This window comes from Ahaetulla prasina, chromosome 2, assembly GCF_028640845.1.
Source record: "Ahaetulla prasina isolate Xishuangbanna chromosome 2, ASM2864084v1, whole genome shotgun sequence".
NCBI lineage: Eukaryota > Metazoa > Chordata > Lepidosauria > Squamata > Colubridae > Ahaetulla > Ahaetulla prasina.
This window is the reverse complement of record NC_080540.1, coordinates 89,509,473-89,570,444: the sequence shown is the minus strand read 5'-3', so window position 1 is coordinate 89,570,444 and position 60,972 is coordinate 89,509,473. Positions and strand designations below refer to the sequence as shown.

Below are 60,972 nucleotides of genomic sequence, written 5' to 3'. Positions count from 1 at the left end.
GTCTCAACTTTTTTTTAAAAATGTTTTAAAAGCCTCTGATGATCCCAGCTGAGTTGCCTGATCGTCACAGGCTTTTTTCTTTTAAAGGCAAAAAATGCTTTTAAAGCATTTTAACAACCTCTTGGTTGAAGAGGTTGTAGAAAAATTCTTTAAAAGGCTTCTCTGATGATCCCAGCTGAGTTGCCTGATCGTCACAGGCTTTTTTCTTTTAAAGGCTTCTCTGATGATCCCAGCTGAGTTGCCTGATCGTCACAGGCTTTTTTCTTTTAAAGGCTTCTCTGATGATCCCAGCTGAGTTGCCTGATCGTCACAGGCTTTTTTCTTTTAAAGGCAAAAAATGCTTTTAAAAGCCTCTGATGATCCCAGCTGAGTTGCCTGATCGTCACAGGCTTTTTTCTTTTAAAGGCAAAAAATGCTTTTAAAAGCCTCTGATGATCCCAGCTGAGTTGCCTGATCGTCACAGGCTTTTTTCTTTTAAAGGCAAAAAATGCTTTTAAAGCATTTTAACAACCTCTTGGTTGAAGAGGTTGTAGAAAAATTCTTTAAAAGGCTTCTCTGATGATCCCAGCTGAGTTGCCTGATCGTCACAGGCTTTTTTCTTTTAAAGGCAAAAAATTCTTTTAAAAGGCTTCTCTGATGATCCCAGCTGAGTTGCCTGATTGTCACAGGCTTTTTTTTTCTTTTAAAGGCAAAAAAAAATGCTTTTAAAAGCCTCCGACGATCAAGCAACTCAGCTGGGATTGTCAGAGGAGCCTTTAAAAGCATTTTAACAACCTCTTGGTTGAAGAGGTTGTAGAAAAATGTTTTAAAAGTTAAAAAATTGTAAAGTAGGATTGAAATGCCTTGATTTGTCACCTGTACCAGAAACTAAATAGAGAATGGAAAGGGGGATAATTTTTTTGTTTGTTTGGGACTCAATGGCTTCCATTGTCACCAATCATGCAATGGGGGACTTCTGCAATGATTCTGATCCTTTCTGTTGGGTTATATCCTCCATTCTATGGTGCTGAAGGTCTAGTGTTTGGCACCTTGGTAAAAAGCCCATGATACCACATGGAGTTTCAAATGCCCCTATGCTGTTTAATATCTACTTAAGTCCACAGAGTAAGCTGTCCAGAGTTGCCTCAAACTGTAAGAAGGATGGCATATTAATTTAATAAATAAATCACGAAAAGGTTTGGACATGCCTGCTCTAATTCTAGGGAAGCAGTTGATGGATCTGCACTACATAGTTTCCAATACTTCTTTGGCATATCCAGAAGATGAATTGGTAAGGGGACATCGCTTTTGTTAAGAACTTGGTAAATATAGAGGAAAACTTGCATAAAATATGCTCAATTTTTCAAACAATATTTGTTGGATATGCAAGGGAGGGGTTTCTCCTGCACTTGGAATCCTCTCACTCTGTGGTTAGAAGTTTCTTCAAAGAATTCTTGAAGCATGGAAAGTTACTTTATGCTACAAGTTACATTCTTTCAGTGTTATTCTGACAAGTTGGCTACTTCCCATTTGCTTCACAGTGCTTTTACAGCTCCCTCTAAGCAGTTTTACAGAGTCGGCATCTTGCCCCCAACAATCTGGGTCCTCATTTTACTCAACTTGGAAGAATGGAAGGCTGAATCAACCTTGAGCCAGTGAGATTTGAACTGCCAAACTGCAGGCAATCGGCAGTCAGCAGAAAAAGTGTGTACGGTTTGCCAAGTTTTTCAGTAGAGTTCCTTGTTCATGTACAATACAATCACAAACTAGCAGAATGGGCAAAAATGGCAGATGTTTGGCTTATGGCTTAATGCAGGAGTCCCCAACCCCTGATCCACAAACTGATACTACTTCATGGCTCGTTGGGGCCCTGGCCCTGCAAGCAGAGAGCGAGCGTACAAAATCATCCATTCTTTTACCCCCACCCCCACAATTGCTTGTCCGCAGAGGTGGAAAGTTTGGCAATCGCTGGTTTAACGTATTAGGCTACCAGAGACAGTACTGTATGTTATTACAAAATAGGGGAAATGGAGATGGTTGGGATGGATTATTCATGAAAGTATTTTTATGTAAGCCAGCTATTTGTTTTGATCCCTTAATCTGCACCTGCATAACTATGCAGTGGCATTTTGCATCCATTGGATCTGACCAACGTTTATGAAACCCATCTCTACATTACACCTTGTGGTGGCCAACCTAGTGTGGATGTCAGCAAAGTGCAGGTGACTGGCAAGCTTCGCTGACTCTAAGCAGAATTCAACCACAGCCTCAATCCTTCGCACTGTTAACTATGGAAGGAAGCCCATTAAAATGGTTGCAGCTTGCTTCTGAAGGTCATGCATGGGACGTTCTGTGAAAGCTGTTCTTTATGTAGATCCCCCCTTCTCTGAAGTCTGCAGTGGCCAAAAAGAACGGCAGCATCCCCATCACGCTTGCCTCCTGAATGTATGCACAGTCGAATGAAAGCATGTCAGGAATAATAACATCATTAGCAATTACTGAGCAAAATACTGCAGCATCTTCTTTCCTCAACTACAGTTTTTTTTTCCCCAAAGGGGAGGATATTCTGGCAGCCTGTGCGTTGCCAGAATGTGAAAGGGTCGATCATCCACTTCAGCAGAAGAGTGCTTCATTAGTTAGTTACTTTTTTATTTTGCAAAAGCTTATAATTAAAATCATCTTAGTTTGTTATCGGTGATTATATATTCAGTGTGCATCATTAACAGACCATAGACTAGGATTGGTATATAAACTTGAGAGCCTATCATCAATTAGAAGTATGTTTTAAAGTCTTCTTTGCTTATCTTAACTTGCTCAATAACTTCGAACGATTATATTAAGGATACTACTAAAGAAGGCATGCATACACATCAGCAGGCCGAAGTCTAATACTCTACTAAGCTTTTCTTGGAAAGAAAAAACATGTTACCTATGCCATCCAGTTAGAAAAGTTGGCCTTCCTGGAAGTAAGGATGTCTCCTTCCCTGTAAAATAGTGTGCCCCATCCTGGTGTGTGCCAGATGACTGCAATTCCCAGAATCCCTAGAACAGGTTTCTCAACTTTAGCAATTCTTGGTTCAATTGAAGCCCAAACATCTTGGATCGCCATGGTTAAGAAACACTGTCTTAGAGAGTAAGATCAAAAATCATGCTGGCGTAGATTTCTGACCTTGCAATAATACATCTGGAGGGCGCCAGTTCAGGAAAGTTGTTTTAGAGATTTTGTTCTAATCAGTCCCATAAAATACAGTAAATCTGTGTATCTCAACTTTGTTAGCTTCAAGATGGGTGGACTTCAATCTATCCATTTTGAAGCCGCCAAGATGGAGAAAATGATGAAGTAAATAATGATATGAATAGGTGGGTTTTGTAAGATCAAGAGAGGCAATCTGAGGGAAATAAAGCTTGCAAAGAAAGCATTTTGGAGAAATGGCATCTTTGTCATGTTTTAAATTCCTGTTTGATGGCATATGGACATATGGAATAGGACAGCTGTTGAAATATTTGCACTGAGTGATCTTAACTGATTAACCATCAAAATGGGGGTGGGGGGACATGAACTGATTATACAGGGAAATAACTAAATTTCTTGCTTATTTGTTAAAAGTCCTGGATAAGCATAGGCCACTTTTCTAAAAGAATACATCTGCACTGAGCATTGTTGACAGTAATAATTAAGCTACTTTCCACCCTTTCCTCCTTTCCATTTAAGGATAATTCTTAAACTGGTAAATTTAGAAGCAGGTTGCTGTTATAGTAATTCTTGAAATCAACATCCAAGCAGAACAAAAGTGAAACAAGTTGAAGACAATCTGGCTTTCTTAGGCCAATGTGCTAGGCCTCCTTGTTTCATATTTTCTAAGGAGAAAAAAGAAAAAAGAAAGGTGAATGGAAACCACACTAGTTACAGAAACAAAACTATTAATTATTTAGAGATCTGAGTCTAGCTTGGTCTCTCTAAAGTGGGAAAGTCCACATCATATTTTCAAAATACCAAACCAATCATATATGTTTTAATCATATCAGAAGCTTTGCTGGCTGAGGGATTCTGGGAGTTGAAGTCCACAAGTCTTAAAGTTGCCAAGGTTGGAGACCCCTGCTATGGATTACTGTGGCATTATTCACCTTACCCATGTACTGCCACAAGCTCCTTTTGTTCAAACCTTTTCCCTTGCAAGTTATTCTAAATGACATTTATTTAATGCACAGCTTTAAGTATTTAAGGTTCCAGTTCAATAAATTTGATCCAACCAATTCAAGGAAGTTGCTCGTTAGCTTTTATATTCATAGATATGTTCTTCACACATGCATATAGCTAAAAAACCTTTTTGTTGTTCCAGCATTACGAAGTGTAAAGACATTTATATATTCTGCAATCTAGTTGGACGTGCATCTAAAACATTATAAGCATGGAATCCATGAAACCAACATATCCAGCAGTGTATTAGGCCAATTGGACGTAACCAAGATATTTTTTCCCCTTTTCTTCAAAATCACATTTGAACTGCAGTTCTTTATTGCATGATAGATATTTGTAGCTAATGTAAGACACAAGTCGCTACTACTAGCCTTGATATCTCTACACCATTTCTGAATCAGAGGTGGGCAGCATTAGCTGGGAAATGAGGAGTATGGATAAGGAGCTAAGGTCAGGGGTGGGTTCTACTTTCCTTTACTACCAGTTTGCAGCGGGATTACACATGCGTGCTCGCTTCGCATGTGCGCAGAAGCTTCCTGATAACATTGGGGTCAATGGGTGGAGTCTCCCCCCAGTTTTACTACTGGTTCACAAGAACCAGTCCGAACCAGGGGCAACCCAGTATTGGCTTATGTCCTTTATAGTCCCCTAAGCCAGCCCTACCTAACCTGGTATTTCCATATAGCTGGAATTTCAACACAATTCCTAGCCAGCAAGCCAAAGAGCGTGCAAACAGAACATCCAGCCATCTAAAGAGTATTAAATTGGGGGAGGCTGTTGTGGTTATCTGTAGCTAAGCATTTTGGGAAGCAGGATACTGCCCTGGAGCAGAGGTCTCCAACATCTTTAAGACTTGTGGACTTCAACTCCCAGAATTCCTCAGCCAAGTCTTCAACCTTGGCAACTTTAAGACTTGTGGACTTCAACTCCCAGAATTCTGGGAGTTGAAGTCCACAAGTCTTAAAGATGCCAAAGTTGGAGATCCCTGCCCTAGAGAGCCCTCTGCGCAGATTGAACAAGGTTCTCCTCAAGTCACCTGAAGAGATCCATTAGTTTTGGTCTCCAGAATAGGTCACGTTCTCAGTATCCAAAATTCCTGCGAAGACAAAATATTAGCACATTTAAAGAGCTGAAAACGTCTATTTCTTAAATTTTTAAAGAATTTATTAATGCAACAAATATTACCTCCTTGGGGGTTTTTTGCTGCAGGGAGGCGGTGAGTGGGGTGGACTGGTGCTTCAGTGTGGTCAGCTATTCCTATAAATAAATAAATATATATATATATATATATGAAATGTTTTACAAAGTTAAAAAAATACTAACTTAAAGAAGAAAAAGAATACAAGAAAAAAGACAGAAAAGACAAAAAGATATAAAGAAGTGGCTTCTGATCTTTACAGCAGTTATAAATGCATTTATATGTTGTCCTCCATCTCTGTAGTTCTGTCATCGCTTCCCTCTTTCCATATTCTATTTTTTCTAATCCCATAAATCCCAAATTACATTTTTTTCCATTTTCAGCAAAAAAAATCAATAAAGGGTGTCTAGTCACTGACAAATGTAGCTATCTTGTCCCTAATCAAATCCCTACCTCTGCAAATCTTCTCATCTTTACCAACATTCCTTTATTGTGCGTATTTCAGAATCTTCAGCTTTTCCTTTTCCAGGAATTGTGTAATTTGTCACATTGTTTAAACGTGGGATGAAGCTATCTTGGCTTTAGAAAAAGCCCCCTGATCCTTTAGAAGCAAAACCCCCAGATCTTCCATTAGCACACAAAGACTAGCTTTTCCCTGATCAGGATGTACCTATAATCCTAGTTTAGCTTGTCTATTAACCAACAACCTCTCCCTTTGGTCTAACAAAATAACAGAGTTGGGTGGGACTTTGTAGGTCATCTAGTCCAACCCTCTGCCCAAGCAGGAGACTCTATACCATTTCTGACAGATGGCAGTCATCAGTCATCTTCTTGAAAGCTTCTAATAATGAAACTCCCACAACTTCCAAAAGCAAGCTGTTCCACTGGTTGATTGTTCTCACTGTTAGAAAATTTCTCCTTATTTCTTGGTTGAATCTCTCCTTAATCAACTTCCATCCATTATTCCTTGTCTGGCCTTCAGGTGCTTTGGAAATAGGTTGACTGCCTCCTCTCTGTGATAGCCCTTCAAGTATTGAAACACTGCTATTTAGATCAGGCGTGTCCAACCTGCGGCCCACATACAACCCTGAACCAGGGGCCTCCAACCTTGGCAACTTTAAGACTTATGGACTGAAAGCTGGCTGAGGAACTCTGGGAGTTGAAGTCCATAAGTCTTAAAGTTGCCAAGGTTGGAGATCCCTGCCCTGAACAGCTAGTAATGCGGCCCCAAGATGTAAACTTTTAACCTTATGTGGTTTTTAGCTATATTTTTCATGATTCAATTGCACAGTACTCAAGTATCAACTACGTAGGCAACTGTCAAACATTGTGTATTGGAGGTCACAGAGCCATGTTAACTTCACCTCCTGTACCCACCACACATAGTCGAATAGAAATCCATCTGTGTCGGACATTAGATGTGCTTGTGCAGCTTGGCAAGTAAATTGCAGTGGTAACAAATTATATGTGTGTGATAATATAATATGTGTATGCCTGTGAAGTCAAGACGTTTATTAATCCAGCAAAAAATAAAATTCTAAGTTTTTGTGTTGGGAAGCAGACATGTAAGTTTTCTGATTTAATTATTGCACTTGGGTTTACTGCATTAGTTCATAAAATAAGTTAAAATAGTTTTTTAGCAACTGTGGTAGAGTGATGCAAAAATTAAATAATTTTTTGCTCATGATATTGATATAATTACATATGCACCATCACTAATACTAAAAAGATAAATAATTGCTTTTTTTTTTTATGAAAGCACAGCTTCAACATTTTGTCCCAAAAAAAAAACCCAAAACCTTAAAAAAGAAAAATTGTGAATTAAGAAAGAGTTTTGAACAAAAAATGGAGAGTTGAACACTTTTTTGTCAAAACAAATAATAAGGCACTATGCTTAATTTACAGGGAATTGTGTCAGTTTTAAAGATTACAATTTGGAAGGACATATGTAAAACATGCTGTCAAATTCGATGCATATCAAGGGATGTTTTGTAAAAACAAAATAGTGGAACTGAAAAAGTATGTCATCTAAACCATTTTTTAAAAAATTTTTACGACTATTGTGAAAGTTATGTGGTAGAAAATCTGATTGCAGAAAAATCAAAACCATTTACTAATGGTGAGTTTATTAAGCAATTCATGGAAAGTATGGCAGAAATATAATTTATCCTATTTTTTTTTAATGGATTTTTCTAAAACCAGTTTGTCTCACTGGATTATAGCCAGGCAAATTGCAAAAAACAGAAAATTCTATCTTTCTCTACTGAAAGAGATTTGGAGAATAAACTAAGTAATTTCAAATTTTATGCTTTGGAAGTAGATGAAGTAGTAATGCTACAAATATGACTCAATTTGCCATTTTTATTAGGGGTATTGATAACAAATGTAATCTCACTGAAGAAAAATGGCTTTAGTACCATTAAAAGACACAGCTGAACTTGATTGACCTGAAACAATAGAAATTATATTAAAGTGATTTTTTAAAAAAATCTTTCTTAACAAATCTGGTATAGCTACTGATGGTGGCCTGGTTATGGTTGGTTTTTTAAAAAAGCATTTATAAAACTAATAGAAGACAATACAGTTGCTGCCAGCAACTCACCTTTGATGAAAGATCATTGCATTATGCATTAAGAAAATTTATGCACAAAACCTTTAAGACTGGATGGGGCAATTCATTCAAGCATGGGCATGGGGCATGGGGCATATAGACGGAAGCCAGGGGAAGATGCCTATGCTTAAAACCAGTGGCATGTTCCAGCCCTTTAAACTCACTCGCAGACCCTCTCAGAGATGTCCCCTGGGAGGGTTAGAATTTGGCACCCACCAAGACCACAGGACAGGCAGATGGGGAGTGGCAGTTGTCATTTGAGAATCTCTTTTGGTCTTCAGGGACCATGTTCCTCACGTTTCCAGGCGGGAGACCCTGTTTCTGAGGCTAGGCTCACAGGATCAAATGGGAGTGTTGCCGCTGTGCCAGCCTCCCTAGTGTGTAGCAACCTCCCTGCCTCAGCTGCTGGAGGCCAATCTGCTTCCAGATGCAATGCAAGGTGTTGGTTATTACCTTTAAAGCTCTCTAAAGCAGGGATGTCAAAATCCCAGCCCACAGGCCAGATGCGTCACATGCTGGCCACACCCACGCCCAGTTTAGCGAAGAGGGGGGGGAATCCTGATATGTCACATGACGCCGCTGTGACAACGTGAGTTTGACACCCCTGCTCTAAAGCATGAATCCAGGCTATCTGTGCAACCACCTTTTCCCAGTGGGATTGGCCTGTCCCATTCGTGCTGCAAAGGGGCCTACTGCAGATCCCATCAACCAAGGAATTTGATTGGTAAGATCCAGGAGAAGGGCCTTTTCTGCCATGGCCCTGTTCTTTGGAATATCTTGCACAGGAGGTAAGATCTGCCTTCTCTTTTTTAGACCTTCAGAAAATACGATAAAACTTGGCTATGGGGTCCTGAAGGAAAAGCCGTTGGCTGGAGGTGGTTGGTGGTGCATTAACAGAGAAGGCACTCCCACTTCTCCACTCCAAACCTATGGATTTTTAGTTTAATTTTTATATGCTTTTATATTTCTAATTGCCTGGATATTTGTATCACACAGTAAGCAACTCAGAGTCGCTTCAGACTGCAAGATGGGCGGCAAATGAATTTAATATTCATAACCATAACCATCACATTAGTAGCTCTCCCACTTGATAGCAGAAAAACGCTCTTTACCAGCACAGTCTGGACGTCCACGGATTTTAGAGCCCGCAATTATTGTGCCATTTTTGTAGACACACCAGCAATAGCCGCTGCTGGAATGGCACTGCATAGGCAGATAGTCCCCCTTCTCATCACAATGGGCACAGAATCTTCCTGGATGGACACCCTTAACACACTCTTCCTTCTGGCACTTGGTTTTCCCTTTAAAAAGAAAAAAAGGGAGAACCAAGGAAGTTTTAATATTTAGAGCTGATTGCCAGTACTCTCGCTATACTCTCCTTTTAAAGCACTTATAAATCACAATAATCACATCCCTTGTCTTCCGAAGAGCACATATGATGATACAGAATATGGCCTTTAGTACAGGCTGTGGTGCAAACTCCCCTCAGCCTCACCCAGCAAGGACAATAACAGAACAACAGAATTGGAGATCTTCTAGTCCAACCCTCTACTCAAGCAGGAAACCCTATACTATTCCAGACAAATGGCTGTCCACTCTCTTTGTAAAAAAGAATGGTCAGGAATGGTTGGAGTTGTCAAATATCTAGGACAGGGCTGTCAAACTCGCGGGCCACGGGCTGGATGCGTCACGTGAGGGCCACGCCCGCACCCAGTTTAGCAAAGGGGGAAAAAGTCATGATACATCACGTGACAACACCATGACAACGCGAGTTTGACACCCCTGATCTAGGATATTTGATCCTGGACAAATCAGAGTTAATGACTACAATGGTAGTATGATAGAATAGAAGTCATTGTGGACTTTCTGTGAGTTAATTACAATACTCAATTATTAACAGAGGGCTTTAAAGTTTAGCTTTGCTGTTGGGTTTACCTGTTAATTGTTCTTTTTTTACAGTAGATAGATGGCAAATCAAATTGGTTGAGTAAATAGAATTGTAGAACTCCATAACCTATGGACCTGTTTTGCAAGGAGGGAACTATTATTGTTGAAATATATTTATCAGTATTCAGCTAGCGGGAACAATATGTGTGTATGTTTTTTTGTTGTGGTTTTATGTCCATTTTTGTCTTGTTTATCATTTTGCCTTGCCCTTTTTCTTTTCTTTTGGAGTTTGTATTTTAACTTGGGATATAATTTTTTTTTTAAAAAAAGAGGAGTGGTGGGAGTTGTACTTCAACTATGTATGAAGAGATAATTAAATATGACAAATGTATATATTGAGCATAATTCAGAAATGAAGTGTTTCTCGGAATGTGGCACAACTACACCCCAGAAAGCCAGTCTCTCAGGGAGAAGCATTCAGTAGAGCTTTTGCCAGGATGGTGGGGCTTTTGCATACACAATACATATTAGAAGGGAAGGGGAGCAACCAAATCTATTGTATAGCCATCCCACCAGACATAAGCAGCCTGGAAATCCAAGCAAAGTTTTAACATATGGCTTGGCTGACTGTGTCGGTTACTCCTTAATCATCAAAACAGGTTGTTCCATTGCAGCTACACCGAAGGAAAGGAAAGGGTAAGGAAATAATGCTATTCGTAACAATACGCCACTTTAATTAGGACAGCTATTTCATTGGGATAGCTCCCAAGGAAACCATTTAGCCTAATGAGAGCAAACACTAATGAGTAGTTTAATGGAGGTAGTATTAATATAAACTCTGCTAATGGGGGCAGTGGCTGATGACTGCTGGGCGGCTAATTGATATGAAAATCTCAGCCACTGGGTTTGATTTCAAAAAGTGCAGAAATCACAGAAGGAAGAATTCTTCTTAAACACAAGATTGGTGCTCAAGTTTGTTACATAAAGTTACTGAACTTCGTGAAGCATTATTGAATCATTTACAGCGGGTGTTGTTGAAATGCCTAAGATGTTCCCATGGGTTTTAAATTATATTGAAGAGGCTCTTAATTTGCATCTTGGGTCTTCCTTCCTCACAGATGCAACTTGTAGCTTGTAACTGAAGTATTAAATGAATCACTTATTGCTGTGTGTGTGTGTGTGTGTGTGTGTGTGTGTGTGTGTGAGAGAGAGAGAGAGAGAGAGAGAGAGAGAGAGAGAGAACACATTTTTCTGTTTTGTGACTTCCAGGGCTTTCTCTTCTCTTTCCATCTAAGTTCTGAGCTCTTAAAGCATGAAAAGCTCATCAACCAACCAGGCTCAATAAGTTAACAGGTAGTCCTTGATTTAAGACCACAATTGAGGCCAAAATGTATGTTGTTAAGTGAGTTTGCCCCATTCCACAACCTTTCTTGCCACAGTTGTCAAATGAATCACTACAATAGTTAAATTAGTCAAACTGTTGCTAAGTGAATCTAGCTTTCCCATTGACTGCTTGTCAGAAGGCTGCAAAAGGAGATCACATGATCCCAGGACACTGCAAGCATCATAAATATGAGTCAATTCTGATCACAGGATCATGGGGAAGCTACAACAGTCGTAAGTGTAAAAACTGGTCATCAGTCACTGTTATAAATCAAGGACTACCTGTACTGCGTACATTTTGCCCATTGCCTCTTCTTTGTAGAAAGGCAAGGAGTTTCAGCTACAAAAGATTCCCAAGTCAAGCATCCTGTAGTAGCAAAACAATCAGTGCTGCATAAATAGCTTGTTCAAAAAATAATTTGTATTAATTGATCCAGAAAGATACCTTCCCCCCGCCCCACAAATGATGTTCAATGTGTTGAAAGTGGTCCCTTCAATGGGTGATAGGGAGCCCTGCAAAGAAGATGGGATGACAAGAGAAAACAGTGGCTTGGCCGCTGTTTCCACATTATGATCTTTCTTATTCTCCTGCTCACTCGGATCAGCCCTAATCTGCTACTGACATGGAGCATCGCTCTTGATAAATGTAGGCACTTAATAAAGATGGACATTTTCTTCCCAGCTTAAGACACTGGCCAATTTACATCAAGAGGGGATTTGAATATTTTACACAATGAGTTATACTCAAACGGCAATGTTCCTTGGCACATCCTTCAGTAATCCCCCTGGGATATGTTGCTCTCAGAAATACATTATTGAAGGGCCAAAGGCAAATGGTTTCTTTTAGGCAAAAAGGAACCGAAAGGCAGAGAATAATGCACTGATATAATTTTATAGCGGGCAATAAGAATACTGAATTCAATCAACATTGGCATGAAGAGAGGAGCAATACCCTTGGTATCAATTAAAAACACATTTGCATCTAAAAAAGCCTTCTAGGCAGAGCTTGGCTTGGCTTGTTTGAGAACGGAACCAAACTTTCATCTAGTTCCCACAAATTAGTCTGTTCAGGAATGAAAATTTCTCCTCTTCCCACTTTCCATCCCAGCTAGTTTGGAAGATGGGAGGACCGTGTAGGATGGAGAGTTGCAACTCGAGAAGAAATTCATAGAAATGGCAAAATTCCCGTTGCAACAGAACAATAGATTTTCATTTACAAAATGGCGCCTTTGAATCCTTTCTTGAACATGGGGCTTCTCTCCAGTCACAAAACTGCTGGCTGCCTGCAGTTCGGCAGTTTAAATCTCACCAGGCTCAAGGTTGACTCAGCCTTCCATCCTTCCGAGTTGGATAAAATGAGGACCCAGATTGTTGGGGGCAATAGGCTAACTCTGTAAACCACTTAGAGAAATATGTAAAGCACTGTGAAGCGGTATATAAGTCTAAGTGCTATTGCTATTGCTATTGCTATTGCTATTGCTATTGCTGGTTGGACGCACTTTAACCAAAGGCATCTTCCTGCAATTGGCTTTCTTCATTACTATAATGCTATGTACGGTTATTCCTCAACTTACAACCACAGCTGAGCCCAGAATTTCTGTTACTAAGCAAGGCAGTTGTTAAGTGAGCTGTGCCTGGTTTTAGCACCTTTTTGCCACAGTTAAGTGAATCACTGCAGTTGTTGAGTGAACCATATGGTTGTTAAGCAAATCTGGCTTTTCCCATTGACTTCGCTTGTTAGAAGCCAGTTGAGAAGGTTACAAGTGGTGATCACATGACCCCAGGACAGTGCAATTGTCACAAACACAGGCTAGTTGCCAAGGGCCCAAATTTTGATCATGTGACCATGAGGATGCTGCAACGCTTGTAACGGTAAAAAACGGTCATAAATCACTTTCCTCAGTGCTATTATAACTTCAAATGGTCACTACACGAATGGTTGTAAGTTCAAGGACTACCTGTACTGTACAGTACTGATGCTAAAGCTACATAGAATGGGACAGGGGGTGGGGGAACAAACCCTATTCTATCCTGATCCTTCTGGATATATCTCAGTATTTAACTTTCCTCACAAAACTTGATAATGTCACAACACTTGGAACCACTTTCTTGAATATTGTTGCTGTTCCTACTCATTTCCTACACCTCTTTAGAGTGGTAAGCACAAGTAACACTGACACTTTGATCTGCTCCGAGTTGAATGGATTCAACCTTTGCTTCCAAGAATTTCGTGCTTAAAAGTTGTTTGTTTCCTACAAGTCTAGCATACATACCTTTTTCTTCAGTATTCTGTTTTTGGGCCATTTGGAAAATGAGCCACTTGTGCATCCAGGTTTCAAACTCCTGCAAACAGACCAGATACCATTACTGAAGGTTAATTATATTAAATTAAGACCACTATTGTTCTGCCCCCTCCTTGGTAACCTCTTGAAGAATAATCCATATCTCCTAAAGAGGGCTGTTGTAGATCCATAGGAAGATGCAGAGGTTTCTTATGTAAGTAGAGAGGAAGGTAGAAAAGCAGAGGATTCCTGGTAGGACTAGACTTGACCCTCCTATAGATAGTGGAAATCAGAATATGGCAGTCCAGGATCTTGATAAGAAAATGAGAATCACAGAAGGGAGATGAGGGTTCACTGTTCTGTCCTCCTCCACATCCGTCTGAATGATGGCTTAATTAGCTGGCACTATCAGCTCTGGCGACAAAAGAGCCAGCGTCTGCCAAGAGCCCTCATTATCTTCCACGATGCTGGTGAATCACAAACTTCAGCTCTAGTCAATCAGTGGATTTGCCTGTTACAAAGAGACACAGCAGCTCTGGCTGCCTTTTATATTCTGTGGGGTGTGGTTCCATGACTCAGCACTTCTTAGGCCTGCCCCATCCTTGCTTCTGTTGTTCCCTCCTCTCCTGCCTACGAAACCAAGCCTGATTGCCATCAGCTGGGTCTGCAGGCGTGGCCTGGGGGGGGAAAGAGTCAGGGGAAGGAGGCCTCTTTATCTCTTTCACCTGGCCTGCTTCTGGCTCCTGGAGTTGAGCCAGGGAAGCCAGTGCTCCTGAGGTAAGTCCTGATGGCCCTTCCCCCTCACTGTCCAAGTCACTTTCTGGCAGCAGGCCCGGCTCCAAGTCACTTCCGGGCATGGGGCCAGGTTCGGAGGCTGGAGTCACAACATTCATGAAAGAAAATCAGGGGCATCCAAGGAGGAACAAGACTCTAGCAAATGACAGAGATTTACCTTCCAGTCACTGTAAGACATGCCGATCTTCAGGTGTCCCATATTTTCCAGGAAGTTGCTTTTTAATTCAGGAAAAGTTCTGGTTGGATTTTCTCTCTAAAGAAAAAGACAGATTTACAGTACAGATACAAGAAGGGCTGTTGTTCAAGAGCACCAGGGCAGTGGGGAAATCCAATTTTTTTACTACCAGTTCTATGGGTGTGGCTTGGTGAGTCTGGTGTGGTTTGGTGGGCATGGCAGGAGGAGGATATTGCAAAATCTCCATTCCCACCCCACCAGAGGTGTGTTTCAGCAGGTTCTGACCAGTTCTAGAGAACCGGTAGTAGAAATTTTGAGTAGTTCAGAGAACCGGTAAAAACCACCTCTGACTGGCCCCGCCCACCTATTCTCTGCCTCCCAAGTCCCAGCTGATGGGAAGGAAATGGGGATTTTGTAGTAACCTTCCCTTGGAGTGGGGTGGGAATGGAGATTTTACAGTATCCTTCCCCTGGAGTGGGGTGGGAATGGAGATTTTACAGTATCCTTCCCCTGCCATGCCCACCAAGCCACACCCACCAAGCCATGCCACACCCACCAAGCCACACCCACAGAACTGGTAGTAAAAAAAATTGAAACCCACCACTCCAGAACCTGTCAGAACCTGCTGGATTTCACCCCTGCACCAGGGCCAGGTTCATATGCTGATTGTTCTTTTCTTTCCATTTTGGCTTATGATATGGCTGAGCCTCTGCAGCTTGGTCAGGAAACTATGTTTAATACATGGTTTAGGGTTATGCATGAATCCACACATGTTATGCCAAGCTATGATTTGTTTAACTATGGCGTATTGAAGCAACTGGTGTCAGTTTCATGCAACAATGTTTAGCCCAAATGAAGCAATGTGTGTGATGTCTTTGTATGTTGCGTGAACCAGGTTGAAGACTAGGCTTAGTTTACACATTATGAGCAACTTGGTTTCAGCAGTTTAATAAAGTGCCCGAATATGTAAGATCATCTAGACATGACCACGGCAGTTCTGTACATTTGAACTGGACCACCACTTCATTCTTCTGAATGGTATTTTAAAATAGAAAAGGAGATGCTGACATCCCTAACCCATAGTTTTCCTCCCACCAATTTCCTTTCTAAATTCTCTTCCTTGAGAATTTAGAACAAGGAAGCTGACCTTGATGGAGACGTGCAGCTGCTACCTAGACCAAAGAAGCTGAAACATTTTTTAAGTCCAAGAACAGATGACATTAAGAATTGGCTTAGGCAGATACCTCCCTAATTCATTGAATTATAGGAAGAGAGAGAAGGTATAGCACAATGAAACTGTGGCAAGAGACTGTTATTACATCCAACCTCAGAGTAGATTTAACCTTCTTAGCTAAAGGAAGGCTAAAGCTACTGTAGAGTTTATTTCCTAGCCTGGTCTACTTAATGGTGCTGACAATCTGTCTCACTGGGATTCCAAATCTGAATGCAATTCTCATCACGAGAAAAGCAGATACGCCAAAGCGGTTTGGAAAATATCAATTTCACTCATCTAGCACAATTGATATTGAATACATGTGAATACCTAGGCTGGGGCGTGGTGCTAAAGTACACAGATCAAGCAAAAAAGGAACTTGAAATACAAAGTACAGTTCTCTTTGCACAGTTAAAGTGGGAGCACTTAGCAAAAGGGACACTCTGGCCAAGGTCCAAAGCAGTTACATGCCTGACTGTGAAAAACCGGCACAGAATTACAATTTGTGCTTTGTTGCTTGAAGAAGAAAAAAACTGCTAATCAACTTATCCGGTGCAAACTGGTGCACCAAAAGTTCCAGCTTGATATGCTGTGCTTTCATCAGCAGCTTCCTTAAATCTTGGCAGAAACTACTGCTAGGTTCTGTAAGATTCACTGAAGAAGGCCCTTCCCACTCCCATTTTTCTTTGACTTTCAGTTCCTCCACAGATTGTAGGAATCTGCAGTCAAGCATCGTTGCTGATTCTCATGTCTGGAAAAAACATTCATTGGTCAACTTCGCTGCTCGACAAGCAAAGTAGATTAAAAGAGATTTATAAAAGTAATGAAGACTCAGGACTGATTCTAACAAGGAAGAAGGGCAAATTTTCTGTGGAAAATAGCTTAAGGGCTGAGTTTAGATGCCAATCTGGATGAGCTGTCCCTTAAATTTCTTATTAATACCCCATTTCTCCCCCTTGCTCTCTGTCTTCACGACACCCATTTTTCTCCCTTGTTTTCTTTCTCCTTCTGAGGTAGCCTAGGACATATACTCTTTCTAGGGATTAGAATAGTTTTCTTACAAAATGTTTCACAATTAAGTTAGGGTAGGAGTGTCAAACTCGCGTCATGGCAGCATCACGTGATGTATTGGGACTTTCCCCCCCTTCACTAAATGGGCATGGGCATGGCCAGTGCGTGATGTATCCAGCCCGTGATGCATACAACCCTGAGCTAGGGGATATACAGGTAGTCCTCAACCTACAACCATTTTTTTAGTGACCATTCAAAGTTACAACTCCACTGAAAAATGGGACTTATTACTATTTTTCACACTTGAAACCATTGCAGCATGCTCATGGTCAAGTGATTGAAGTTTGGATGCTTGGTAACTGGCTTATATTCAGGATGGTTGATGCAGTGGCCTAGGGTCATGTAGACCCCTTTTGTGAATTTCCAACAAGCAAAATCAATGGGGAAGCCAGGTTCACTTAACAATCTTGTTATTCACTTAACAACTGCAGTGATTCACTTAACAACTGTGGCAAGAAAGGTCATTAAAAAGAAAGGTCGCAAAACTCACTTTAACAACTGTCTTGGAGTTAGCAATGGAACTTTGGGACTCAGTCATGGTCGTAAGTTGAAAACTGCCTGTATGCATTCTGTATACAATTCCAGTCATTTAGCTAATCTATATGATCTGGGGGCACTATAGTTAAGATGTGTGTTGTGTCCCACTCCTCCTCTGACGGCCGGGTCTGGGAAGTCTGTATCAAGCGTGGCCATGAAACCTCTGCAGCTTTGCCAAATTCCTGTCAGAGTTCTCAGGGCAGGCAGGAATCCAAGGTGTGACTTCAGCAACCAGATGAGACTTTGCTTGACTCAAGGAATGCCAAAAAGCATGTCCTTTATATAGGCCATGGGGTGTGGCTCCATGACTCAGCACTTATCCAGGCCTGCCCCTCCCTTCCTTTTGCTGACGTCGCCTCTCCATTCTCCGGAAGCGGGGATCCGTCCACTGTGTCTTTTTGTCCTCCTGCTCTGCTGCCGGCAATTCTAGCTCGTGGCTGGCTTCGTGCTCACACGCTGTAGGAGGGAGGTTTGTTTGTTCATTCTGTCCGGGCATGGTGCCAGGGCTGGGGGCTGGAGGCATGCCAGGCCATTCTTCTTCACTATCAGTCTCTGGCTCAGATACCAGGAGATGGGAGGGGCCCAGCTGAAGAGAGAAGGGCGGGCGAGGCACAACACTGTGTGTCTCATATAAGCAACCTAGCCTGCCTTCCTCTTTCTAAATCCTGCCTGCTCTCCTGCTGTCACAATCTTACTAGAGATGGAGATGCCATCTTGCACAGTTTCTCCATCAGGACAATCCATTTTCTGACAATTTTGGCAGGCCTATCCGGAACACAGTTTGCAGGAAGGTGACATTGCCAGGACAGTCTTCATGCATTTAACATTAACTGCATCAGTGGTGAAATTCATTTTTTTTACTACCGGTTCTGTGGGCATGGCTTGGTGGGTGTGGCAGGGGAAGGATACTGCAAAATCTCCATTCCCACCCCATTCTGGGGCCAGCCAGAGGTGATATTTGCCGGTTCTCCGAACTACTTAAAATTTCCTACTGGTTCACCAGAACCTATCAGAACCTGCTGGATTTCACCACTATACTGCGTACAAACTGCATGCTTCTCCCCTGACTAATGCTGGGCGGAAGATAGGCTCAGGGAGGAGCACAGCCTTAAGAGAGAGCATCACACTGAATGCAGATTTGCTGGAGTATCCACAATCGGGGCACAATGCTTTGTCACAAACGCAAAAGTAACAAGATGAGAGTCCTTACCAAGAGCAAGCGCTTGACTTGATCCTCAGTGGTATTAGTCAATTTGTTTTCCATCTGCAGAAACTGTAGAAAAGAAAATAGGGATTTATTCCAGGAAAGGAGAAAATTAGAAGGGGTTCCCATGTCTTTGTAATTATAGTAGGCAGTGGCAGGAGGGGTTGTCTATTATTGTGATCATATAGGAAGGAGGGATGGACTGAGATAATTTAAACATAATGGTCACCTCACTTTGTGTGTATCACAAGTGTATCTAAATATACTTGTGGGTAAACTTCTAAACAATTCTAAATTGAGTGTAACCATGATCCGTGAAAGTTTGTGCAAAAATAAATGCATTGCCTTGAGAATACTACATAACCCTTGTTTGAAGTGCTGTGAAAGGTGAACTTTTAAAATTAGCCAGTTTTTCAGAAGTTGCAGAACTGCCCACTGAAATGGTTCAAGGGGAACTATTGGGAATCCAACATAGATAGACAACAATAAGTTATGGAAGGGAGCAGCGGCCTTCACCATCTGTCCTACTTACCTCCGGTTCATTGAGGGCCAAAGGCATCACATTAGCAATTGCCAACTTTGGGCCTGATCTTTGGACATCTGTGGGAAGAAAGAGAGTTGTAAAATACATACAGAAAGGGATAAACATAAGAGCCTTCACAAGTGCCTTCTACCCTTATAGTTATGTCAAACCAGGGATATTTGAGTCCCTGGTTATAATCTAGACAAATCTCTGAAGCAAGACAAGGAGATGTTTAACTTTGTGCATGTGTGAGTGTGCCCAATAGAAATTTTGGCTAGCTTTCTTTTAGTCGGAAACTCTGACCTTCATAGGTAAAGGTAAAGGTTCCCCTCGCACATATATGCTAGTCGTTGCCGACTCTAGGGGGTGGTGCTCATCTCCGTTTCAAAGCCGAAGAGCCAGCACTGTCTGAAGACGTCTCTGTGATCATGTGGCTGGCATGACTAAACACCAAAGGCACACAGAACATTGTTACCTTCCCACCAAAGGTGTTCCCTATTTTTCTACTTGCATTTTTTACGTGCTTTCGAACTGCTAGGTTGGCAGAAGCTGGGACAAGTAATGGGAGCTCACCCTGTTATGTGGCACTAGGATTCGAACCGCTGAATTGCCGACCTTTCGATCGACAGGCTCAGCGTCTTAGCCACTGAGCACCACGTCCCTCTGTCCTTCATACTCAACCACAAATTACTTTCAAAAATCCCTTTTCCTACCGGATGGCTTTTTCCAAGCAGGATTAAACAAAGAGATTGTGACGAGCCTGTGCAACTGCAGAAAAGATGTCACAAGTAAACTTTGCCTAAGGGCCATCCATCATCTTTGCGTTCTGCAGCTGAAAGTGCAAGGAAGGGGGTGGAGGGGTAGCTGACTAACTTTTAGAGATGCTGCCGGTCAGGGAGTCCAGTTTCAGTTGCTGGGTGTTCTTGGTCAGTTTGGTGATCTGGTTGTCATGCTGATACACAAAGTAGACAGTCACAGCCTGGCCAGCGAGGAGCAAGACCCCCAGGAGAGAAAAGACAGTGTAGGCAGTCCCCCGGCTGCAAGAATTTCTGCCAAATATAAGAGATTTGTGTCAGTGCTCACTGTCAGTGTCAGCCATCCCAATGTCTGTCCCTCCTTCTCTAACCTGAGGTCCTGTACCAAAACATCTGCATTTAAGTGGTGATGAGTGCACATCTGCAGGATTCTGCTAGAGATACACGTTGCTAAGACATTTCTTCTATTTATAATGCAGACCTCTGCCTGTTGCAGTAATTAACGAGTTAGTTGAGATAGCAGGAAGACTCTGTGATCCACCTCCTTGGGACTTTGTTAAAATTAAAAAGAACTATAGAGAAAGAGCAAATGAAGTCATTACAGGTAGTCCTTGACTTACATCAGTTCGTTTAGTGACCGTTCAAAGTTACAAAAAGGGATTTACGATCGTTTCTCACACTTACAACCATTGCAGCATCCCCATGGTCAAATGACCAAAATTCAGGAGCTTGACAGCTGACACATGTTTATGATGGTTGCAGTGTCCTGGGATCATGTGATCCCCTTTTGCGGCCTTGTGATGCATAGGATATTTGATTTCTCTATTGATAGGACCCAGTTTGTGCAATTTGGAAGAAAAGTCTCCAACCCCATCTCGAGTACGGGTTCCCCACAGGGCTGTGTCTTGAGTCCACTACTGTTCACCTAGATGACCCACAATAGCTGTGCCAAATCTGCTACGAATCATATTGTGAAATATGAGGATGACACAGCAGTGGTGGGTCTTATCCAGGAATGACAATGTAGATTCTTATAGGGAGGAGGTGAAGACTCTGGTGAACTGGTGCAATAAAAATAATCTGGTTTTGAATGTTAACAAAACAAGGAGATCATTGTTGATTTTAGAAAGAGCTGGCATAATTATTATTCCAGTCTGTATCAAGACTGCAGCTGTGGAGGTGGTCAATAGTATTATGTATCTGGGGGGTGGAGATAACTAACAATCTGACTTGGTCTCTTCTTACATCATCCTTAGTGAAGCGTGCAAACCAGTGTTTGCATTTCCTGAGTCAGATGAGGAAAGCACATCTTTCTCCTTCTAGTCCTGGCCACTTTTTACAGAGGCACGATTGAGAGTGTTTTAACAAACTGCATCACTGTTTAGTTTGGTGGCTGCAGTGCCTCAGATAGAAAGTCCATACAGAGAGTGGTAAGGACAGCCGAGAAGATTATAGGAAGCTCCCTTCCTGTTATTCAGGATACTGCTTCAGTGCAAAGCATTGTTAGAGACCCCACACACCCACTTCACAGTCTGTTTCTGTTGCTTCCCTTTGGGAAGAGGTTTCAAAGTATTTCTAACGTAAGTATTTCTACTATAGATTCTGTAACAGCTTTGTTCCTTATGCCATCCGTCTTATAAATTCACAGGATTCCTTTTTTTTCTGCCATGTATATGTACACATTCAAATTAGATTGTGATGTTTCGCTGTCTCATATATGTGTGTGTGTGTATATGTATAATTGTTATCTTTTAAGAGATGAATGCAACAACATTTCATTTTAATGTATACTGATTAGTGTACATTTAAAGTGACAATAAAGTTTTGTTCTGTTCTATCATGTGATCCTCTTTTGCGACCTTGTGGCAAGCAATTTAACTAATTTAACAATAGCAGGGATTCACTTAACAACTGTGGCAAGAAAGGACGTGAAATGGGGGAAATTCACTTAACAAATGGCTCACTTAACAACAGAAATTTTGGGTTCAATTGTGGTTGTAAATCAAGGACTACCTGTATTTTTTTTTTCTTATACCAAAGGATTAATTTCCTTCATGGAAATCTCTCCCTTCCCCCTCTTTGAAAATTGCCAAACCTTAGCATAGAATAGAATAGAATTTTTATTGGCCAAGTGTGATTGGACACACAAGGAATTTGTCTTGGTGCATATGCTCTCAGTGTACATAAAAGAAAAGATACCTTCATCAAGGTACAACATTTACAACACAATTGATGATCAATATATCAATGTAAATCATAAGGATTGCCAGCAACAAGTTATAGTCATACAGTCATAAGTGGAAAGAGATTGGTGATGGGAACTATGAAACGATTAATAGTAGTGCAGATTCAGTAAATAGTCTGACAGTGTTGAGGGAATTATTTGTTTAGCAGAGTGATGGCCTTCGGGGGAAAAACTGTTCTTGTGTCTAGTTGTTCTGGTGTGCAGTGCTCTATAGCGTCGTTTTGAGGGTAGGAGTTGAAACAGTTTATGTCCAGGATGCGAGGGATCTGCAAATATTTTCACGGCCCTCTTCTTGATTTGTGCAGTATACAGGTCCTCAATGGAAGGCAGGTTGGTAGCAATTATTTTTTCTGCAGTTCTAATTATCCTCTGAAGTCTGTGTCTTTCTTGTTGGGTTGCAGAACCGAACCAGACAGTTAGCATAGCATAGAGGCAATTAAGTATATACTCTACCACCACCTTCCTGAACAAACAGTGCTAGATAAAGGTGTGTTTTTGGTGTGTGTGTGTGTGTGTGTGTGTGTGTGTGTGTGTGTGTGTGTGGCCAATTTAAAAAAAAAGTCCCCTATCAAATTATAGAAAATCCCTATTTTCCCCAACCTGTATCTTACCTGTTCCATAGCTCACAAAATAACCTCGTCCAAAAAACAAAACTGGGAAATTCCCAAGAGACCTTTATCTGATTCGTTAATATGGATTTGTTACATGCAAAATAGAAGTTGAAAGTGAAAGCGAAGAAATGTTTGTACAACGTAGAGTCTAACAAATCAAGGTTTTTGTTCTGACTACTTCTCTTGTACGTTTGCACTTTGTGACTGCTCCAGGGAGGCCCACAGAGTGTGATTAAAAAAAAGCAAAACACAAGATGTGCAAAAGGTTAAAAAACAGGTGGAATTTTGAACAATCAGTATACATATATTCCCTGATTATAGAGGCACCCACAGGCAACAGTTACAGAAAAGTCACAGTTTTTTTAAAAAAAAATGAATATGGTGGACAACACTATCCTAGAAGAGCCTTTTCCACATGCCAAGTTTTATATGGAGGTCTTTAAAAAAAAAAAAAAGCAACCAAGAAGAACTTTCATCCTTCAACTGTATACAGAACGAGCAGGCTAGTTAAACCTCGTAAATTATTATGTCTGCTTGCTGCTAGGGTGGTCGTGTTGTCTCCAGACAATTCTGGAAAACAGGTTAAAAAATAATTGAAATACATTAACTGATATGACAGACATGACAACTGGGGGACAGCCCTTCTGGCAGGTTAAAGAATTCCACTTATGATTTAAATAATTATCATAAAAACACACTGTCTGATTGCTCAAGATGTATTTCTGTCAATATTGGTAAATTTTAAAAGGTGAAAAAAATCCTCAGCTAACTACATTCCCATTGACTGCATCCATGCACAAGGCTTGGCAGCATCACAGATGTTGTTCGCTTTCTTCCAGAATGTTCTTTCAACTTCCTAATCTAGAAATAACAGGTGGTTCCCCCACCAAAGTACTATCCAGGACAGACCTTCCTTCTGAGAGCGTATGAGATCACATAGCTAGCTAGCTAGCTAGCTAGCTAGCTAGCTAGCTAGCTAGATAGATAGATAGATAGATAGATAGATAGATAGATAGATAGATAGATAGATAGATAGATAGATAGATAGATAGATGGATGATATTGCCATTCACTGAGTGTCCTGGTATACTCTGGGCAGTCCTCCATTTTAAAATAAGTTAGAGTGGATTCAAAAGCAGAATATACTGTGCAGTGTTGCCTTGGGGAAAAAAACAGTAGTTTAGTATTTTAGCTGCAAGTTATAGCAGCATGCACTCAGTGGGAGTTAGAAAACGTGTTTATAACTGAAGTATAGATGACAGGTTTTTGTACACATTTCACCCTAGCAACAGCAAATCATCTGGAATCTATTAAATGATTGGCTTTGATTATTGGCTTGTCTTATAGTATCTGTGGCCAGCTTTAAAGCAGTATAATTCCCTTAAAATGGTCTTCTTTAATAAGAATTATTTTTTACCATATAAAATTTTACAGAATCTGAGAACATAATATACAACTTTTGACACAGCAAAAAAAATACAAATGGGCATATGGGAATATGAGAACTCAAGATTCACATTTCTGCTGATTTATGAAGCTTTGAAAATTTTACAGGAATTTTATGAAAGCAATATAGCCAAATTTTAGCTCTTGTTAAAGAAGTGGTAAGATGCCTATGTAATGAATTTTGGGGAGCAAAACTGAAAGAGCAATATTGTCCTTTTTTTAAAAAAAAGTACAAAGTAGTTCTATTGGGCAGAATAAATAATAATAAAAAGCAAAGAGCAATTGGTGGCTACAAATATGTTTTAAAATGACACTTTTAATGCAAAAAAAACAACAAGTGAACATTTTTTACTTCTTAGAAAGGAAGAAAAAGGGGAGGGAGAGAGAACTGAGTTTTATTTCCAAAGTACCATTGTAAAGCAAAATTGAAAATGGTGATATACTCGAGAAAATGTATAATTCTTTGCCAGTGATTTAAAAATAGCTCCAGCACTTATTTGGTTTTAGCTCATAACTTAATATATTGTTAAACTGATAACACATATTGTGGCTTCCTTATAACCTGACTGGTTTTCTTAAGCACCAAGCACAGTGTCTAAACTTTTTGGTGAGATTGAAAGATTGCCCTAGAGTGATTGTGCTAGTGAAGCGAACCCAGCATGAAAAGATTCAAGGTTAGAAATATGCCTACACTTGAACAAGGTTTATAATCTTGTGCTAAGAATTGAATTGAATTGAATTATCCTAAGCCAAAATATGGTTGGGTTAGCATATAGCATGAACTATATTGTGATTTATAAAACATAGTTTATGACGTGGCATGAGTGTAAAGCCAATTATAGGTTATTCAATAAATCATAGTTGAAGACAAAAATAAGAATAATCTAAGCAATATAATCCCACCCGAGTTTATTCACACAAAATGGGCTTGTTTCTATGTACATTTTCATAATGCTACAGCTTCAGTGCTTCCCATGTTTTCTGTTCTTCTGTTTTGAAAATCCATATAACCCAGCCTGTGACTTTTGCCACCAGATTCCCTCCAGTTGGAACAGGCTATTTCCCATTTAGCACAACCACCAGCATATAGGACGCTGGGAATTGTAAACCAACCCAGGTGGAGGGCATCGTGCATGGAAAACTGCCAGTAGCTTTTGGCCAATGCACTGAGGGTCTACTTAAATGCTTGTCTTAATTCCTTCTTACAGTGTATCATCATAGATGTTTCTAGACACATTGGGGTTTTTTCAGAAGGACACCCCTCCCCTCAATTTCCTACATCACCTACATCAAATGTCCCCTATTTTTCTATACGATGGAGGGTGCAACACTGGAAACTCAAAACTCAGTCCAAGGAAATAAAGGAGTGGTAGCTACAAATACCTTGCTTGTTGTCTTGTAGAACCAGTTGGTGGGAGAAGAATATGGTCGTCCTCCATGGTCTTTATTGCCTCAGGAGCTGAGTTCTGGCAATGTGGTTGATGGCTGTGAAATGGGAATTTTTAAAAGTTTGCTGGGCTTTTCAAGTGTTTCTTGAAAGACAAATGAGGGAAGTGAAAGTAGAAAGACCTAAGTAGCTGGAAATACCCTTCAATATTCTGCCCACATTATTATCATAAAGGAATCTAATTGGCCATTTTTATTCTAGATTTAATTTCTAAGAGATGCCATTGGGTACTCAAATGACATCATCTGTTGGCAGGCAACCTGTGGCTGTTCCTTGTTCCATCCAACTGTTAGCGTGCAGTAGCTTTCTCAAACCAGTCTTTATGATAGTTAATGATTTGGTAGCTTACTTCACTAAAGAATAAAATGCTACTGGGAACAAATGATTGTGAGGTGTTAGAAACTCCGTACAGATACATAGCCATTTCTTTAAATTCAGGTCAAATAATTGATGGAATAGATTGTAGTTCATGTTCAATTCTCACAGCTTTTGTTCACTATTTTGTTCAATTCTCACAGCTTTTGTTCACTATTCCAATTATTTTGACTCTCTCCATACTCAAAATGGTGTCTCTTCCTGAGGGTACTTTTGCATGTGTTTTAATAAGTGCCAACTGACAGGAAGCTAGCATCTACTTCAGGATCCATTCCATTTCTCAGTAAGAAAGGAAAATATATAATTGATTGTACGTGTGATAACTGCAGCGACGATAGTATTTGTGCAAAGATGGAAAGCAGAGAAAATTCCTATGGAGGAAGAAATAATTAAAAAAATATTGGATTGTGCAGAAATGAATAGATTGACTTTAATACTTAAAGAAAGAGAAGAATCGGAATATTATCAGATTTGGGGGCAATTTTATTATTGGCTGGAGAAGAGATATACCTGTACATAAGAGTAATAGTGTAAAGAAAGGTGGGAGAAATGTTATAACAAAGGAAATGACAAATATCAAGTTATAAGAAATTGAGTAGTAGGGAGAAGACACAAAAGATGTACTCAGATGATACACTGATGGATTGAGTATGTACTGTATGTTTGTTTATAAAAATAAAAAAACCTTTTTTGGCAAAAAAAAAAAAAGGTTTCGTAGGTAAAATTCTCACAGAAACTTCAACCCCAGAACAGGATGTGAAATTCTGAATTTTGGAAAGTCTTATCCTCAACTAGTTCTTGTTGGGAAATGATTGAGGGCAATTCTCAGTTTAGTTTGCACCCAACAAATTCCTAGTCAATTCTTATATTCAGATCAGAGCAAGAATACACCATTCCATTCAAGATCTGTCTTGGTACCTGTATCACTTTATTATTTATTAAGTATCAGGAAATATCAAAACATTAACTGGTAAAAACAATTAAAGGGCAGGAAAAAGCAGGAAAAGAGACATTAACAGGCAAGAATTTACATTATCTATAACATTATCCATGAAAAGGTCCACTCCAAAGAATATTTCAGAGCCACTGAATCAATGCATTAAGCAATTAACAAGGACATCCAAAAAGGAGTCATTTTTGGTTATTCCAATTATAACCCTTGTTTGCACATAATGGCAGAGGACTAGAGATGGGAAGTAGGACGTTAGGCAGTGGTGAAATCCAATTTTTTTTACTATCGGTTTTGTGAGCGTGGCTTGGTGGGCATGGCAGGGAAGGATACTGCAAAATCTCCATTCCCTCCCCATTCCAGGGGAACGATATTGCAAAATCTCCATTCCCACCCCACTCCAGAGGAAGGATACTGCAAAATCCCCATTCCCTCCCCACTCCTGGGGGAAGGATATTGCAAAATCTCCATTCCTACCCCACTCTGGGGCCAGCCAGAGGTGGTATTTGCCGGTTCTCTGAACTACTCAAAATTTCCGCTACTTGTTCTCTGAACTGCTCAAAATTTCAGCTACCGGTTCTCCAAAACCTGTCAGAACCTGCTAGATTTCACCCCTGATGTTAGGTGATAACTCCTCCATTCTGCATTGTAGAAATAACTGTTTTCTGGATAGGGATAATGCAGTATTTCTCAATTTGAGAGTAAGAAACATTGGAATTAGGTACCCAACAGTTCTTATAGGCACCTTAGCAGTGCTAAAACAAATAGTAGTATGGCCGTTATTTTGTTAATTTTAAAATAAATTTTTGAGCTAGATCAGAGGCTCAGTTTTAATGCAGTCATTTTATCCAGTGGTTTATGTTAGGCAGAAATTTAAATTTAGACTAGAATTTATAACAGAGTAAAATACAAGAGATGATCTGAGAATCTGGACAGCTTCCTAATCTATAGTATCACAGTACTAAATAAAATCCGGCATCATGAGTAGACTTTGCTGGTCAATTGTGCTTTCCACTCATCTTCTTTCCTTTGAAGCCCTTTTTAATCTAAGATCTACTTGAGTGGAGTTCTAATCCTCAGGAGCAGTTTAAATATTCAAATCATGAATTAAATAAATATAGTCTTTTGACTATTTTTCTCAACCAGCCAGTAGGCACAGTTTAACTTATATGCTTTCTTTAATATTGATAGGGAATATTTTCCCAATGACTACCTGATCAGCACGTTTAATTGAGAGATTAAATCAGACCAGGCATATTCCCCTATAAAAGTATGAGAAAAATCAGCTGATGACTAGCAAAGACAGATGCTCCCATGGTTTAGTGCACACATTCTGTGGCTATCATACATCACAGCAAGTTACTCAGTCCTTTGTGGCCACATTTTCCACCAATGCTCAACAGTCTTGAAGAAGACCTGGGGGTAACTGATGGGCTGCTTCTGAGCAAAATGGATCTTATTAAGAGTAACTTTTCACAGTTTGGAAGATAAATTTCACAAATATGGGTGTTTTTCATTCAGACCTTTAAAAGGCACGTCTCCAAATCAAATATATTTCCTGGTGCTCCAAGGAAATACTCCTATGGTTTAGATTTACGGGTCCCAGTATCATTGTTGAGGCTGGTTCTGGTTCTCTTCTTGCCTCCGAGTGGCATTTTTAGGTCAAAGGATTGAGTCAGAGGAGTGAGAGACTGGGAGCTCTTTTCAGAAGCTGCTGGTTTGGGCCACCTTGGCTCCTACTGATTTTTTTAGCTTTTTTTTTTTTAAAAAAAATATTGTTTGTATCTCATGCTCCTTATGTTGGGCTACGACCAGTGGTGGGATTCAAGTAATTTAACAACCAGTTTTCTGCCCTGGTTCCAACAACCAGTTTGCCAAACTGCTCAGAAAGTTAACAACCGGTTGTCCCGAAGTGGTGTGAACTGGCTGAACCCCACCACTGGCTACAAGTCTTAATAAAGATTTGATTGATATGCATGTAGTTTTCTCATTAACAATAGAGAAGTGGTTTTATCATCTTCTTCCCAGTCTATTGTACAGGATTGGGATTCATTGCTGGCCTCTTATCCAAATACCAACTAGGTCCAACCCTGCTTTTTTTATCAGAGAGCCAATGGTCAGATAGTACTGCCACCTAGTGATTATATTAAGGGAAAATGTCTTATTAAAGAGAATATTAAACATCTTATTAAAGAGAAATGTATTGAAGAGTACAGACCATGCAGTATGTCTTGCTACCTCCAAGAGATAGGAAATGCAGCCTTCTTTTCACTACATTCTACTGATTGGGTTAATACTAAAACAGAATTTTGTTAGCAATAGTGGCAATAGCCAATACCAACCCTCTATTGAGGTGAAACTCACCATCTCAGTAAACATTGTGCTTGTTTGTTTCAATTAGGATCCACTGGTTTTGGAGATGTTAAAAGGAGAATGCATTTATAGAGGAACTACAGAACATTTTAGAACAAAACCATGGTAGTGTACTTTGCAATGTGCTATACTCTCAAAAGCTTTACATAATTACAGCATTCTGTTGCGAATGAATGTCGGCTTAGTAACATTACATTGTGAAATGGCTGGTTCCTTTCCAGCTACCTGGTCATCCTGTCCTTATATTTTGGTTTTTACTAGCAATTTCATGGATTCGTTTTCAAATGAGTCACTTCTACATTAACAAGCATGCACACAAAAGAGGAATTCTTTTTCCAAGATGCCATTTTCACAGAATAAGACTACGAAGAAATCATGAGATGACTTCTCTAAACTATTTTCAGAAGGGGAAGCGGTCTTTTAAGTATAGTTGTCAGTGGGTTCCAAAACACAAGAGAGCCAATACAACACAGCTCCCTTGGCAACACACAAGCATTCACAGGCTAGTATTCACTGTTCACTACCCCACTTTTCCCCCACTGGTACTACATCTCCTCCTCCTGCCAAATATTATTCCCTGAGAGTCCTATTACTGGAGGACAGCATCTCTTATCTGCTCTATGCTTGATTTCCACACAGAACCACCACCAGCTGCCTCCCTGAATAGCTTTTATAATTAAGGTTTCTGTGGTGTCTGGTGATGCTGCTTAAAAAAGGCAGGACAGGTACTGGCCATTTTCTAGGCAGCCTGCCTTCTCCCAGAAGCAAAATATTTTCATATTTCTCCAAAAGGCAAAGATGGTACCAAAAAAAGATGGTGGCTGGGGCAAATGGTTTCTTCTAGCACACACCTCACTGCTGGGGAAAAAGTAGGTAGATACTTAAAGATATGAATTTGCATTTACGGTTACATCCTGTTTAACAAAAAAACTTCTTTAATCTTTATTGTAAAGTATATATTGGATTTAAGTAGTTAATCTGATTTTCAACGAGATTCAGTCCCATTTCTGCTTTATTTTTTTGGCAGTTATTGTTTAGATTTAAAAGATCTCCTATGAAATGCAGCAATTAATTTATACTATCGTGTTTTTTTTAAATTTCATGTTCATCAGAAAAAAAAAAGTTAAGGCTTCAAAATTGTGCCATTTTCAAAACTTGATTTCAGATGTAGACTGGAGCTCCTATTATCTTTGATAGAGCTAAAGTTGGGAAAGGTTTGCCAGCAATGGACTAGATATTGAAAATAAAAGTTCAGGTAGGTTTCCATTCTGGTTATCTCCCAGTTGTACTAGGTTATAATTTATACCCCAATACTATAAACTTGAATTATCTTGGATATCTGAAGTGTCACACAAAAATCTAGTATCGACTCAATAATTCTGCTGTAGAGATGATCCAAGAGCACCAGGCCTGATGGTCAGTTAAAAAAGTGAAAAAGACAAGTTTCTCATGGGCAGGGGCATTTTTTAATGTAGTATATAATAGCCTAAATTAAGGAGTTTGGCATTAACAAGCTGACTGTGGTTATTTATATAGGGTAATGTAATTATAGAATTGGGTCACAATACGGACCACAAAGATGGATAAACAGTTTCTTGCACAGAAATTCTATGGTTGGTTTTCCCTCCAATTTTAAACCAAGCATGTTTCTATTAACATCATGCCTGCTTACATGAGTCAATTCCAATGCATAGTCAAGGATATTTCTGGGTGGTCTTTGAATATTGTTGCCCAATCATGTATATGCCCAGTTTTCCCACCAACATTTTTAAAAAAAAGATAAACTAAAATTTTGTCAGGAATGAGGATCAAGATTTGAAGCTATCTGCTGCTTTCCAAAAGGACTTTTTTGAGAGAACTTTAGAAATTCAATGCAGACTGGCCAATTTTGTATAGCAGTCTTTCAGATTGGAGGCTGAGCTCATTTGGGGAATCAGTCATCCAAGAAGACAAAAGAGCTCGATCTATACAAAGAGTACAGACATTCTCTGCCTCTACTTTTAACTATCAACATTATGCATTACCTCCAAATTCTACTTAACCGAGTCTTCGTTTGCAATGCTGTTTTATTGCTTTAGGGTTTTATTTTGCACTAAGCAACTTCATAGTAAAACAACTTTTAAGTGAAAAGAGCCTGTGGGAACCATTAGGAGGCAAAAGAAAGAAAAAAAAACCCATTCAGACAGGGAGGATGTTTTTCATGTCAATAATTATTGAGAAAAGACTTAAAAGGCAAGTCAAATATACATTTCACAGAACAGCAGTAGTGACTAAAATGTATAGAAGAGAAAAAACAAATGAGAAGAGAGATTTATTGGAAAGCTTTAATGATGAAATACAACAGCCCCTATTTTACAGACGACGACCACGGCGACCACCCTTTCTGCGAGTGCTGTCTGAAGGAATGGGGGTAACATCCTCTGTGGAGAGGAAAAAATTACTTTTGGTTATTATTTTCACTCTTTGTGTATACAAGTCCTCAAAAAATCACAGAGTAACATAGAAAATAATACTTTAAAAGAGAAGAGGGTAGCATTCAGAATGCAACACTAAGATCACCAACTTTCATGAGACAGATTATACTTCCCAATTTAAGTTTCTGAAATTTCAGGATGTGAAAGTCCAAGAAAAGGCAAGTCTGCACAGGCTTTAAGAAACAGATACTAGGAAAAGCTAGGTCTATGCACAAAAGAAATCATTTATTTTATTTCTAATGTGAAAGAGACTCATTTTGTTTCAAAGCTTCTGTTGAACTTTTTTGAATGAGTTGCAGACTAAAACAACTGAAGCTTGGAATATTTTAATTGTTCAAAGTTTGGGCTGAAACAAAGTTTAGAGTTATTCTTTTTCTATGTTCTGCATGGCTTGAGTTCCAAACTACTCTCTCAAGTCTTCCCAGCATGTGATCCCCTGAAGTCCTTGTTTCTAGAACAGTATATCCAACCAGCACTTCCAGTAATCCCGAGTCTTTGTATGAGTTTCTCCCCTTAGCTGCCACCATAATTCTTGCTTCAAGTGCAACATATCCTCTTTATCTAACCTCCATGCCCAATCTTCCAATTCTTTCCCCCATTCCAACATATTTTTAGCTTTTCCCCATCACCTCTCCTCTCCCCCCAACCACCTCCCAAAATGCCAAGTTTTGGCTTGTGCTTAAACCAAACACGTTTTGGCCTGGATACTGTGGTTGTACTATGCTGGGACAATTTGTAATGCTGTTCTCTGAAAGATCCAACTGCAACTCAATTGTAACTCAATTCTCTCTACATGAAGGCCCTAATTACCTGGATCATCTTTTTCTAAAGTCTTGTTTTAGTATAGATTAAATAATTTTATCTAGCAAGAACCTTTTCATACCATTTAATGCAAAATAAATGGTTTGTTGAGATAAAGTAATGGGATAAAGAAACAGCTATAATCTCTATGAAAATAATTGCAGGAGGCATATTGTTGAAAATATCCTTCAACAGAAAACCTACCAATGCGCCCAATCTTCATGCCAGACCGAGCCAGAGCCCGGAGAGCTGACTGAGCTCCGGGTCCAGGAGTTTTTGTTCTGCAAAGAAAGTAAAACATACATTAATAAAAATTGAAACTTGTCTTTAGGATTTGTTTCATTTGGAGGAATGGAATAGTATCAGGGCAGCATCAGGGCAGCAATTAATTTTTTCTTGTTGGTTTATAACAGTGAGGATACAAACAACATGACTTCAAGCTTTCTAATTACTCTTAGTAGCACAATGCCACGCTAGATAGATGGTTGGTCTGATACAGCATGGCTCTTTTTTGCCAAAAGAGATGCTATAAATTGAAAAGCTAAGATAAAATCAAAAGAAAGGAAAACCACTGAAAAGTTCTTCAGAACACCTATTTAGAATGTCTTTAAATGCAAGTGCCTTTTGTAGATTTACTCTGTCTTCAGTTTAGTAAAATGCCTGCCCTCTTTTGCTTGTTTTTGCTAAACCAGTTCTAATTAATTATTAGAACTTCTAATCCACTCCAATCTCACCTGGGTGACATGGCAAGAGAAGTTACAGGCAATCCTCATTTAGTGACCACAATTGGGACCAGCAACTTGAAAACAGTTGCCAAGTGAAACTGTTTATTATCTTGTTTCAGTTTTCCTTTGCTAACAGACATGTGAAGATCGTAAATGGGAGGACATGTTATAAGGTTACTTTTTCATTACCACTGTAACTGCAAATGGCTGCTAAATGAGGCAGTCGCTAAACAAGGCCTACAACGACCACAACCTATTGCAATTATATTCTATCAGAGAAGTGCTCACAGTTAGCTTGGACCAAATCCATTTCCTCTAGAATCTTCCTACCACCTTCTCAACTTTCCCTAAAAGAGAACGTTGAAGACCAGGAAAGGTTATAGAGTGGTTTGAGCCATGGAAGCCTTCTTTAGGACAGGAAGCAATTCTACTGCTTCAAAGCGCATAACTATGCAATTTCCCTCATAAAAACATTGAACCAGCTGCTCACATGATGCCTGGCTGCCCAAAGGAGCCAAGAATGGCATGGCTCAAGCCAAAATAGTAAACTCAAACTACAGAAAACTCTATTCCACTGCAGTAAAACTACAGGTTTTTTTTATTTTATTTTTTAAAAAACAAGACTAGCCAAATATCCACTATTATTACAGATATTTGCATTCAGTTTAACATTCTTCCAACAGCTACAGCTACATCTCCAAATGTAATTCCACAGACTAATACTTTCCATTTTAAAGTCTCTCAGTAATGCAAAATAATATTAGAGTGTTAAAATGACTGTATCAAATAAAAATATTCTATAGTACTGAAAAGCAGGTGGATTTGATTTAAATCATGATTTAAGTCACTAGTAAAAAGGCTTGATTTAAACCAACTTGATTTAAATCATAATTTTTAAAGAGCAACTGTCATCTCTGTCCTGCAGCAGCTCCTCCTGACCCGCTGTTGACTCAGTCAGCAGTCCCAGTATTGCAGAAGACAGCCTCGTACTACATAACTAAGTTCCATTTCATGCTGAATAAACTAATTATTAATGTATCTTAAATAGAAAACTATCTTTAGATAGATTTTTACAAAAGCATTTTATTAAAATTAATAAATACGATTTAAATAAAAAAAATTCCGATTTTTATCCACCCTGCTGAAAATATATACACAAGAGACAGATAAATGAAGCACTGGCTCCCTTACCTATTTCCACCTGTAGCCCGCAGTTTGATATGAAGGGCAGTGATTCCCAGTTCCTTGCATCTTTGTGCTACGTCTTGAGCAGCCAGCATAGCAGCATAAGGAGAAGACTCATCCCTGTCGGCCTTCACTTTCATGCCACCAGTTACTCGGCAGATAGTTTCCCTGAGAAAATAAGAAATGCCTTATAGATGAACTTAATCCCTTTTGAAATGCCTTTCCTTCACAAGAGACAAAAAGCATGTAGTTAAATGTAACCTCTTTGCAAATTTGTCTTTAAAATACAGTATGAATAAAACGATTCCCAGAGTTAGGGTTAAAAGTTTCTGCTTGATTGCAATACCATTACATCTCTTAGCAGAAACAATAGAGTTTCTATACAAAGAGGTTCCAAGAGTAGATACTTCACCTGGGGTTCAGCTATGGTAATAAAACTTAATACTCTGTTCCACGAAAGAGACAATGTTAAGTATGTATATGCCCAAATAGACAGTGTTTCTTTAAGTTCAGGCTAGGTGAATATTATAGGCCTTTTGACGTAAGTAAGTCTTGACATCTATTGCCAAGACCTTCTATTACAATCTCGTAAGTAGTATTATCCTTTCACAAGTAGAGATACTCACTTGCCAGACAGGTCAGTAACATGGACAAATGTATCGTTGAAGGAAGCAAAGATGTGGCAAACTCCAAACACATTTTCTCCTTCAGCAACCTGTGGTCCCAAACTTATAACCTGCTCTTCCTTCTTTTCCTTACCCTTACGGGGAGCCATTTCTGTATAAAACAATATATTATGGATTAGACAGAAATAGATTATTATAAATAAAGTATTTTCTGTTGAAGTAGAAAAACTATAAAAATCTAAATACCAAGTTGAGGAAAGAACCCCCTTCCCTCAGAGCTGATTCACAACTTCTAATCAGAGCCTTATATATAGCTACAGTGGGGATTATTTCCCACTCTGATCTCCAGGAAAGTAGCAGACACTCTTTCCTGAACTGGGAATATGCTTTCTGTCTTGAGAACTGCATGGGGCATGACTACTGTGGTATCAGCATGGGCAGGGCACCAGTTTTTTTTCCTTTTATATACACTTAGAGCATATGCACCAAGACAAATGCCTTGCTTGTCCAATCACACTTGGTCAATAAAGAATTCTATTCAATCAACAAACCCTTTGGGAAAATGGTCCACCACTGATATGAAGTTTAAATACTTAAAATTTGTGCTTAAAGGACCCACTTTCCCCTTAAATCCATGCAAATTATCCAAAAGAGGTCCCAAAATGTTATCCTCAACACATAAGCAGTCCACAAATTATTTATCCCCACAATAAGAGGCATCCATTTCAGAAGAAATTTGTGTCACACTTCAAGCAACTTGTTGGTGGCTTTAAAAAAAGAAGCAACAGATGATGGAGACTTTCAGGTTATCACATCAATGAATTATAGCTTCTTCAACATAAGAGTATGAGTATTTAAATGTTAATGTTCCCCACTTCTCTCCTTACAAAAGTATATACCTACAAAGTTAGAACAACGATCTGGGCATTTCTGTTCCATCACTTCAATATTTAGTATTTTACTTATGAATTATGCTACCTTTGTATTAATTATGCAACTGAAAATTAAAGGTTTACTAATTTTGGAGGCTATGTTCTTACATGAGGACAGTAGTCAAATAGTGTTCAGTGACAAAAAAATACTGAAGTTTTAAACAAAAGAGCTCCATTGTGATTAGGGAGAACTTACAACACCAATGGTTGCTCCATCTAATTGCCCAGTGAATAATTAAAATAAAGGACAAGAAATTATATATGCAAACATGTATGGATATGCAAGAATGTATGGATACCCAGATAGCAATCTCCTGGAAAATCTAGCAATTTCAATATTTACTTTTTTGTAAATTAGGTTCCCTGTTCATAGGATTTCTGGTAATTTTCATAATTTTCTGACAAACACGATTTTGGATGAGAACTTTCCATATCAAACAAGATCAAAAATAAGATGTGACTTGGACCATTACCTTTACAATAAGTAGGGTATACTACTATAGTTAAAATTACTTAAACCTCATTACTTTCAAAAAGACTTATATTGCCACTTTTGCTGCAATGCATTACAAATGTACATGGCATTTTTAAATAAATCAGGGTGAACTTAAATGAAATAGCCTACCAGGAAGACTTGAATCCTACACTTTTTTTGCAAAGCAGAAACTGCTCCAGTATTAAACCCACGTGTTACAGGCTTAGAAATATTACATCCAGTTACAAAAAAAATATAAATCCCTGGAGTTTTAGTCAATGCAACTATCTTCCCTGCTCAAAACTCCTCTACCCTCAAAAGGAGAGAGAACAGCTAGTGCATAAAAAAGCAGCCACATAAACATGTTTAACTAGATGGTTTTGGCCACACTTTTCAGCCTCGGCTCTTTATCAATGATGAAAGTAATGACTATGTACGTTTCCTCTGAAAGATTCGTCTCCGAGGGAAAACATACACAGCTTAGAGAGAACATTCGCGAAGTTGGGGGAAAGCCTGCTGATGAGGCCCAAACCGAAGGAAAAAAAAAACACAGCTATCCCAGGTACCGGGTGATAAGGGGTTTCAAGAGGCCTGTCCAACCCCCCCATAGCCCGGGCCTCCTTATAACAACGGATCCCTGTGCAGAAACAAAGGCCCCCAACCTCGCCCTCAGTTGCCTTCCCCGCGGAGTTAGGGGCGAGTAGCCGACTGACAGCACCGAGCGGAGCAGAGGGGGCCGGATCCGCGAGGATGGAGCTCGATAAAAAAAAGGGCCCCACCAGCCACTTACTCGAGCGTCTCTGCAGGCGGCAGCCAGCACCGGAAAGGAGAGAGCAACGTCACGAGGGCAGAGGTCACGCCCTACCACCCGGAAATATTACTGGAGAGGCGCTACCGGCTGGGGGAAGCTCACACCCACGAAGAGAGAGGCGGCTTCGTGGGAGTAAATGAGCACGCGGCTAGGGGAGCGTTTGTTGTGCGGAAACGGCGACCGGGGTCTAAAAAGTTTTTCCCTGCTTAAAAGGAAAATAAAACGTGCATACTCGCTTCCGTTGACCGGGCGGAAGCTTTTACCGCCAGACGTTGGGCGGGAGACTCGTGACGTCAGCCGCCCCAAGAGAGTTGATTTGAATAATCGGGTTGCGGCCGCACGCGGGGTATGGGATGAACCAATAGAAACGGCCCTTTGCTGTACAGGATTCTCTGTCCTGCATCCGTGAAGCAGGAGCGCCATGAGACAACGTGGGAGAATTCTGTCACCACGAATTGATGTGGGGTATATAAAATTAAGAGGTCTATTTGGAGTGACTGACCCTCATTTTAAAAGAAGCGTCTCTTCGGGCGATTTACCCTGACAGTTCAGAAGATACCTGGCGAATCAAAGGATTCTCTGCTTAGCTCAATGTTTCTCAACTTTGACAACTTTCAAGATGTGTGCACTTCAACACCCAGAGTTCCCTGGGCAGCATGCTTACCTCTAGCCGCTTGATGGCTGGGGAATTCTGGGAGTTGAAGTCCATACCCCTTGAAAGTTGTCAAAAGTTGAGCAACACTTGCCCGGCACATGAAATGCATAAATTTGATGTTTTATACCAAGAAACGTTACAAAGAAACATTACAAAATGTTCAGTCGGTTTCACATGTTAACATTTTTGTGGTGTCAATCATAAAGATCATAAAATGTAGTTACTGTTCTACAATCTGCTTTTTAAGGATTCTGATAAAATTTCATCATTTGAGATACCAGTTACAAGTAGCAAAAATATGAATAAATAATTGCTACCAACCTGCCTTCCATTGAGGACCTGTATACTGCACGAATCAAGAAGAGGGCCGTGAAAATATTTACAGATCCCTCACATCCTGGACATAAACTGTTTCAATTCCTACCCTCAAAACAACGCTATAGAGCACTGCACATCAGAACAACTAGACACAAGAACAGTTTTTTCCCGAATGCCATCACTCTGCTAAACAAATAATTCCCTCAACACTTGTCAAACTATTTACTAAATCTGCACTACTATTAATCTTCTCATCATTCCCATCACCAATCTTTTTCCACTTACGACTGTATGACTGTAACTTTGTTGCTGGCAATCCTTATGATTTATATTGATATATTGACCATCATTTGTGTTGTAAATGTTGTACCTTGATGAAGGTATCTTTTCTTTTATGTACACTGAGAGCATATGCACCAAGACAAATTCATTGTGTGTCCAATCACACTTGGCCAATAAAAAATTCTATTCTATTCTATTCTATTCTATTCTATTCTATTCTATTCTATTCTATTCTATTCAGGATTCTGATAAAATTTCATCATTTGAGATACCAGTTACAAGTAGCAAAAATATGAATAAATACTGTATGTCAGCAAAGAAATGCAGAAATAGGTTTTTGCAACCTGGATTTGGTCTAACCCTATTATTATTATTATTATTATTATTATTGTTATTGTTATTGTTATTGTTATTATTGTTATTATTGTTATTATTGTTGTTATTGTTGTTATTGTTGTTATTGTTGTTATTGTTGTTATTGTTGTTATTGTTATTATTATCATCATCATCATCATTATTATTATTATTTGAAAGTTATAATATATTATTAATCTAAGTGCTATTGCTATTGCTACATTATGGCTTTGCACTGGACATTAATACCCTGATATGAATATCTAGGGATAGTTGTATTTTAAAATTGAACATCAGTTATGAGAAAGCAAAATTTTGGATGAGATTAAAAAAATTGTTAGAAAAGAATTGGAAGAATAACATACAATATAACAATATGAAACAGAAAAATCACTAAAGTAGACATAAATTTGACAAAATATGTTTTAAACTAACTTTTTAAGCAGAAGAAAGCCAGCTTCACATAGTTAAAACATGTCAAGAGTTCTGCAAAATCCTCTCCGTCTCCCATACAAATGCATACAGTAGTTGGAGACTGCATCACATCTTTGCACTCTTTTTGACCACCAGGATAATGGTGAAAGATAAAGGAAAGAATCTTTGTCTGTTTCTCATTTGACCTATTGTTACTCTTCACTTCAAATATAATAAATGGCTGTTACTATTCACTGATAACTGGAATAAGATCATAATCTGCGTCCAAGACAACTATGTGGTGAATGTTTTTTTTTTTTTTATGGATCATTCTGCAACTTAAGTACTCAGAATTCTTTTAGTTAGTTAGACAGTTAAGTGAATTTTACCCTATTTTGTGACCTTTCTTGTCTCATTTGTTAAATGAAGCCCTGTAGCTAAGTTAGTAATATGTTTATTAAGTGAATCTGTTCTCTCCACTGACTTTGCCTGTCAGAAGTTTGCAAAAGGTGATCACATGACTGGAACACTGCAATCATCAGAAGTATGAACCAGTTGCCAAGCGTCTGACTATGGGGGATGCTGCATGGTCTTGATTATGAAAAACAGCCATAAATCACTTTTTTCAGTGCTGTTGTAACTTTCACGGAATGGTTGTAAAAGTCACGGAATGGTTGTAAGTCCAGGACTACCTGTACTTGAATCTGGTGGCTGGATAACTGGATACCCAAACTGGATAACTGCCACCAGTTATCCTAGTTATCTAGTTTAGTCCCAGTTTGGGGCTAAATATCAGTACAGTATACATCATTATGACAGGTTGTTTGGGAGATATAGTGGAAATCACAACACAGTATTGTGGGCTACAGGGGAGAAATAGTTTAAAACTCGGTTCTAGCAAGGTACTCCTGGATTACCAGAACAGCAAGTGGAAATTGAAACCAGGAGGCCTTTGTCTTTTCTGCAATGTGCCAGATGCAACCATTCTTGGTGGCACAGTGATTAGAATGCAGAACTGCAGGGCTAACTTACTGCTCACTCCAGCCTTCCATCCTTTTGAGGTCGGTAAAATGAGGACCCAGATTTTTGGGACCAAGATGCTGATTCTGTAAACCGATTAGAGAGAGCTGTAAAGCACTATAAAGCAGTATATACATCTAATTGCTATTGTTGAAGCAGAAGGCACTGGCTATACTTGCTTATCATCAAATGAGTTTCAATACTGTAATTTATTTATTTATTTATTTATTTTATTTACATTTATATCCCGCCCTTCTCCGAAGACTCAGGGCGGCTTACATTGTGTAAGGCAATAGTCTCATTCTATTTGTATATTTATATACAAAGTCAACTTATTGCCCTCCCAAGCTCCATTTCATTGGCAGAGGGTTGCAGGAGGCTGTTGCAGCTGAAAACGGACCTCAGGAGCCCATTTTCACTGGCAGAGTGTGGGGGCCACTCGGCCCTGATTGAGTGATGTGGCCCTCAATGAAATTGAGTTTGACATCCCTGCTGTAGGCTGATTAGAGTTGTACAATTGAAGTGACATGGATGAAATAAATAGATAAATAAATGAAAGGTTTATTTATTTCAATGCCTTTATTTATTTCAACACTTTAATGCCTCTGGAGTATGAGAGACTGTGAAGATTAAACAGTGTACATAAGAAATGTTTCCAGTTTATGAATTTACATTTAGCTTCTCTAGATAAACTGCATACTTTCATAAAATTTCAAAAGTATTCATAAATTTTCATATCCATAAAATTTCAAAAACTATTCTTTATGAAATGGGCATTTGAAAGCTGAATTTGACTTCTGAATACACTTCAATTCTGTAGACTGGAACATGAATTATGCTGTTTTTGCTCTTTTCTTCTATCACACACAGATTGGCTATATGAGCAGGCTAAAAAAAATTCTGAAAATAAAAGTCTTAAATTGTATCTCAGGAGAAGTCAATGGAAATCTTATTAAGTATGTCTATAGCACTGTCATGACAAGCAGAATAATTTATCAATCATTTCTACCCCCCTTAAAAGTGCATACCACATAGTTCACTGAATGGCCCCAGATGTAAGAAACAGAACAATCTGGGGTTTTGGCCAAGAAGTAAGCATGTTGTAGCAGAACTATGCAGTCCTTGGCATTCCTTTTAGTATCCTTTTCCATGTCAAGTATTCAGAGAACAGTTTATGTCTCATTTATTTTTCAAGGTAGTGCACTTAATGAGTTTACAAGAGGATGGTTCTGCTGTCTCTCAGTCATCTAGAACAAATCTTTATTTCCATGCCTTAGTTATAAGAGACAAATATTTCAAAAGGATTTTTAGAATAGAATAGAATAGAATTTTATTGGCCAAGTGTGATTCGACACACAAGGAATTTGTCTTGGTGCATATGCTCTCAGTGTACATAAAAAGAAAAGATACCTTCATCAAGGTACAGCATTTACAACACAAATGATGGTCATCATTTTTCAACTATAATTGGTCAGTCTGGGCTTGCTTTCTTTTTTTTAAAAAAAATATTCTTGTTTCACAGGCCTGGATGGATTTACACAGGATAGAGAGAAACCATGTTGTAAAAAAAATAATAATAATTTCTTCATGAAGCTGAACAGGGTCTCTTTATAGGGCTATCATATCTGCACTACAAAAGTCCAGAGAACATTTAGATGGTACCAAAGAGATATAAAAAGCTCTAACTCATCTAATTGCCATTGGAGGTTTGTTGCTAGGAGTATTATTTTTTCATCCTCTGTTTCATTGATGGTTAAGTAGTCACATTTTATACAACTAATTTTTTCTGTCATTCTAGAAGCCTGCTGAAAACTCACAAGTGATCAAAAATGCTGAAAGGAAAAGGGTTAAGAAGGTTTGTGTGTCAGTATGCTCTGTCAGCCGTTAGCCACAGAGAGTCACAGGTTTGCTTTTGTTGAACTTGGTTAATTTTTGCTATTTATTTAAGAAGTTTGAAAACAAAACTATTTTACTTGGTATAGGGTTAATTCTAAATTTTGCTCTCATTAAAAATTAGTACACTGCAAGGATCCTCATTAGTACACTGCTGGATCCTGATTCCTCAGGAGGTTCAAAGCTAGTTTGGATATTAGAAATAACAGAATTGAATAAATGATATTTGTTATCATTGAATAAATGATATGGCCTTTATGAAGTCATTTATATTTTAAAATGGTAAACACACTGAAGTGGGCAATGTTATCCTTCATATGAACTGACTTGTACAGTCATGCCAGACATTATGATACAATCATGTAATTTACGTAATAATCCTAGGATATGTATTTTGTCATTTGACATCATCATGGCTTGTTATGATTGCTGTGCTCTTGCTATGTTTAAAAAAAAAACTTATTTCCCAGTACAAAAGAACATATATAGTTGTTTAATTATTAAATCTAATGGCCATTCAGCTGGGAAGTTAATCCTCATGTAATGATGGCTTCATTTAGCATCCATTCACAGTTACAGTGGTGATGAAAAAATAACCTTACAACCCATCCACTCATTTACAACCTGTAAAATAAAGGAAAACTGAAGTAAGATTGTAAGTTCAGTTGTAGTTTTGCTTAAAGACCAAGTCGCTGGTCCCAATTGTGATTGCTAAATGTTTAAGGGTTAGGCTGTTCACAACAGAAACACAGAAACCATAACTGAGTAATGTCTCAGTGCTAGGATTAACTGTTCGCAGAATTTGGGATGCTTCATTTCAAATTATCCAATAAAGGAGAATATTTGTAGCTCAGCATTGAAAGAAGGGGTCCTTGATGTTCTCTGAGCTTGCTTGTTTTCTTGCAGATGTTTAATTACCCAAACTAAATAACATGCTGCTAACGTAGCACTGATGTTGTTACCTAATTTGGGTAGTGAAACATCTTTAAGAAAACTAGCAAGCTCAGAGAGCACCAATGACCCCTAATTTCAAATTAGGTCACATTGCAGTTTGTTCTCCATTTTTGTAACTGCATGTTAACCATATGAAACTTGTCCTGGCAGAAGCAGTATAGGCAACAAGTAGATATCACATATAATATGTTTGCGAAGTTCAACAGAATTTCTATTTGGGTTTAATAGAAAGCAGCCTTTTCAATTCCTGCCTAACTCTTTTAACTCAATAAGCAGCTCACACTTAGGTAAACAAGTTCACACAATTCTTAGGTATCCCTAATCTTCGTACAGGCCTAAGATAAATATATATCCTCTGCAAAAGAAAGTGATTCAGGTAGGTCATGCTGAATTTAAATTGGGCAATATTTAATTTAGTGCAAATTATAAATTGATATCAGGTTGCATTTAATGTGACAAATAGCTTGTGAGTAATTCAGGCTACAGCATGCACAGTTGTAGTTGGGGCTTTAGATACTGATAATATTTAACATAACATAACATCAGAGTTGGAAGGGACCTTGGAGGCCTTCTAGTCCAACCCCCTGCCCAGGCAGGAAACCCTACACCATCTCAGTCAGATGGTTATCCAACATTTTCTTAAAAATTTCCAGTGTTGGAGCATTCACAACTTCTGAAGGCAAGTCGTTCCACTTATTAATTGTTCTAACTGTCAGGAAATTTCTCCTTAGTTCTAAGTTGCTTCTTTCTTTGATCAGTTTCCACCCATTGCTTCTTGTTCTACCCTCAGGTGCTTTGGAGAACAGCCCAACTCCCTCTTCTTTGTGGCAACTCCTGAGATATTGGAACACTGCTATCAGGTCTCCCCTAGTCCTTCTTTTTATTAAACTTGACATACCCAGTTCCTGCAACCGTTTTTCATATGTTTTAGCCTCCAGTCCCCTAATCATATTTGTTGCTCTTCTCTGCACTCTTTCTAGAGTCTTTTTTACATTGTGGCAACCAAAACTGAATGCAATATTCCAAGTGTGGCCTTACCAAGGCATTAAAAAGTGGCACTAACACTTCACGTGATCTTGATTCTATCCCTCTGTTTATGCAGCCCAGAACTGTGTTGGCTTTTTTAGCAGCTGCTGCACACTGCTGGCTCATATCTAAATGGTTATCCACTAGGACTCCAAGATCCCTCTCACAGGTACTACTATTGAGCAAGGTACCACATATACGGTACCGGTGCATTTTGTTTTTTTGGCCTAAATGTAGAACCTTACTTTTTTCACTGTTGAATTTCATTTTGTTAGATAGCGCCCAATGTTGTGCACACATTTGTGTGCACAAAATAGGAGAAAAGGAAGATTCCATCAGAAGAAAACAGTTTAAGTTTAAGAAAAAAGGAGAAGCTTCTTATTGCATTAGAGCAAAAATTAGATGCAATTGAACAATATGAATATGGTCATAGCAGTGCTAAAAAAGGATGAGATGTTGGAATGCCTCAAAGATTTTTTTTTGTTTTTATAGTACTTTCTATAACTACTCTGTAACTTTGTTCACTATAAATTTAAAAATATAAGCAATATTCCCTACAACTTTTACCGTAATATTTCATTAGTATACATAAAAATTACTTAAAATTTTTAATTGCCTATTGCCAATCTAGAACCAATCATCTTTTCCATAGAAATATCACTTTGAATAGTGGACATTCAAATAATGCAACAATTTCATGGGATTCATTAACCACACTAATCAAGACCTACCTGAATATCTCTCCCATCCTGTCAATAGATCCTTCTTCAATCAAGCCCAGCCCAATGATCGGCACAGCAAATTGGCAGGTGATTTCTTTTACTTCATTTGTAATATTGCTAGCTTTGTAGCAAACAAAACATTTCAGCGAACATGGTCTGAAATAGTAACATATTTTAAAATGAGATGCCAGCAAAACAGATTGAGCTAATAACACTTAGAAATCTCTTAGACAGCAGTCTTTACAGTTAATCTTTCCCACTGGTGCACATCTTTGAATTAAAACAATTTGTCTTAAAAAGTAAGTTAAGATTGTCATGCAATTAATATCAAATGACACCCCTAGAAGACAACCCCATTACACAACTATAGTCTTTCTGTAAAAATCTACCATGAAGTAAAGATTGGTTGTCAAAAAAAATTAAGTTGTATGTAGGGATTTTAATGTATGTAATAATACCCTGAAATGTTTTCACTTAAGGAATTAATTGGTGGTAATTTTAATCCACATCTTTCTTGCAGAGACGTAACACTACAGCAGTGAATAGCACAGATTTGACAGAATGGGGACTATTGTTTTATGTCTTCCTGAGGATACCACCACAAAAATCTCTGTGCCTCCAACGCAGTCAGTTCTATATTTGCAGATTTTATACCAAGACAACTTAAGAACCTCTTATTGTCCTGAGAGGTCTTTGGTTAAAGAAAAATTGGATCTAGATTCAGTGTTTGAAAAAAATTGAGTTTGGATGAATCTCATGATTGATGTTGAGAAGTGATGGTAATTAGTATTAACTGGTTTCTAAAGAAAATGGTGCTGAGGAAGTCATTGGTCAGTTATGACTAGCATCTTTTGCATCTATCATTGGGTATACATTTGGATTTCAGTTTCATTATGGAATACAATTAAAATGCTATTTTTCATCCAGTTTATACAATGGAAGGGATTCGAATTATTTTTAGCAACATTTTAATTGTATTTCCTGCAAGGCATATATGAAATATGTTAGGGGAAAATAATGTTATCTCTTATTTACTTGATAAACTTACACTTTGGGATAATCTCAATTTGAAAATTTTAGGTAACTTTTGTTTGAGGCTTGGGCAAATACAGGTATAAATGGTTTGGATCAGCATATTGCTATTTCAGTCTTCACATTATTTTAGTTACTGTAAAAGGAATCTGTATTGCCAAAAATAATAAAAGGCAGTGGTACACTCAGTGGTACACTTTTAAATAACTCTGATTTCATTATTTGGTCCAGATGAATTATCTGCTTCTAAAACCCATGGAGTATTGTTGATATAATAAATAGCTAAAGAGAATTGGTAAAGTAGATATTTATTATTTGAACAAATTCTGAAATAAAATATTGGAATAATACATTGTATAAGTAATCATTTTTAATGATTAAGAGTTCTAAGGAATACAGAGTATAATCAGTTAAAATTTTGTTCTTCCCAAAGACCAAACAAAATATGAAATGTATTTATTAAAATTATTTATTCTTCAATACTGAATAAACAGTGTGACCACCTGATTATAATCTTAGAAAAGAAATCTATTATTTCTTTGGGTATAAGATGTAATTTTGTATCAGTGTACCAGAGCGACTGATCAGTATTATTCTGTGCAATTAAGAGTCTTCACTGTCTGTGTATTTAAATACTGGATTTTTACATAAAGACTGCAATTTTTGTTTCTGTGTGCAATTCTGTTTATTATGCTGGCTTTGTGTTAAAAATTACGATAGTATAACCAATCTCTGTGGGTTAGCTCTGACTTTTTCTCTACTTACACTTAATTCCAGGGTGCACATGAACATGCCTGCCATAGCAGCCTCTTTATTCTGCCATGTTTTCATGATCCTGCTTATATCTTGTTCTCAACTAAAGTTTTCCTTTGCTCTTCTGATGCTAAGGTAGCACTTTCTCCTTTAAGCAGGCAACAAGTAGTGGCAGTTTTGCTGCAAGTGTAACCTCACACATGTACACACAGAATAAGAATTTGAGAGCATGGACTTTATGGTATAACACTCTGTGGATAGCTGTGATCCATTTCAACAAACCCACACAGTATACTTGTGTCAAATACAAATAAGTTTTAATATGTCTAATGTGGTTGGTCTATCCATCTGTCAAAACTTGCTTTCTTCCCCAGCCGCTTCCTATCCCATTTCATTCTAAAGACAATGATTGGCAGATATTTTGCCAATTGGTGAGAAGGGAGAGATCACAGCCAAATAATCTATTAACCCTAGTCCTTAATGTGCTTGTACACCATAAATAAGTATAGGACCATTTCGGACATGGAGTTTGTGACAGGATAAGGATCACTAATGGAGCAACTAATTCTAGGCTGGTATAATTTTCTGTTGTCTCAAGAACTGATGGATAGTACTTTAACTTGGCCTAGCGTAGGGGTGTCAACTCAAGGCCCTGGCCCCGGATGCAGCCCACGGAGTGCTTAGATCTGGCCCATGGGGCACCCTGGAAACAGCAAAGGACCGGCCCATGGTGCCTCTGCCAGTGAAAACAGAGCTCACAAAGGCTGCGGGCGGCCTTCTCAAGCTCCGTTTTCACTGGTAGAGGATTGCAGGAGCCCATCACAGGCGAAAATGGAACTCGAACCATTTTCGCTGGCAGAGCGCTTGGGCTGCCATAGGCGCCCCCAACATCAGTGACATCGAGCTGGCCATGCCCACCCTGGCCCTCTGAGGTCAAACACAACCCTGATGCGGTCCTCAGTGAAATCGAGTTTGACACCCCTGGCCTAGAGGAAGAGCCCTCAACTTCATTTTGTGAAGTAATTTATGGTACAATTCCCATTACTGCCACTGGAGGGAGCATGAGAAATTCCAAGATAAAAGAAAATAATACAATACTTTTTTTAATGCTGGAATGGCATCAATTTATTAATAACAACTTAATAATAATAAATTATGCAGTTGTAACAAGAAGCCACAGAACTAGAATTTGTTAACATATTTCTTATAGCTTAGGGTGTGATGCTGTATAGTGGTCCCTTGGTATTCAAATAGCAATAGCAATAGCATTATACGACTTCACAGCGCATTACAGCCTTCTCTATGCTTACAGAGTCAGTCTATTGCCCCCAACAATCTGGGTCCTCATTTTACCCACCTCGGAAAGATGGAAGGCTGAGTTAACTTTGAGTTGGTGAGATTCAAACTGCTGGCAGTCGGCCATCAAAAGAAGTAGCCTGCAATACTGCATTCTAACCACCGCGCCACTAAGGCTCTTCAAATGCTTTGAAAATCATTAGATTTGATATGCAATCCATTTTGGTGCTAAAATGTTGTCCTGGTATTCATTTGTATGGTATTCAGCACACCAGCTAGAACTTGTCCATGTTGGCTGGCTTGTGACTCACTACATTATTCCTTATAGGAAAAGTTTGGTATTCAGCATTTTTGGTATCCATCACACTTCCCGGGACCAATTAATAATGAGTACAGAGGTACCACTGTATTTTCCTGAACATAAAGTCTGGTTCGATTTTCATGATTTCTATGGTAATGGTTCACATTTCAATTATCAAAATGCATTAAATGAATATTTTACTTTTCAAGGTACCCGCTTGGTTACTATTATGGTTCCATTACTTTTTGCGTGTGGTCTAGGGCAGGGGTCTGCAAACGTGGCTCTTTTAAGATTTGTGGACTTCTGGCCTGGTCTAGGGAAAAGCACATTGTCCTCAGTACTGTCAACAAACTGACTGAGGTGAAAACTTGGGATAAGACAGGAATTGACCAAATGGTGCAAATCCATAAAAAAAATAGAGAAACAGTCTGATCCAGCAGTGAATGTGTTAAGCTGGAATTTAATTTAGGAGATGTGGATTAGAACCCAAGTGATTTCATAGAACAGTTGCCACTTCTCCATTTTAGTTCTCCATCAGCAACCAAGAACTAAGAGTCCACAAAGTAGCTGTGGTAAAGAAATCATTAAGAAGCTAAATGATGTAAAATATTTCATTACTATAATTGAAAGCTGCCATTGAAATGAGATATATAAAAACAAAACAGACCTTTGTAGGAATTTACCAATCCATTAACTAAGTCTTACTGTGCAAGCAGGAATCTGGTTTGAATAGCTTAATTACTGTGACAACCTGTGGAGATATAAGGTGGAATCTGTATTTACATATATTAATGAATTCACATTTCTGTCTGTTTGAACTGATCTATTTCCTACTATCAGAGGTATGCAAAGAAAAGGAGGCAGACAGAAATGAAAATGTCCATCTAATTGATTTGAAAATAATTTAGCAGTTTGAAACTTAAACCCCACTAATACAATTCAGATTCTAATAGCAGGTCTAAAAATGGGAGTTTCATCCAACAACAAAAAATATTAGATTCCTTGAATAAAATGAAACCTAGAAGCATGGAAACTTGCCCTTTGTAATTCTGAGAACTAACATTCACTTACAGATAGTAATAGCCTATTATTATTAAGATTCTGGAAGGTTTTTTTATTCTATATTCAGCTGTATTTACTTGATGTGCAACTATCAAAAGATTCCCCAAACTGGTGCAGATAAAATAGTCAACTCTTTTTACTCTAATACAATATTTGGAATAACGAGAATCATAATTCAAGCTCTACAAACTATATTGGCATCAATTTGCTTCTAGTTTGTTTGTTAATGTATATGCTGCTTGTCTCACTGTTCAGAATGACTCTGGGTGGCTGTAAAGGTAAAGGTTCCCCTCGCACATATATGCTAGTCGTTCCCGACTCCAGGGGGTGGTGCTCATCTCCGTTTCAAAGTTGAAGAACCAGCACTGTGTGAAGACGTCTCCGTGGTCATGTGGCCGGCATTACCAAACACCAAAGGCGCACGGAACGCCTATCTTCCCACCAATTTCTATTGGTCCCTATTTTTCTACTTGCATTTTTTATGTGCTTTTGAACTGCTAGATTGGCAGAAGCTGGGACAAGTAATGGGAGCTCACCCCGTTACGTGGCACTAGGGATTCGAACCGCTGAACTGCCGACCTTTCGATCGACAAGTTCAGCGTTTTAACCCCTGAGCCACCATGTTCCTCTGGGTGGCCTTACAATGTTATAAAAGCATAGATATCAAAACATTAAAAGCATTAAGATTAACAACAATTAAATACAGTAAAAGACTATTAAATGTATATGCTGCCCATCTCACTGTCCCAAGTGAACCTGTTCCAGATACAATTCAAGGTGCTGGTGGTTACCTTTAAATTCTTTCATGGCTTGGGACCATCTTCTCCGATGGTATCTCCCCATCCCATTAGATCCGGCAGAAGAGGCATACTTTAAGTCCTGTCTGTGAGGGACTGCCATCTGGCAGGATCCAGGACAAAAGCTTTTTCTGTTATGGTACCTGCCATCTGGAACATCCTCCTCCCTGGAGATCAGAATTGCCCATCCCTGCTGACCTTTCAAAGGCCTCAAAGGCCTAGTTTTGCCATCATGCCTGGAGCCCTGATGGTGTTGGTGAGCCTGATTCTTTGCATTGTTAATTGGAATGATCATTTAGTGCTATTGCTCAGCTGCTGTTTTATTTTATTATTGTTTTTTGTTCTGTTTTTTATTGTAGCTTCTCATAATCTGGCAGCTGAGATGATGGCTATATAAATTTACTAAATAAATAAATAATATAATATATCATGGCCACCATCTTGATTTATTTGACTACACCTCACAGATACCCCTGCCACCTACAATTGGACTGCATTTTATTGTCATTGTTTACAGTTATTTTATTTCCCTTCATTTGCTACTTCAGTGCCACCTCTGTTGTAGCTTTCTGCAGTGGCTTATATTACACAGCATCTCACAGCAGATCTGGCTTGACTAGGTAAAAACAGTCTCTGAGCAAAAGCAACGCCTTGCATTGTCCTTACGAAACAATGGTGTAGTTATTGTGCTTTATGAAGTTCCTGTACGCTGCCCTGAATTAATTATTTTAATTGAAGGATAATTACATTCCCTCTCTCAATCTTCTTTGTCAAAGCAATCGGCATCATACTTTCTGCCTTGCTACGCTACAGTGATTTTATTGGTCTTGCCGTTTTTGCATAGCACAACAGGAAAATATCTGCTTGATTGTCCTGGCAACTGGGTGATAATTTTTCCCCTTGCAATCTAAAAATAAGAAATGCCATGAAAATATATTCATTTATCGTCTTGCCTTAAATTGCTCGGAGGATGAATTTTCTATACTCTTCGTGAAAAGTACCTTGCTATTAGGTTTAGCCTCATTTCCAAGCAGAGCATTGGATGGGCTTCTCCCGGCTGTTCACTTATGTATGTGCTTTTGAAGAACCTGGCTAACCTGCACCAATAATTCCCTATTCTCCCTACCCCCCCCCCCATTTTTAAAATCATTCCCCATTTTGAAAAGAATTCCAAATGTGTAAGTTGTCTAATATTCTGCATTATTTTTATTATATTCATGTGAGGCATAATAGAAAATTGTGGTCTGTGGGCAGGAGAAGAAACCCTCCGGTTCCCCATTGGCAGTCTGAGTCTCCAGCTCCTTAAGCACAAATTAGCAGTTCAGCATCCCTACAGGGCATTAGGCAAGGCACACTTGTGAGTAAGTAGAGCCAAGCACCCTCATTATATTGTGAATATTTTCCAGAGGGAGAAGTCATTTTAATGTTGCAATGAAAACAGCAGAAGCTGGAAGACCAGAAGACCTAGAAGACCAGAAGACCAGAAGACCTAGAAGACCAGATTTATTATAGGAAAGCCTTTTACAAAGTAGCATTCATGGCGATTTCATTAATTTTTCGGGTGCCACACAATTCTTTACTGTTGATGGTGAGGCTTTGTAACCACTTCCATATAGCAGATGTTCAGGATTCTTTAACTTCCCCAAGAAATGATTTACAAAATGCATTTTTTTTTTATTGGACTTGGTTCCTCCCGCTTCCTTCAGTCCATTAACACCAGCAGGAGCATCCTATAAATCACCCTTTCTGTATGCTCTCTTCCCACACAATTATATTTCAGCTAATTTGAAACCTTCCAGCTACAGAGTTTCTGCCAGCAATCTACATTCATCAGAGGGCTAGTAGAGTTCAGATGTTACCCCAGTTCTTTGATTTTCTGTGGTTAGGGCTGGATCTCAATGTGGGTGGCCCATCTCGGTTAGATTAGAAGTATAGGTAAATGAAATGGGATATTAATTCATCCGGGAAGTGCTACATGAGAGAAAGAACCAGATGTACATGGAAAGCTAGGGTGGGCAGATTACAAACAGAATCAGCATTCAAGAGGATACAGCTAATCTGAAAGTGTATTTGGAAACAGATGTGAGAGGCAAGGAAGCAGCACTTTTATTTATTTCATCGAATTCAAACTAAAATGGGCTAGGCTGCCAGTTGAGCTTCTTGAAAGTGGAAATCACATTGCTTATTAAGATAAGCATAAGCTCCCATTAGTCATTCCTTTCATCCCCTTTGTCCATACCAAAAGGGAAGATGCTTGGTGATTTAGATATGACAGGAGAGGAACCATCTTGATACTGATTTTGCCCAATCCCTCTGTAGTTCTGATAAACACTATAAAGTTTCAGCAGTTCCAAGAAGGCTCCACATCCATTTGCACTACTGAGGTGACTCTGAGGATACAGATAAACAGTGGTGGGATTCAGCCAGTTCGCACCACCTCAGGAGAACCGGTTGTTAAATTTCTGAGCAGTTTGGCAAACTGGTTGTTGGAAGAAATCATTAGGGCAGAGAATTGTTTGTTAAATTACTTGAATCCCACCATTGCAGATAAACCTTCAAGTGGCCTCAACGATTCTCTAAAAGAATGCAAATGACCAGCTGTCTGCAAGGAGTATAAAGGCTTTCATTCCCCCACCATCCAGTCAGAGCTGAAGAAGCTTCTTGGATGAGAAGCGAAACATCTTCAAAGAAAAACAAGAAAAGAAAAGAAAAACAAGAAAGTCCAGTTGCCTCTTGAAAAAGCACCTTTGGGACAACCATGGCCTGGCTGACTGAGAATCTCCATAGAGATTCTGATAAACAGAGTTTGATGGAAACACTCATGCCAACAAAAAACTGAAGGGCAGGCAGAATATCCATCCTCCTTGTCCTCCAGCTTTTTCTTGGTCTGTTTATTATTTATTCATAGAATAAATTTCAGGGGCAGCTATATGCAAGCCGTTCAATGTTTATTCCCTTACTTCTCGTGGTTGCTGTAGGAGCAATTCAGGAATCTCTATAATTTTGAGGTTGTCAAACAAGCCAAAATATTGCTTAAATTCTTCCAGGAAGTCAAGCTGGAAGAATTTAAGAGATAAATCACCATTTTATCTCCAAAGTAAAATCCCTCAAAGCTAGTTTCCATGGCTGAAGATTGATTTCTACCAGGATCCCTCCAATTCTAATCTAAGTTATTACAACAGTGTATGACTTTCCAAGAACAGACACATGGTAACTGGGACTGGAAATTTTATTGCTAAGCAACATGATCATAAAGCACGAAGTCAGATGACCACACTGACTTATGGTGGCAGTTCTGGCACTTCAAGCTGCCATCCTTAGGTGAATCCTGCATGGTCACAACACTACATGGTCAAGTGATCGCCATTTGGGATTTCCTGCTGACTTCCACACCTTTTGCAGTGAAGATCATGTGACTTTGAGACCTTCAACTTTGTAATTGCAAGGTGGTTGCTAAGCACTCAAACTCTGATCACATGACCATGAGGATGCTGAGATGGTTGTAATTACAATTACAAGAGATGGTTCTATTCTAAGTACTCCTGATTCACCATTGTTGTAACTTTGAACAGTCCTTGAGGGTCCTTGAGTGGCTCAACAGACTAAGACAGTCTGTTATTAACAGCAGCTGCTTGCAATTACTGCAGGTTCAAGCCCCACCAGGCCCAAGGTTGACACAGCCTTCCATCCTTTATAAGGTAGGTAAAATGAGGATCCAGATTGTTGGGGGCAAAAAGTTGACTTTGTATATAATATACAAATGGATAAAGACTATTGCTTGACATAGTGTAAGCCGCCCTGAGTCTTCGGAGAAGGGCGGGATATAAATGCAAATTAAAAAAAAAAGTCATTCAACAAATAAATAAACACAGACAATAGGGAGTAATAGGGAGAAATTAGAATATCTGTCAACTGCAGAAATCTTGTTATCGACAGGAAAAAAGTAAATTGAAGCATGTTCATTGGCTTTCAGTATATCAGTATTGCAATATCTCAATGACAAGAAAGCATTATCAAACAACCTAGAGAACGAATGTTTAAAAACTAAGTAGCAGCATCTTTAAGAATCACCTTGAAAAGTTTGATATTAGTTAGAAAAGATAATATATACATTATTCTCACAATCACAGTTTAAGTGTTGTCCTTTGTTCGAATGTCAGTCACCAGTGCAACTTTATCTTCTTATTAAAATCAGTTCAAACCCCAAATGTTCTTGGGCTATCATTGCTGCTTCATCTATGACAATATTATTCCCAAAGATTTAAATTCAAAAATTTAAGATTCAATTTTTTAACATCATTACCCAGGCAGGGTGGGAAAATACAATTGCAATATGTATTGATAGATTAAGATCTTTTTATTTAGACCTCTAATCCATTATTTCTCAACTCCATAACTTTAAGATGTATAGACCTCAACTCCCAGAAATCCCTAGCCAGCATAACTAGCTGGGGAATTCTGGAAGCTGAAGTTCATGCATCTTAAAATTGCTGATGTTAAGAAACATGGCTCTACTCTATAATCTCCTTCCTCTGGACAAGCGCCACTGATTTCCAGGGGTTATTCTAGATGGGTATTTCCTCCCCTCATATTCCCCCTGGTGTCACTTAAAACAAAAATCATGACAAATTATTTACTTTACTGTTGATCCGTTTCTTCCTGTGTGGTCCACCAGTGTCCACCAAGAAAAGTTTATGAAAGTGCATACTTTGTTTTGAAATCTGATCTGTTTTTCTCTTTTTTTAGTCTTGACAAAGATTGGCCAAATGGAGGAATTTACTTGTGAACCCTTTTAACAGTTACGTTCTTACTGTGTGGGCAGAAGGATGTTTGTAAATGCCAGGCTGAATATTTAGCAAATTCCTGTCTTTACACGAGTCATTAATCAATGGTGAAAATGTTGCTGTTTGGCTACTGAACTTTAGCTCCCAGACATGTTATTACTCATACTTTCTTTCTTTTCTTGGCATTATTTCTGTGTGAATTCCCTTTGAAAACTCTCATAAAGGTTTAAATGTATTAAAATGCAGAGTTTGTTTTGGAAGCGTTTTAGCTGAGCTTGCAAACAATATTAACAGTCTCAACAAAAGTATTCATTTTGCTTTCATGACGACAACCCATAGTTGAAAATAGCCTCTTCCCTGATAGTAAAAGGATTCCAGGATGTAACATTTAAGAAGAAAAGAACCTTTCAAAGTAATGCATATACAAAGATATCAAACTGCCTTAAGTTCATAATAAGAATTTGGTTTCAGATCTACGTAATAAATATATAGCTTTATGCTTGTTTTTATTTCTTCTTCTCTGTTACTGATTCAGTCAAGGAGGGCGGTTAGTTGTTTTGAGTTAAGTCATTTCTTTTCAACTGTTAAAGGAAAATTATTCCAGAAAATTCTGCCTTAGGCCAGATTCCACAGATCAGAGTCTACTTCATCCTATCAGATGTGGCAGTCCAAAAATCACACTATCTGCTTTTCTCTCCAGCATTATATATTCCCATTTGAGTGTGTAACTAATGAAACACAGACTGGAGGTGGAGCTGTCGCAGTGTCAGAAGATGAAACTGTTTAGTATGATCATATTTTTCAAAGAAGACTACAAAAACTTCACACAAGTTTGGGAGCCTCTTTGGTGTGTTTCTTCCAAGGGAATATAAGAACCTTGGGAATTCATTAATCACCCCCAAAGTTTTGGATTGGAGCTACAACAGCCAGGTTGCAAAATCCTGGATGGCCAGTAGAGGGTAGGACAAACTTTGGGTTCTCATCATCATCATCATCATCATCATCATCATCATCATCATCATCATCATGATGTTTTAATTTTTAATAATAATAATAATAATAATAATAATAATAATAATAATGTTTTAATTTAATTTTAATTTTTAATAATGTTTTAATTTTAATGTAATTAATTTAAATTAAATTAATCTCCTCACTTTCATCTGGTGGTTGTCCAAATCGTTGCAGTCTAGATACGGTAGCCCTGATTATGGTGGCCTTATAGCAGCATGCAAACAGAGGCAGAAGGGTAGAAATTTCAGGCCACATAAGGAAAATGGATGCAGTTTGCTTGTCTGAACTGTATAAGCAAATGATGTTAGTCACTTCAGACACCAAATTTCAAGAAAAAAATACCACATATTAAAAAATTATTCTTTTCTGTGGAGGTGAGAATGTTGATTGCATGTTTTGCCAAGGGTGGTAGTTTTTAGCAGCTAATTTAAAGCTGGAAATGAAAATGGATAGTTTAATGAACAGGGGATACAAAAGGCAATGTATGTGGCTTCATTCAATGACCTGTGACCTGTCAGCTGACTTCTTGTACAAAGGTATAATGCTTTTTCAAATGCAACAGACCTACTGACTGATCAGAGATATGGGATACTTCTGAGCCTGCAACCTGATACTTGACAGCTAAACCCACCATTCAAAGCATCTGTTTAAGGCTCTGCCCTGCTGTATCACATGTTCAGGAAAATGATGGGAGGCTATTCTTCCCGCTACTAGGTGATTTCCCTTGTTGCTAGGGAAATCCATTAATTGTGTTCTTTAACTTTTACACATTAGAACTGTTAAGGACAGCAACATTTCTGTTGCTGTTACCAAGGCAGAAGGGGGTTTAGCAATTCAGTGCTAGTTCAGTTGATTCTGGCATACTCTTCTGCCAGCTCAAGGACTGGAAAACATCACTTTAGTGAAAGCATGAAAATAAGAGTATTCTCGTAATTCAGAGATGAGCAATCAGAGGCTGGATGCACCCTTGTCCCTTTTTTGCCATTTATAATCCCTTTCCTACCAACTTGATGGTATTATTTTCTGCCAGTTTGAAGTGCAAAGATATAAAACTGCAATTATTCCAAAAGAGACTCAACACAGGGCTTTGGTTTTTTTTTTAAAGATATCCCTTTCCTCTCAAATGCTGCAGTGAAAAAAAACAGATATGGGTGTTACACAATTTTCTCTTGCCTAGCTCATTTCATCACCATTTGGTCCTGGCCGCACATTAATTTTGGAGTTTGACCCTTCATCTGGGCAAAAGTGTCTCATCTCTGCCATAGAGGAAGGAAAGGGCAATGAAGACAGAGCTTAACTAATAAAGATAACTAAAGAAAATAGTGGCACATTAGATGTGTTGGGGCTTAGATAACGATCTGAATTTTATGGGACAGAGTTGGGCTTGTGTTTCCCTCTGTTCCATAAAATTCAGATTGTATCTAAGCCCCAACACAATTTTTTAATTTTTTAATTGTAAAAATCTAACACGTTTAATGAATAATATTTCAGAGATTCAGATTTCCAGGGGAGTTTCTGGTGGAACAGGCCCCCATGGCTTGTTTCACAATAGAAGATCCCCTCCCCCTCCTCATTTGGCTTGATAAGTGGGTTTGAGGGGTTAGCTCAAGGTAGTAAAACATCTACAAAGAAGCATCATTCAAAGGGTCTCTGCCTTGATCAGTGGTTTTGCAAACATAATTTGAACTCAATTTGAATTTGAATTCAACTTATTTTCCAAAGCACCAGAAAGCAAAACAAGAAACAATGGACGGAAACTAATCAAGGAGGGAAGCAACCTGGAATTAAGGAGCAACTTCCTAACAGTGAGAACAATTAACCAGTGGAACAGCTTGCCTTCAGAAGTTGTAGGGGCTTCACCACTGGAGGTTTTTAAGAAAAGACTGGACAGCCACTTGTATGAAATGGTATAGGGTCTCCAGCTTGAGCAGGGGTATGGCTAGAAGACCTCTATTATGATTAATGGCTGGGGAATTCTGGGATCTGAAGTTCAGACATCTTAAATATTGCCAAGTTTAAAAAACACCTGACCTTAATGAACTCAGTATAAAAGAAAATGGCAAGGCCCTCTGTCCAAGAGCTTGGACAGCATTAAAGGGACTTTATTCAAATCTGTATAGTTCCTGCTTCCTCGAACTTGCCCTGCTGCATGGAGTGCGACAAACGTAGACATCCCTAAGGGGGAATCTATCATTTGTGGTAGCAAGGACATTTGCCGTGGAAAAACTGGCATTTGGAATGTAAAGTATGCAGCAAAAATGTGTGTTTATATCAAAGTGTGGGTGTGTGCTAGGAAATCTTGGTTGCCATAGTTTCCTAAAAAAAATCTCACTGCATGTTTACAAACACATACGTATCTGTTTCAGTTTAACAGCATTTTCCACTCCAGATATGCTTGCTGCATAATGCATCAATTGGTTCCTATGGTTAAAGACAGGCAGTACATTAGAGAGCAGGGGTGTCCAACTCCTAGTAGCACCAGAAGTGCAGCAGGAAAACCAGCCTGCTAGCCTGAGGGTGACAGCACCGAAGCCCCCTCCCGTATCAGTCTCCAGGGTACAAAAATGAAGAGCACTGCAGCATGCAACCCAACATACTGATAGTGTTACCTAGTTTGGCTAATGAAACATCTGCAAGAAAACAACCAATCTCAAAGAGCACCAAGGACTCCTCAAACACATTTATCAAGCTAAATGAGGGGGGAGCACTTGTTTTGTGAAACAGAGCCTCTGTTTCACCCCAAACTCCCCTGGAAATCTGTACCTCTGAAATACTATTCATTAAATGTTTTAGATTTTTACAATTTATAAAATGTGAAAACACTACCCTGTATCTGCCACAGGTTTGCACCACTGATAGCAAGTCACAGGCAACGGCTTCTAGGCCAACTGCAATGGGAGGGAGGACAGGGGGCAAAAAGGTCAAGTCAATATGGTGGACCACAACCATGTCCTTCAAATGCCACCCCATTTTTATGTGCATTGCTGCATACCTAAAAGTGGTCTGGGCTTTGAAATGTGCAATTGCAACCACCATCTTGACTTTTTAAAATCCTCCCTGTAGGAAAGTCTTCCTGGCTTTCAGCAGTGCCCTTTTGAAGTGCCAGGAGTGATGCTGTCCCTTGGCTAGCCCATCTAGGTGACTTATGCCCACTGCACAGAGCCATTCCCCCAACCCCAAAGGCAGAGGAGCAGTGGTGGGGAAAGGGACCAGGCCCTGGAGCCCACTTCATCAATTGGCAGTCTAGCCACGCCCTGCTTGGCCCTCCTCACTCAGGAACAAAGCCGTAGTCTCAGACCAAGGGAAGATCTACCATGGCCAACAGAAACTGGCAAGACACTACCTTCTCCCTGGCAGCTGTCTTGTCACTGCACTTGCAAATGAGACACCTGCCATCACTTTGACCTACTCCCTCATAACCTCTGTTGTGGGCCACAGAAAATTATTATTATTATTATTATTATTATTATTATTATTTATTGGATTTATAAACCGCCCTTCTCCCGAAGGACTCAGGGCGGTGTACAGCCAGGATAAAAAAGAACAATATACAGTTAAAATACAATTAAAAAACTTATTATACAGTATGGCCGAAAAATTAAGAATTATGAATCTAAAAACCCCAATTAAAACTAGAAAGAAAATTTAAGATTTAAAATTCAACAATTTAAGAAAGCCCCGCACGAACAAACAAATATGTTTTCAGTTCGCGGCGAAAAGTCCGAAGGTCAGAAATTTGACGTAAACCAGGGGGGAGTTCGTTCCAAAGAGTGGGGGCCCCCACAGAGAAGGATCTTCCTCTGGGGGCCGCCAGCCGACATTGTCTGGCGGACGGCACCCCGAGAAGGCCCTCTCTGTGGGAGCGTACGGGTCGGTGGGAGGCATGAGGTAACAGAAGGCGGTCCCGTAAGTACCCAGGTCCCAAGCCATGGAGCGCTTTAAATTACTAGGAGGTTCATACATGGCATCCCTTTTGTGACATATAGTACAATGTTTTGCATCTTTGCTCAAATTTAAACCCAATTCAGTTCAATAGGGCTTACTGTCAAGTGCTTACATGCCTGGGAGCAGTGGTGTATTAACCATTACACAGACTAAGCACATGCTTAGGGCACCAGGCCCAAAGGGGCACCACAAAGTTGAGAAAGAAAAAAAAACCCCAAGATTTGTCAGTGCTTAGGGCACCAGTGACCCGTAATCTGCCACTGCCTGGGAGTGCAGTTTTTCGATGGCAACATACAGTAGCCACTATTTCCATTCAGGGAACTAATGCTCTTCCAAATTAGTCTCAGTAGGGTTACCAAATTAAAAATCCTAGTATTATTTGTGCACCCCTGAACATGCAATGGTTGATAGATCATTCATATCCTGACAAATGTTGCCATCCTATGTAGCTAATTAAACGTTTTATAGCTTCACTTCCCACCTATTTTGATGGTGCATGCTGTTTTTAATCATTTGATCTTTCTTTAGTCGAAGTACATTTTCCTTTCTCGTGCCTGCAAATGAGCTAAATGGCCTTTGTAAGCTGTATCACTTGTCAGCTTTTGAAATTTATTTGTTATTACCAGTTTTAGAATACAGTTTTAAGGTGGCATTGTTTGTTTAGCAGCTTCTTATTTTACCTGTATTTTATTAGCAACTCTCTTAAGATTCTGACTGTCCAATCCATTATAGCCATACTCAAAACTAAGTCCTTCTGTACCAAAGTGGATTTATTCAGGTACATAGGATTACAGCATAAATTTAGTACTGTCTCCTCTTAATGTATCTGTGTTATATACTGGTTTGATGTGTGTGAGATATCCACTGATACTATGCTGAAATATTTTTGTATCAACACTACTTCATGTTTCTTTTGGAAGAGAAATATATACATTTCTGGCGTATAAAACATGCAAGAATCCCTAAGAATAAATGCATTTTGCCTCCTTTCACTCTCTTGAATTATTATTTACAACCCAGATAATGTTTCTCTACAAGTAAACAACAAAAAAGTGCCAAAAATATACTGTCCTTTAAAAAAATATCCCTAATATGAATGTTTAAAATGGTTTTCTTCTAGGTAA

At 39.0% G+C, this 60,972-nt stretch overlaps 2 protein-coding genes and 1 long non-coding RNA gene across 4 annotated transcripts; 1 reads left to right on the top strand and 2 right to left on the bottom strand.

Moving 5' to 3' along the window:
- Positions 1 to 2,607: 2,607 nt before the first annotated feature.
- Positions 2,608 to 25,605, bottom strand: CD74 (CD74 molecule). 2 transcript variants are annotated; one of them, XM_058171289.1, is made up of 10 exons: positions 25,437 to 25,604; positions 19,870 to 20,045; positions 19,006 to 19,073; positions 18,480 to 18,542; positions 14,431 to 14,526; positions 13,470 to 13,539; positions 9,039 to 9,227; positions 5,363 to 5,434; positions 5,214 to 5,273; positions 2,608 to 3,837 (listed from the first exon to the last, which is right to left on the bottom strand). In XM_058171289.1, the coding sequence occupies exons 1-9, from the start codon at positions 25,490 to 25,492 to the stop codon at positions 5,227 to 5,229; spliced, it is 837 nt and encodes a 278-aa protein (XP_058027272.1). In that variant the 5' UTR covers positions 25,493 to 25,604; the 3' UTR covers positions 2,608 to 3,837; positions 5,214 to 5,226. The 2 variants fall into 2 exon arrangements, with proteins under 2 accessions (XP_058027272.1, XP_058027273.1); XM_058171290.1 differs by lacking the exons at positions 2,608 to 3,837; positions 5,214 to 5,273; positions 5,363 to 5,434 and adding an exon at positions 7,662 to 7,762 and having other exon boundaries at positions 25,437 to 25,605.
- A 5,887-nt stretch (positions 25,606 to 31,492) lies between these two features.
- On the bottom strand, positions 31,493 to 35,159 carry RPS14 (ribosomal protein S14). The gene is made up of 4 exons (XM_058172415.1): positions 35,009 to 35,159; positions 34,389 to 34,550; positions 32,677 to 32,753; positions 31,493 to 31,617 (listed from the first exon to the last, which is right to left on the bottom strand). Exons 1-4 carry the CDS (start codon positions 35,155 to 35,157, stop codon positions 31,550 to 31,552), a joined length of 456 nt encoding a protein of 151 aa, XP_058028398.1. The 5' UTR covers positions 35,158 to 35,159; the 3' UTR covers positions 31,493 to 31,549.
- Positions 35,160 to 41,967: 6,808 nt separating this feature from the next.
- LOC131192873 (uncharacterized) lies at positions 41,968 to 46,488 on the top strand. The gene is made up of 3 exons (XR_009153805.1): positions 41,968 to 42,173; positions 44,795 to 44,951; positions 45,385 to 46,488. It is a non-coding gene; the product is annotated as an uncharacterized LOC131192873 (long non-coding RNA).
- The last annotated feature ends 14,484 nt before the right edge of the window (positions 46,489 to 60,972 follow it).

Coding starts and splice junctions, on each gene's coding strand:
- CD74 (XM_058171289.1), bottom strand. CDS start 25,492: ATGGAGGACGACCATATTCTTCTCCCACCAACTGGTTCTACAAGACAA. Junction 19,074..19,869: donor GACCGGCAGCATCTCTAAAA/GTTAGTCAGCTA, acceptor TTCTTCCCACAG/ATGTCCAAAGATCAGGCCCA. Junction 5,274..5,362: donor AGCAAAAAACCCCCAAGGAG/GTAATATTTGTT, acceptor TTGTCTTCGCAG/GAATTTTGGATACTGAGAAC.
- RPS14 (XM_058172415.1), bottom strand. CDS start 35,157: ATGGCTCCCCGTAAGGGTAAGGAAAAGAAGGAAGAGCAGGTTATAAGT. Junction 34,551..35,008: donor GTTACTGACCTGTCTGGCAA/GTGAGTATCTCT, acceptor TTATTTTCTCAG/GGAAACTATCTGCCGAGTAA. Junction 31,618..32,676: donor CATGAAGATTGGGCGCATTG/GTAGGTTTTCTG, acceptor TCCTCTCCACAG/AGGATGTTACCCCCATTCCT.